Raw genomic sequence first — 72,089 nt, forward strand, 5'->3', positions numbered from 1 at the left:
GTCGATTTCTTTGATGTTAGTGTCATACAAGTACCTAAACTCACCACACCACCTCACCTCACCACTATACATTTATATATCACGAACTTGGGAAAAAGTAACAATAATTACGGTTCCTTGCTTCGTGATACTGATTATTCCAAATTCAATTCAATTAAAATTCCCAAGTAAAATTCATGGATTATTGTCAAATTGTGTCAATTAACTATTATCTATCCCATATAAAATACAAATAAACCAAGATAAATAAAACGAATCGAATTAAAACCAAAATTACGCTGGTAGTACTTATGCTAATTTATCTTAAAATTGGTCATTTATGTGAACTTCAAACTCGTGTCATATAAATTCTAGTGAACGAAACATATACCGAATTTAGATCATGAGAAACTTAAATAAATGTATTATTTGTTTCATAACTTACATTTCAATTATCATAAATAATTATTTAAAAACCAAGCATCAAAATATTATCCATAATATCCTTGATTCGGTAGTATCACGAAACAGGGGACACCCGAAAAATAATATGTACGCTATTTCGTGAGTCAATTAATCGCAATTTTAAAGGAATTCTACGTTTTCATATAACTTTTTTCTATGCCAAATCAATTGTCAAGGAACACATGAAACCACTATTACATGTTTTATGCAAATGGACGTTTCTTCGCCTTTTTATAAGCTTAAGAAGTTGGAGCGCTAACCTTACGGTGAGAGCAACATTTTCACGCCGCACGGCTGTTTTTGGCTCTCTGAGAGTTTGAAGCTTCGTATTGCTCTCATTTTTGGCGCCATAATGTTGGTACTTGGTTTTTTAGATAGCTTAAATAATAGAGTTTTTGTAGTAATAAAGAATTTTTATAAAGAATATTCCATTTGCTTATTATTTGAGCTAGAAAAAAAACTTACGAACTTACGTACTATCACGAACTAGTAGCCGTTTACCTGACAGTTGGATTGGTTTTCTATCAATATTTTCCTGGTACTTATTCTAGTATCCCTTGAAAAAATACACAAAATTATTTTGTAGAAAGGGTAAATTACCTATTAAAATCTTTTGCTTTACCACTAAACTTTGACGTCAAAGAACTTATGTAAACCAAAAATTAATAATCTACAAACTTATGAGTAAGCCAAGTGCCTACCCTATAATAATACTATTTCTATAATAATAATACCTTACTTTGTTCATGCTAATAATCATGAGCTTATTCGAAGCTTTTCAAGAAGTACCTAGGTACGATTTGCAAGTAGGTACTAATTTAATTAGTCTAAACAAATAAAGAAAATTTTGATTTTGATTTTATAGAATACTTCTATAAAGAAAAGTTGCTTGTTGATCAATTACTTATTTATTCAGGATACTAATTTATACATTTCCAACATTATAACACCTTAAAGTTACTACTTCTTGCTTTCAATGCTCCAACTGAACTGCCTGTCCGGCGGCATGCCCGCGATAAGGCAACTTCCCCTTCCATTCGTCAAAGTCAACCGGCTCGAAACGACTTATCGACAGCATGCCCCGGAAGTAGTCAAAATCAATACTTAAATAACAATTTATTTCTAAATTACTAAACTGTATACAATAAAAATTCTAAAATAATTACATTAAATAATAAACATGAAATATGTAATTGAATATAATACAGAATAAATTCTGAAATCATTCTAATATCTGCAACAATGTCCAGGAAGTAATCAAGTAAAGTATTGAATTTTAATAATGGGTTTTTAAATTCTACCAAAATTATTACAATAACTATCTATAAGCAACTAATAATCGTATAAAATACAATATTAATTCTAAAATCATTACATTCGGCCATCCGTCACCGTGATGCCTCCTGGCATTCACGTCTCATAAAGATATTAAAATCATTACATTCGGCCTGGTATTCCCGTCTTAATAAAGATATAGTCTAAAATCATTACTATTAATTTTCGAAACAATATGAATCATATTATTATTTATACAACTTGTAAATAAGTGTTATTATCATGTGCAAATTTTGTTAAGAAAATGAAGATCCTGAATTTTATTTAATTTTGTACATTAGGAAACTTAAAAACTTAACCCACGTAACTTAGGTACTATGCACACACTGTTGGTACAGGCACAGCAGTCTTTACACAATAACTTTCCTAGATAATACCTATTACTTATAATATTAACTTTAATTGCCCACAGAGAGCATAATAATATGCCTACCTAAAGAGCATTCATTATTTATTTATCACTTTACTACATCAGAATTATGTTTGCGCACACTGTTGGGTACAGCAGTCTATACACAATAACTTTCCTTAGATAGTACCTATTACTTATAATATTAACTTTAATTGCCCACAGAGAGCATAATAATATGCCTACCTAAAGAGCATACTGTTCATTATTTATTTATCACTTTACTACATCAGAATTATGTTTTTCTAAGGCCTCAACATGAATCTAAGCTTGTATGGATCATAATGGTTTGTTTTTTTGCAAAACTTAGAACACCGGTAGCTATCCTATGTATCGTATTTCCTAAAATTTCTGTCAATTTATAGGGACCAACAAACTTTGACAGAATCTTTGCACTTTTTGTTTTCAGTTCTATAGCGAACGGCCTTCACAAAAACATTTTAGAAAATGCATCTACGACAGTAACGATGTGTGTGTTACCTAAAATATTATTCGGTTGTGTTCCCGTCTTTCGTCCTCACAGAGGAATCCAAATAATCCATTCAAGTGCGAAACTGTACTTCAACATTATTTTTTTTTGTTTTGGAAACCAATACTGTTGTATTCTTACGAGTGTTTGAATATCCGTAATGCTCGATTTCATCACGATTAGCACACAAATGTCTCATCTAGCATTACGTGGGATCACTAAAAATAATTTCTTATTAACTTTAACGTGGTTCGGTTATGGCATTGGAGACATAAATAACAACGACTTCTATGCCGTTGTGGATTAAAAAGACTTAACATCCGGTACTCGGCCTCCGGTTAATCTAAATATATATAACTCAAAGGTGATTGATTGACTGACTGACTGACTGACTGACTGACTGACTGACAGTGATCTATAAACGCACAGTCAAAACCACTCAACGGATCGGGCTGAAATTTGACATGCAGGCAGGTAGATGTTATGACGTAGGCATCCGCTAAGAAAGGATTTTACGAAACCACCTCCTAGGGGTAAAACAGAATCCGCGCGTACAAAGTCGCGGGGGGGCGTTAGTTACATTATATTCCTCCATCACTATTATATCACTTGTTTTGCGAACCTTAAATAAATAAATAAATATCAATGATATCGCAACTGCCTAAGGTGGGAATTAAGCCCACGAAAATATTTTGATCGAGAGGAGACTAAGAAATTTGTAACTATCCTCGGTAAAACCAGAATTAGTTCAAATTCAAATTCAAATTCAAATAATTTATTTGTGAAACACAGGTAAGGAGTATGATGTACAAACAAAAGATGTGTTCAAGCCGTGATCAGCCTTGTCGGCATACAAATGTTAAAGCGTGATTATAAATAAAGAAGAGTAATAATGAGCAAATTAAATGTCAAATCATAAATGTCAGTTAAATTAATTGTAAGATTAAAATAAATAAATGCAGGGCAGTTAATCGGATATTAGTCAATATTAGATTAAATCAAGGTTGTCAAGGAGGAAATTGTAGAAAAACTATTTAAATTGTAGGAACTCATGCACTGAGTAAAAACTGTTACTTGTATCTGTGATTTCTATTATATCAGTAACAAAAAGTGCCAAAAAGTGTTCGTGGTTCTCAAAAGTATTCTGATTAGGACCTTAATAGAATGTTAGTGTAGAACTATCATTCAAAACCGTGAGAAATGACAGTTCCGAGAAGTTCCGACCATTTGTCAGTGGTCTACATACCTATACATCATTGATCACTAACATTACAACAACGTCAATCTTATCAACATTCATGTTTATATTAGCTCTTTTTAGAGGTAAGAATGATAACTGACCAAATCTCTTACAAATGGAGTATTATCAAAATGCTTCGCCAAACTAAGTACCTACCAACATCAGCATCGGTTTTGCGTAAAAGAGTGCTCTCATTACAACAATTATTAAGTACGCGTTTATGGATTTTCCATTTACCAAAACAGTCGTTCTATTTGAAGTTGAATTCAGGGATTACATTGTCAAAACTGTTATTAAAAGAATAACTACGTAACTACTAAACGTATAAAATTTCAAAATACTTCAATAAAGAGTATTTCCGAACCTAAGCTGCTAACCTGCTTGCTTCTTCAATAGAGCTCGAAGATGAGCCCCTTGCATTCTTTTCTTGGAACTTCGCCCCATAGAAGACGGACGTGGTGACGCTTCCTTACTTGGATGACGAAGATAACTTCATACGCTTATCTCGCTTATTTCGTCGTCGGCTGACGGGCGTCCCCGGTGGTGTACCGGATTCATCTTCAGACGTCATTGTTCTCAACTGTGAAATAAAGTCCTCGACGGAATAAACTGTGTATGACAAGTATCAACTCAACATTTTATGGGAATAAGAATAAAAGAATAAGAAATTTATTTATAATATTCATTGCATGTCAAATTGTGAAATTGTCAATACAGATTATTAATTATAGTCAATTGGGAGCTATGTTCAATGTTAATTTCATATTTAAAGATAAGATACTTTATTGCCTCGTTTTTACATGCTTTACAAACATAGAAATATAAACAAAAAAAATTACATTAAAAAACATAAGAGGCAAAAGGTTGAGGCTCAGCATATGCGAGGTCAAGCATACCCTACCCAAATTCGAATTCAAATAATCTTTATTGCTCCAATGTTGGGGATATAAAAGTTCTTACATAAGACATAGACCCAAAACATGGACCCTGCTAGGGTATTGCAACATGAGATCAAATCTAATAAGTATTATAATTTAATATACCCCACATTAAAGCAAGTTTAATTTATCTCCTATCCAAAATTAAATATTAAAATCTATTAATCGACAATTATTGTATGCTTTTTGAGCAAAGCATGGTAATTTCACTGTTATATGTAACCATTTTACTTAATTATGCTTCACAAATAAAGATTTTAAGTTTGTATTTTTGTTTTATTTCAATGCAACTTTCATACACAACCCTGTGACGACTGGTTGGCTCGCTTGACATACCCGCAAAATCCTACCGGAAGTCAGCAAGTACAACCAGTGCGTCTCCTAAAGGGGCATACATAGCCCAACGCTAGGTGGCTCGCTTGACATGCCAGCAAGCACACCTAGTGCGTTTACTAAACGGACATGCATAGCCCTTCAACGCCAGGTGGCTCGCTTGACATGCCAGCAAGCACACCTTGTGAGTCTTCTAAACGGACATACTTAGCCCTTCAACGCCAGGTGGCTCGCTTGAAATGCCAGCAAGCACACCTAGCGAGTCTACCAAACGGACATATATAGCCCTTCACCGCCAGGTGGCTCGCTTGACATGCCAGTAAGCACACCTTGCGAGTCTTCTAATCGGACATACTTAGCCCTTCAACGCCAGGTGGCTCGCTGGAAATGCCAGCAAGCACACCTAGTGAGTCTACCAAACGGACATACACAGCCCTTCACCGCCAGGTGGCTCGCTTGACATACCAGCAAGCACACCTTGCGAGTCTTCTAATCGGACATACTTAGCCCTTCAACGCCAGGTGGCTCGCTTGAAATGCCAGCAAGCACACCTAGTGAGTCTACCAAACGGACATACATAGCACTTCACCGCCAGGTGGCTCGCTTGACATGCCAGCAAGCACACCTTGCGAGTCTTCTAATCGGACATACTTAGCCCATCGGCACACCTGGCCGCTAACTTAAAAATTATGGACACACCTGGCCCATCGGCACACCTGGCCGCTAAAGTTAAAATCAAGGACACACCTGGCCCATCGGCACACCTGGCCGTTAATATAAAATCAAGGACACACCTGGCCCTTCGGCACACCTGGCCGCTAACTTAAAAATCAAGGACACACCTGGCCCTTCGGCACACCTGGCCGCTAAATTAAAAATCAGACACACCTGGCCACGCCTGGCCGCTACTAGTTGTGGAACATACATAGCTCCAATGAATCCTACATAGCATTTATGAGTTTTACAAATGAAGTGTCTTTTCACCATACCTCGAGTACTCATTGCAAAAATAGCGTCTAACAAAACTACACAAGTCTGTCGTCTGCATACTACAATAATTATGAACCTTATTTATCACTAGCACAAGCAGTCGTCGGTTCGTAAAATCAAAGTTATCTTTATTCGTGTAGACTAATTAAATTAGTTACTTAAAAATCGTCAAAATGTTCTTAAGGAGCCTAGTGCTTCGAGACAAACATTTAGTAAAAGAAGCGTATCAAGAATCGCTTCATAAACTGTCAAGGAGTAACCTTGACCAAATGAATCATTCAAGTTTTTTTTTTTTTTTGCTAGTATAACTTTGTTCTTATGTACAGTTTAAATGTACTTTAATGATAGATCTTATCAATTCTACAACAATATAAAAAGTGGCATCTAGCTTTATACCAGAAACGTGTCTAGCTTTGTACGAGTAATTGTAGGCGCATCTAACCGTACGAGTACTTTGTAGTCGCATCTTGATAAACTGAAGGAGCAACTAGCCAATTAACAATCCATATTTCAGTAGCTTTTGCCCGCGGCTCCACCCGCGTGAAATTTAGTTTGTCACAGATCCGTCATAAATCATAGTCTACATGTTATTCTGGGTTATAAAGATTAATACTGGAAAGTTTCATCAAAATCCGTTCAGTTGTTTTTGCGTGAAAAAGTAACAAACATCCATCCAGACATCCAAACTTTCCCATTATAATATTAGTAGGATTAAGTTAAATATTGCATAAATACTAAATTTATGAAGATTTAGAGTACCTTAATTGGGGGACTTCTAATATTATGCGAACTACTAATCTAATATTATTCTAACTATAACTTAGTCTTTGAATTATCTTCATCAGGACATAGCACACTTAACTAGTCCTTAAGGTTAATAAATGCCGATACACTTAATCGGTCTGTATAGCCATCGAACTAATATATTTAAGTCTTGAAATTATCTTCGTCAGGACATAGCACACTTAACTAGTTCTTAACGAAAATAGACTACACACTAAATCGGTCAAAAGTAAAATAAAATTTTATTTTATTAAGTTAGTATCATCAGAGGATAGCCCCGTCATATACGAACATAATAATTTGAATACTAATGTGTTCCGTATTATGTCCGTTCCGCCAGAGAATAGCCCCGACCATATACGAGACGCAATACAGCACACAAGATTCGAACATGCACTTCAGTAGTTTTTAAAATATAGGTACACGCTTCATTATGTTAATATCGTCAAAGGGTAGACCCAATCATATACAAACATAATAATTTAAATACAAATGTGCTCCGTATTATGTCCGTTCCGCCGGAGAATAGCCCCGACCATATACGAGACGCAATACAGCACACAAGATTCGAGCGTAGTACATATTATACAAATACAAAATTAAATATTTTATTAAGAAACATGTTGCATTGTCATTACAAATTATGTACTTTAGTCGGTATTTTCAAACGGAAAAATTATCTACTTAAGTCAAATGAACGCGTCCTTTTATGTTAGTATTAACCGAGGGTAGACCCGATCAAATACGAACAAAATAATTAATTTGAATGCACGTGTGATCTGTATTATGACTGTTCCGCCGGGGAGTAGCCCCGACCATATACGGAACACAATACTACACAAATGAGTTCAAAAATACGCTTCAGACTTAGCTAGTAAAATCTATTATGATAATAATCTTTTGTACAGATGCAATTATTGTTTTTAATAAATATATGTATTTAAAAAAATGTTCTCAATAATTTAACATACCTTTGTCTGTGGGCTGAAGATGTGGATCAATCCCACTTCTGATATTTATAAAGAAAAGTTGCTTGTTGATCAATTACTTATTTATTCAGGATACTAATTTATACATTTCCAACATTATAACACCTTAAAGTTACTACTTCTTGCTTTCAATGCTCCAACTGAACTGCCTGTCCGGCGGCATGCCCGCGATAAGGCAACTTCCCCTTCCATTCGTCAAAGTCAACCGGCTCGAAACGACTTATCGACAGCATGCCCCGGAAGTAGTCAAAATCAATACTTAAATAACAATTTATTTCTAAATTACTAAACTGTATACAATAAAAATTCTAAAATAATTACATTAAATAATAAACATGAAATATGTAATTGAATATAATACAGAATAAATTCTGAAATCATTCTAATATCTGCAACAATGTCCAGGAAGTAATCAAGTAAAGTATTGAATTTTAATAATGGGTTTTTAAATTCTACCAAAATTATTACAATAACTATCTATAAGCAACTAATAATCGTATAAAATACAATATTAATTCTAAAATCATTACACTTCTAAACTAGGGTCTAGTCAACAATAAATTACGAAGCTTTATTTAAAAACTAGCGGCCGCCCGCGACTTCGTACGCGTGGATCTCGTTTTACCCCCCCTTCATCTATCTTACGCAGTTCAGATTTTTTCATACAAATGTTTTTTCCCGCTAACTCCCGTTCCCGTGGGAATTTTGCAATATCCTCTTGTAACTAAGCTTTAAATTTACTAAGGTACCTGCATGCCTTTCAAGCGTCTATCTTACGCGGTTTAGATTTTTTCATACAAATGTTTTGTCCCGCTAACTCCCGTTCCCGTGGGAATTTTGCAATATCCTGTTGTTACTAAGCTTTAACTTTACTAAGGTACCTGCATGCCAAATTTCAAGAGTCTATCTTACGCGGTTTAGATTTTTTCATACAAATGTTTTTTCCCGCTAACTCTCGTTCCCGTGGGATTTTTGCAATATCCTGTTGTAACTAAGCTTTAAGTTTACTAAGATACCTGCATGCCAAATTTCAGGAGTCTATCTTACGCGGTTTAGATTTTATCATACAAATGTTTTTTCCCGCTAACTCCCGTTCCCGTGGGAATTTTGCAATATCCTGTTGTAACTAAGCTTTAAGTTTACTAAGGTACCTGCATGCCAAATTTCAAGCGTCTAACTTAAGCGGTTTAGATTTTTCATACAAATGTTTTTTCCCGCTAACTCCCGTTCCCGTGAGAATTTTGCAATATCCTGTTGCAGCTAAGCTTTAAGTTTACTAAGGTACCTGCATGCCAAATTTCAAGCGTCTAACTTAAGCGGTTTAGATTTTTAATACAAAAGGACTTTCCCGCTAATTCCCGTTCCCGTGGGAATTCCTAAGTATCCTATAACCTGCCCAGGAGTATGAAGAATAATTGTACCAAGTTTTGTTAAAATCCGTCGAGTAGTTTTTGTTTCTATAAGGAAAATACAGACAGACAGACAGACAGACAGACAGACAGACAGACAGACAAAAATTTTACTGATTGCATTTTTGGCATCAGTATCGATCACTAATCACCCCCTGATAGTTATTTTGAAAATATATTTCATGTACAGAATTGACCTCTCTACAGATTTATTATAAGTATAGATTACAATATCTATAAAAATTACACTTCAGGACTGAAGAGATTATACTACCTAGGTACACTACACCATTATTTATTTGAATATGTAAATGTCACCTTTACCCGTCTTGAATAAATAACCTCTCCACTCCCACGCAAAACATAATGCAGTCGCATATCGAAATAAACATTGTGTTAACATGTCACAAGATCCTACCTTCCATCTTATTGTTGAATGACGCGACATTTCAGGAGAACGGTCACGCTCCAGACAACCTTGCTTTGTACTTACCTGTGAGGTAGAAAGGTAAGTTATTTACGTCCCATCAGCTATGTGAAGTGGCGTGACAAAACATAGCGATAGATCTACAAAAAATAATAGTATTCACTGACCGTGCCAAAGAATTTAAAACAACTTATCCGCGAACCAACGAGGGTAACTAAAACAACTTCATCCTGTATTGACTTAGTATTCACAAATTACACTAGCCTAGTAAAAAAATCTTACGTTGAGGACTATAGCCTATCTGACCACAAAGCTGTTCATATTAAACTAAATTCTGATTGGCATTACGAAAACAACAATACCTACTATTTACAAACAAAAAAGAATATTTACAAAAAACAACATAAATATGTTTAAAGATTCGCTAAAAGAGCAGAATTGGAATAATATCATAGATCAAAATAAAAGTGTAGACTATAACTATAATTCATTCATAACAGTAATAAAGAATAATCTAAATAAACATATTCCGATGAATAATATAAAAATTAAGAATACTACAAAAAAAACATGGTTAACAACAGGAATAAAAAAATCATGCATTCATAAAAGAGCGTTAGGTAAACTTGCAAAGGAAACAAATAGTGAAATCATTAAACATTATTACAAATCATATACGAAAACATTAAAACGTTGTGTCAAAACTTCAAAGAAGTTAATGTATATTAAACAAATGAAAAACTCCGATAACAAAATAAAAACTATGTGGAATATAATAAATAGCAAAACGGGAAAAAATAAACAGAAAAAATTTAAAAACATGCAACTAGTAATCAATAATAAAATCATAGACTGTCCAAAAGAGATAACAGAAACCTTCAACAACTACTTTGTTACTGTCGGCCAAAACAATAACAAAAATATCAATATAGGATAACCTGTAATTGACCCCCCAGTAAATTCACTATACCTAAACCCCGTTACAAACGAAGAAATAATGAAAATTATAAATAATTTAAAAACCAAACATAGCTATGGTGTAGATGGTATTCCACCAAAACTACTAAAGCATTGTGCAGAAGAACTATCTCAACCTCTCACCTCTATAATTAATCAGAGTTTCCGCGATGGTGAATTTCCAAACCTACTAAAGATGTCGCTAGTTAAACCAGTTCATAAAAAAGGCGATAAGAGCAATCCCAAACATTATAGACCAATAGCAATCTTACCATCATTTTCTAAAGTAATAATTGAAAAAGCCATGTGCAATAGGTTATACACGTTTTTAGAAAAATTTAATATCTTAGATGATTGTCAGAATGGGTTCCGGAAATCTAGGTCAACCACCTTGGCAGTGTATAAATACATCCAAGCCGCTCTTCAACACATAAATGATAAAAAATATGCCTTAAGCATATTAATAGATATGACAAAGGCATATGATAAAGTGTCACATAGCATCCTTTTGTCCAAATTATATGGCTCAGGTATACGAGGTACTGCATACAACTGGTTCAAATCATACCTAACAAACAGAAAACAAATAGTCCAAATAGAATACCACAACACTTCAACGAACAAAATAGAAATAATCACATCAGAAGAAAGAGACATGACCTGTTCCATCCCCCAGGGAAGTGTACTAGGTTGTGTACTCTTTTTAATTTATATTAACGATCTTCCGAAAATCTTAAATAGAGAAATATCATTTTCCATACTTTTTGCAGACGACGTGTCTATTTTAATCAAGTGCGAAAAAAACTCAAATCCTAACACCCTTATCAATTATACATTATCAAATATTACACATTGGCCTAAACTACACAACCTAGAAATAAATCTTAATAAAACAAAAATAATGCAATTCCGACCATATACAATAGCTCCCCTAAACATAAATATAATACTGGACAAAACACAATTAGAAACAGTAGATACTTTTAAATTGCTAGGACTACACATAGATACAAACATCAATTGGAAAACACATATCGATCAAATAAAAACTAAATTATCAAAGTTCACATACGCCCTTTTCGAAATCAAACACAGCACCAACACAGAAACAGCATTAACGACATACTACGCGTACGCATATTCCTGGCTGAAATATGGCATAATGCTATGGGGCAACAGCGTAAATGCCAATGACTTGTTTCTACTACAGAAAAAATGTGTAAGAATTATAGCCCAAATAGATAATACACAAAGCTGTAAACCATATTTCAAAAAATACAAATTAATGACTCTAACATCAATATACATACACGATTTATGTTCATTTGTTTATAAAAACATAAATTCATTCCAAAAAATGCAAGACACCCATAACGTAAACACTCGTCATAAAGAAAAACTATGCCTACCATACTCGAGAATTAAAATGCTGAATAGCAGCCCATACTATATGGCCATCAAGCTATACAATAAATTACCACTGGAAATAAAAAACGAACAAAAGTACACAATTTTTAACAACAAGCTAAAACAATTCTTAATAAATAACTGCTACTACAAACTAGACGAATATTTAAATAACAAACCCTATAAAACAACATATAAATAATACAACAAATTAACTTTTTATACTTTTTAATTTTTTATTAAAATACCTCATTATGGCGCTCTGAGTCTTTAGCAAATATATTATATACAGGGTGTTAGGTAAATGGGTATATGAGCCGACACTAGCCCATGTTAACATGGGCATATAAATGGTATGGTGAAGTCAGAAATTTGATATCATCATTTTAATTTTTTTAATTTTCATACAAAATAAAATTTATGAAATACGATTTGTATGAAAAATAAAATAATTAAAATGAAGATATCAATTTTCTGACTTCACCATACCATTTATATGAACATGTTAACATGGGCTAGTGTCGGCTCATATACCCATTTACCTAACACCCTGTATAACATAATATATTATATTCAATAGAATATTTGATTTAATATTAATGTAACACTCATACTTACTTACTTATTTATAAAAATAAATAATGTAGCCCTCCCATCAAACCTTTGCAATGCCTTAACTAGGTAACTAAGTAATAAGCACTCATGTATTAATGATAAGACCTTTAATGTACACTTAGTAGGCAAATAAACAATTTGAATTTGAATTTGAATTTGATGATTTAAGCACGCTTTTCATATTTTACATGCATTATTTTCAAATTACGTAGAGGTTTAACTTTTTTGGGTCGAGTAGCGAGTAGTTTAGAAATAAGTTAAGTACCTACCTATCTACAAATATAAAACTTAACTAGGTGAACAAGTATCTAGGTAACTTTATTTAATTTTATAAGAAGTTGAACAGTCATTAATTTTCCTAGAAGAAATCTTTCAATTTCTTTCATCTCAGAAACAGTGTTTCTAATTCACTATTAAAGCTTCCGTCCACCTTGTAACGAGTATAGCTTCGTTAGTAGAAGTTTTATTTTTAAAAGGGTAGTTCTGGCACTTTCAATAAATGTTGAAAGAATATTAAGTAGGTTTTTTTGTAATACTTAATTACAAGCCGAGTCCACGTATTTTACCGAAATCCGAATACCGTGAACAAACTTAACTATTTATTACCAAGACTATTTTCGGGCTCTGTTCACAACTTACTTGCACACGGGCTAAGTTCACGAACTATAATTATCAACAACAGTTCACTCCTCAATAATTACAGGTTATTCAACGAAATTCCATGGAAAATTAGACCTTATTCAGTAGAAATAAGGGATGGGAAACACATTAAGCCTAAAATTACTGGTGATCGTCCCAAGGGAAAGACCGAAAACCATTTAGTCGCATGAAAGATGTATGTGTAAATTTCTGTATGATTGTCAGTTTCGTGCAGTGATTTGGGAACCCCCAGTGAATTATGGATGGCACTCGTGTCAGTCAGACTGGGTAATTAATAGCAGATAATTACTGGAATTGTTGTTGTCCAACTGTAATTTTTGATTACTAACGAACTTCACTGTTTATTATAATTTTTCCTAGAAATCTTCTCCCCAAATTTTAAAGGTCGGAGTTAAGCACTAGGCAGAATATCTAATTGATCATGAATAATTAAGTACCGCACTGACATCATTAAGTAGTTTTCATTATTAAAAATTAAGGCAGCTCTTAGATTAACACGTTGTAAATAATATTGTTGGTTGTCCTAATAAATAAATAAATTGATAAAACGTTGTTAGTAGCTTTACTAAGTATCTACTTAATATCTGTAGTACCTATCTAAGTAATGTTGTTTACAGTCGCTACTTAAAATAATAGACCGAATATTTTTGTCAACATCATTATTTATTACCACTGAGTTGTTGATATTAGACTTGTACTAATAAACTTACGTTTCAAAAATACGTTCTGGCTATAAGTTTAAGTTCTTGTTTCCAATTGGTTCTTGTCGTCAACCAATTAAGTAGGTACTAATCCCATGAACTTACTTGTAGTGGTCCTTCGTCAGATTGCAGCTACCTATCACATATTCATAGGTACAGAATAGACCAGCTATTATGTGCAATTATGAGTCCCCCAGACACGTGCCCCAATAGGTACGGAAACTATTTTCGCCCGCGAAGTTAGTGCAAGATTAGTGCAAGTTGTAGTTACTGTAACACGCCAGGACACAAAGGAGCGCTGCGGTCGCGCCTACGACTCAACAATTTGCGGTCGCTGAGTTATGTCTCAGCTTCGTGACTCAAGTGAGATCAAACTTACATGCCGTGGCATGAGGGAAGATATTGATGAGTGTAGCTATTAGGACGGATAGAAACTTTGCTTTGTATCATTTGTGTTGCCATCTATAATAAACTTTAGAGATATGTAATATACCTAATATTTGTACAGAATATAGACTAGCTATTTATAAAGCTCGTTTTAGATACAACTTATTGAAGGAGGAGAAATAGATATACCTAGGAAGTTTGTGAAGAATGTGAGGATTCATGAATTTATCAATACCAAGTGAAAAAAAAGAGTTTCACAAATCCAATGTTACATTAATTTTTCATAATTTCAGTGTAGACCAGTCTTTCCCAAAGTGGGCGATAACGCCCCCTTGTGGGCGAAGAGACCCAGAAAAAAAATCGGGACGTTGTGTAGAGGCTTGGGAGGCGTCATTTACTAGGAGGACTCTTAAGCCCGTTTTCACCATCAATCACTAATTTTTAGGTGACCCCTATGAAACAAAATTCCTGTTATGTTTTACCATAGGGGGTAATACATAAAAGGAATTATGTTTCCATAGGGGTAACTTAAAAATTAGGGATTAATGGTGAAAACAGCCATTAGACACCGACTGAGCACTCGACACTCGACTACAAATGGGGGCGCTAAAAAGAATTTATTCTCAAAGTGGGCAGTAGACAAAATAAGTTTGGGAACCGCTGGTGTAGACTATTGCTCGTTCACCTTAACTAAATTTTTAAGTTACCCTGTTCATTTTGGTTTAAGTTTAGTTGAGCAAGGGTGTCACAGCAGCAATTTGTGGGGTCGCTAAGTTAAGTGCTCACGTCATGTTTAGTAACAGGACCACAGAGACAGCAGTTTAGTTGTTCTGAGGGACTGAAAAGGCAATAAAATTGTGTTTTTGCATCAAGCTACTGATGCAGGATTAGGAGTTCAATTGGCAAGGTATAATATTGTCTGGTTGTCGGTCAGTTTCGGTTGTCGAACATGATTTTTTCACATGAATAAATCGACGAAATCGGAACATAAACATTTCAAAAATAATGCGTAATAAAGTAAACAAACTTTAAACCCCTTGACACTTGAAGCTCTTTGCGCTGTGAACTGAAAACAACCATTGATAAAAAGATCCCAACGTAAAAACGTGCCACGTTTAAAAAGAAAAACAAACAAATGAAAGAAGTCCTAAGTTTTATAAATAGGTCGCTGTATAAACATTGACAAAGCGCTCCCCCTTAGGGTAGGGCCTCGACAGACAGAAAGCGTGCTGGACGTAAATTCTACGGTGTTTCCTTCCAGTTTTTCTTTCGGGTGAGTGATGTCTTTAAAAATATTATTGACAGTCCCACTTATTGGTCACGTAGCAAGAGTTAAGGTTAAAGCGATCAACACAAGCCAAGATTTGTCTATTCACTCGCTGACTTCTTAAGTTGACTGACAAGTCTTTTCTTTCTTGCTTGTATGCATTTAGTAAGAGCGAGGTAGCTAGCGTACTAGATATTTGATTGAACTTGAGTTTGTTATGTGTTGTGTGTATTTAAATATTACCATCAATGTAAGCGTTCGCCTCAACATTCGTTGGGCTACATAGACCTTTGGCATTAAAAACTTAGAAATAGGATTGATTGTGAATGTTCCATAGTGATTTCCTGGTAGAATACAGAAAAACCTACAGGATAAAGGAATGGGAATGAAAAAACCAAGTATTATTTAAATTATGTTTATTTATCCATACGTGGACAAGAATTCTCACACTTCAGCAATGTTTTTACATGCAAAACTATAAATACATTGTCAAAGTAGATTTAAAATATCATATAGAAAAATTAATATAAGAGAACCCTAAAAGGACAATACGTAATTAATTCTAAATCTTACAGTAATTGATTACATTAATCTAAATCGATACAATCTGCTAACGGGTATGTACTATGTTAGTTATGGTGCATTTTCTAGAGTCCGAATATTTTATTGGTGCAAAAGCAGTCTATAGTACTTCTGACACAATGCATTGTTAATGTATGTTAAGTACTATCTCATACGATTCACTGAGAAATCGTAGCAATTACATTTCAGAGATACGGTCGTTAAGAATATTCTCAATAGTAGCCTCAAAACGTATACTTCATAAATGGAGCGTTGTAAGAGTGCATACGAACAATGATTTGAACCTTCTACTGAGAATTCACCTGAATGCATGAATAATTAAGACTTAGACATAATCAATTACATTACGTTCAATATCTACTTACGATCTACAGAAGAGAACTTACAGCGTTCCCCGATTACTAATAATGTCGATAAAATCGTACGCATCGTCAGGCAGGTCTAGCTAGACGACACCACACCATCAATTTGGCCTTTGTCAACTATTTAACGATAAAATCTCACAAATTGAAATCAATATGGCAGTCAAACATTAAAACAAATACATAACTCACATTCGATCGACCAGTCTTATCCATTATTAAATAAAAGTTCCATTCAAATAATATTGTAACAAAATAATAAAAAAAAACACGTCATAACCTTTTTGATACTGATTATAATTTAATTAAATAAAACTTTTCAAAAATGAATACTAAGTAAATGCGTATTACATATTTCCGATAGAGAATCGTGATCGTGTTAAAGCCTATAAAAATCTTATTATTATTTACCCTATGCTCCGATTACACGCATTTTATACGCGCTGTATAAAAAGAGTGATATATTCAATGCAGGGCGATCACCGATACGAATTGTCAAGAAATCTTAATTTAATTTTCAACTTAGCACCAATAATGTGAAAATATAAATGGCAATTCAGTCCAAAATGTTAGGTAACTTATTTTAACGCTTTATAGATAATAGCAGGTCGGCATTGTGAAGCTGCATGATTCTATCACAGGTATAGTTTGTTGTTCGACATTTTCTCAAGATGTTGTTACAAATGACAATATTATAATAGCAGAGTTCACATTCCAAAATGTCTCCACGTTGAACTAAGGCGAGCTTAGCTTAACGTGGAGACTGACAATAATTTCAACAACTCTGCTTTTCTGTTGGTTGGTATACAAATTGAGATTGTGTTCATCTATTTCTTGAAGTTGGGAATTACGAACAACTAAGAGGTTAGAAATAAACTTACAAATAAAGTAACTAATCAAAACGTAGTCTAAAAGGCCGTAGCCTAAAAATTTATATTGTAACAACATCAAGTGTGTTTGAGGCCGTTTTCTACCGAAGCATATCATACGGAGCGGAGACCAGAACTACTGGATTCACTACGAGACCTTTGGGGTAAATAAAATCAACTAGGGTTTATCCGCTACGCAAAAATCTGATTTAAAGTGAGCGTCATACGGTAAAAAATGCGTTCACCTTCGGTGGATGTGACGGTTGTAGGAACAAGAACTTCCAATCTTGAAGGAGTCATTTTTACTAGATATTATGAATGTAATATTTAATCCTTATCGCGTCAAGAATGGAAGTCCAAAATGGAACCTGGTTCATTCAAGTTTGGGCGAATCATAGCGACACGGGCGAGGCTAGGGCAATAGTATTGTAGTAAAACAAGACATCAAGCCACAATGAGATCGACAGATTTTATTTCCAATTTATTTTTATTAAATTTTGCCTAAAAAATTGCTACTAGCTCCTCCCAGTGTCGCTTTTCACAAAGTCTTCTAAGTATTATACTACTAGACAAGCTCCGTCTGCTCGTTTGCCTCCTATCACATAAAAAAAAAAAAAAAAAAAGCTGTTCGGAACAGAAATTGTGACTTAGGTTGTGATTTCAATTAGTCCATAGCGAGTGAAAACCACAGCAGATACCACGAGGTTAGCAGTTTTTAGTAGACAAACTAACACTCATTACACTTTTTTATATTTAGTAGCTTTGACATAAATTCATTAATCTTTGTTCAACTGTAGCCGTTCTTAGGGCGGTGCGGAAGTTCCGCACGGGCCCTCCACATCGCTTTTAAATCACTCTTGTCAACTCACAAAAAGTATTTCATTCACAATTTCCTATTCCAAATAGCTCTAGTAGTATACCCATTAGAAGTCAATCACCCAACCTCAAACACAACAATTTCGGCGCGCACGCTCACAGGTCGGTATCGTACCAGGCCGCCACGTTGTTGTTGTCGTGCGGAGGCTCCGGGAAGGCGAGCTCCGCGGAGGCTCCGCCCGCGTCCGCCTCGCCGATGTCCATTTCCATGCCGAACCCGCTGCCGATTTCCAGGCCCTGCATCGAGTCTATCGGTATTTGATCGTAGCCTGTAACATGGGAATAAGTTGAGAGCGATTAGAGATAAGAGCTGAAAATATATTTCTAGCATTAGGATTCCTATTCGCATAAATTGAAATTACAAATGAAGTTGGGGGGGTCCCGCTTCTAGAGTGGAGACTAAAAGACCTGATGATTTATAAGAATTTGTATGCAATCACATTTGTGTGATTTTAGTATGCGAATTAGGATCCTCAAACTGTTTTTCAAAAGATAAAGGTTAATTTGCAAATACAATGAGTTTTTAGAAGAGTTTCAAATTAGCTGTAAAATAGAAGTAGATTTATCTTGCCTTGTCAATAAAATAAACTTAATAGAGAAGTAAATCATGTTGTTTCAAACAATAGCTACTTCAAGTTTCAGAGGCTGCAAAAAATACGTCTCAAATTGAATTTTAAACAGCGAGGCAAAAAAGACCACCGTTGTAAAAAAATAACAATAATTTGCCTTGCAAACATATTTATTTATTCGTGATCTTCGTTTTGAAATTCTGAATCTTTGATAAGTTACGTAGTTGATTTATATGCATTTGGCACAGACCCACAGCAAGACTTCAAAGCAGCTGCTGCTATTTCAGATAGCCATAACAGCGTCGATATAAAAGCGTTATTTGAAATAATTATTTTAGGAATTGCGAAGCTTTTTTCATCATCAAATTATGATTATTAAATGAAGTTACTGCGGGGATTTTCTTCCTAGTAAAGGCTTGCATGCTATAACCAAACAGTTATTCGTATAAACGTGACACCATGAATATACAATACACAAATTATGTGACAAAATAAAAGTATTAAAACACAAAACACTCAATAAATAATATTCCCATCACCTGCGTTTAGTGATAAATAGGTCCCGGATTAAGCTGCGTGTAAAGAAGAGAGAACAATATATTTATACAGATAAATCCAACACATATTATTATAAGATAGGAGTAGGAACATAGTGCTCTCTAACAAACATGTGATTTATATTTTACTGTAGTATGCTTTGGATTACGAACTAAGTACTTGGGTAATACAAAACATTTGTCAGTTTATCAAGATGTTACAAAACCAAGTTATCAACATGTGCAAATAATAATTAACTTGAAAAAATCAGATCACCAATAATCCGATAATGCACCAAGATTAAGGTGATAATAAAGTATATTTTGATATGTAATACTTATTACTAATAACGTATGATGCAGGTATTGTTATTTGGAATAGTAAGAGATAATAATATAACGCCAATATACTTGTCATGGTTTGTAATATCTTTATAGGAATAAAATCTAAACAATTCTACATTGTGGCACTGTGTTTACTTGCAAAATAATTATTCGTTGTTCAATTGGTATCTTTTTTAGATACTGACATACAACTTATTTAGGATCGTTTCACGTAGTTAGTAAAATATTATGTTCTGCTAAAGTGATTCTCTTCTCTAGTCATATTTCTCTTTACCGGGACAAAAATCTTCTAGACTTTTCCTACTTTTTGCAAGTAAGCCCAGTACCTTGTTAGTAAATCAACCACCCCAATTCGGTGTTGCCAGCTTACCTTGTTGATGAAACGAAGGGCGCGTGCCGTACAGACCCTCGTAACCTTGCTCGGGCCCGAGCATGTCCTAGGAATGGGGAGTTGGATCAAAATCAAATAAAAACAGGACATATTCGTTGGAGATAAGGTGTAAAATCAAAGGATGTTGATTGACTCTTTTTAACACGAAAACATCGATACAAACAGCAGCTGTGCCAACTAACACCCAATTTTATAATAATTTTATTAAAACAAATAATTTTAACTTCAATGATTGGGCGTTAGTATCATAGTGCAACACATTGATCACATTGAAGCAAATCAACACAACATAAGGTATATTATGATCACAAAGCTACATAGCGTGCCGGATCTTTACTTGTCTCTTTCAAAAGTTGCATACGACGTAACAATGTGATTATTACCTTAACTAACATTTACCTTATCAGCAAAATACTTTAATAGTAATTACGAAATTGCACTGCTTATTCTTAAAGCACACTATTGACCAACTTTACTGCGTAAATTAACTTTGTTTTTTTTTTTTTAATAATGGCTGCTCTAGCTAACATTAAACACCTCTGTATATCTACAACATGTATAAGCTTCACACACAATGTTGCATTTTAAAATGACGACTGGTAGCTTATTGGCAATCATACAAATCTCACTCACTCTTGATAATCTCTTGCACACTCATCTCTTGGAGAAAAATATACAATTAATATGTGAATGTAGTAAATTATGAATGTGTGATACTGAACTGAATAAATATTTTTGTTTTGTATCTTTCTAAATAGTTTACCATGGACTAAAAAGACATGTTAGAACATTCTTAGACCTGTATTTACAAAAAGACATTCGTTAAAATTTTCAGTTACATTTCAATAACTAGCTAGACGTCTGTCACAAGAAATAATAGTTAATCAGCAACATGAAGACTAAGGCTGAGTTGCACCACCTAACTTTGACCGTAACTATGACGATAACCGGTGTATTTTGTATGGAGTTTGACAGATTTTTGACGTTTGTCAAAGTTAACCCACCCTAAGTATCTTTTCAACCCTGGTTTATCCAAGTGCGAGTAATTATAAAAAGAACAGAAGAACCGATTTTGTTCACCCAATGTTATGTGTTCTATGTATTTTAATTGTGAAAAAGTTTGTGAGTGAGTTGCGCATGATTACACCTCCCTGACCAGTCATCACTTTAAACTGCCTGTATTTAATATTTCAGTTTACCTGTAAGTCGGGCTGCATGGCCAGATCGTTGGGCCACATCTGAGGGTCCTCGCGGAACAGAGAGTTGGTGAGTTCCATCGACAGTCTCTTCTTGTAGTCGTGAGGCTTGTCCTCTGACAGGCGGAATAGGACCGCTGCGGCGTAGGTCGCGACACCTGGCAGATATTGTGTTGAAGTTTTAGCCAAAACAATATTTGTGAATAATTGTAGACAAATAAAGTGATAAATTAAAGTCTTTATCGATTAAGATGTCCTCAAAGACTAATACATAAAGACATACCGCGATCCACTAAATACGGAAATAGGTGTCTTTGCATGGGGATCCGTATTTATAACGAAATCCCTAAAGAAATAAAAGATCTTAATATAAATATGTTTAAAAAAATAGACTACACAGGTGGCTTATAAACCATAGTTTTTATGAAATAAAGGATTTCTTGACATTCAAATATGTATAAATGTAATTTTTGACATAGCTGACATAATTAATTTATTGGACATTTTATTATTGTGACTGTACTGTACTGTTGAAAATTGATATAATTATAATGACATTGTTTCTTTTATATGTATTAATATTCAAACTTGCATGCTTCATGATGTAGCAAAACATGTGGACTTATTTTATAGCTGTAACAACTGTATACCATGTTTTATGCAAATAAACAATTATTCTATTCTATTCTATTCTATCAAGGAAATAAATGTGGATTTATTAACACCAAAAAATTACATGTACGGAGAGTTGTCATAGACAAAATAAAAAGTAAAAATACGGTCAAGCGTGAGCCGCATGTAAAAGGCGCTAAATTTAAAAAAGGTTTAACATAAAGAGATTACTTTGGCTTGATTAGAGAAGGATTTGCCTTCTAACAAATAAGAAAGATTCAAGAGATGTATTGACAAGTTTCACAAAACTAAATTCAGGCTTTTGTAAATCAGATCATAATTGAATCAGCGCTAGACATTTGAATCATCACGTTGTTTGTGAAACATAAAAATGTATAAGTATGCAAAGTTGTTATTTGGTTTACTAATGTCTGGTTTCTGTATGGTATTACGTAGAAAATGGGTACACTAAGGCCCAGAACAGACGGTGAAACGCAACTGCAACGAAACTGCAACTTTGTGATGATTCTGATGAATGAAACTGAAACTGAAAGTTTCAAACTGGTCGCGTCATGTGTGGTCTCTCAACGGACGCTATGGCAGAAACTTAGATGCAACTCAAAAGTAACGAGCAGTTGCAGTTTCGTTGCAGTTGCGTTTCACCGTCTGTTCTGGGCCTTATTCTAAAATTTTAAGTTCAGAAACCGGACATATCTCGATGGTATCTTTGAATGAAAATTCTCAAATAATTAATAAAGAAATGTAGTCTGAAATAAATAATGTTCGTTTACCTTCGTTACGCGAATGCAGCAACTCTGTCAGCGGAGCGGTAGCGCCCTCTGCTTCTATCATTTCAGCGCCTTCCTTGTCCACGGCCAGCTCGCAAAGAACTCCGGCTGCCACGCGCTATAAACAGGAAAAAACAATCAATAAAATAGTAAGAAAAATATAACTATCTCGCTGGCCCATTAAAATCAAATCTATAGGTATACACAGGATGTCTGTACACTCACTGCTGAACAAAGGGCCATTACAAAAAGTACTTTATAAATTGCAATAGAATAGGTGTCAGGTGAAATAAACAATGAACATCATGGTCAATGGTCATGGACCCTAGAATTTCCGCTCTAAATACGATAGAAAGGAGGACAGCACATTAAAACACTATCATTTTGTGTTGTTGTAGTATTTTCAATTTTACAAGAAAATAATCCTCTGTGCTATCGCTGTGCAAATGTGTTCGATGTTACGTGTATAACCATACCCAGGAAAGTGCGCATTATATTAGTGTTTTGTAACGAAAATTTGAATGCTTTTAAATTTGTTTTAAACAAAATTAGTAAACTGCTGGAAAAGGCCTTCCACACAACGAACTGTCCTGCGTATCTAGGTGCTTCCCGCGTCCTTCACTAAATCGTCACCAAGCAAGTGGGAGGCCTGACGAACTCTCCCCAGATCGCAAAAATCGTCGGTCTAAAAGTTGGAGCTCAGCCTAAACTATGTCTCCAAAATTCATGACTTGCCACGAAACAATTAATATATTTTTGTCTTTACCTGTATATTCTCAATCTCATTGAACAGCAGTTGCACGAATATCGGTATGACATTCTGTTGGCGTATGAGCTGCTTGTTGACGCTGTCTCGAGCGAGGATGTGCAGCGCACCCACGGCTCCCTCCACTATCTCCTCCATGCGTACGCCGTCTGCGTACGCGCCGCCTGGGCCGCCGCCGCCGGATACCGATGAGCGTTGCTAGAAGGAGAAAGTTATAGGTTTGATAAAGTGGCATGATTACAGAATTTTATCATTTTAAAATTAATATCGTATTTGATTCACTTGTCCTCAAAATAATAAAATTGGTAGGTATCTGATAATAACTAATCGTAGAAGTTTAGTTGTTTTGTAAGTTAGACCCACCTATAAAACTCGGATAACACTTGAGCGGCGCGGCACAACATACTTCAATGCAATTTGTATGGTGTTTCGCATTAGGGTTGCACTGCAGCGGGCACCATTGCATAGTGACGCGCAGCTCAGCGCAAAGCTCTTAAAATATTTACGATGAATTTTAATTCCATCAATTACCCGCTGAGTGGCGTTGAAGGCGCACATCAGCAGCTAGGCGGAACACAGCACTAGGTTGCGGACCAGTCCTACGATTGCCTTCACCAGCGGCCAGCGGGAAAGTGGCGATTTATAGGCGCGTATTCTTCATTATTAGCTAGGTGTACGCTTGCTAGCAGCTTACACACAACACTATGAAACACGGTCGATCGTTGGCGCTTCTTTTTTTAAATTTTGTATTTTAGTTCCATCAGTTACCCGCTGCGTGTCGTTGAAGGCGCGCATCAGCAGCCGCACGGGCGGAGCAGAGCGCCAGGTTACGGACCAGTCCTACGATTGCCTTCACCAGTGGCCAGCGGGAAAGTGGCGATTCATTATTAGCTAGGCGTACGCTTGCTTGCAGCTTACACACAAACATATGAAACACTGTCGATCGTTGGCTCTTCTTTTTTTAAACTTTGTATTTTAGTTCCATCAGTTACCCGCTGCGTGTCGTTGAAGGCGCGCATCAGCAGCCGCACGAGGTGGTGCACGGCGCCAGGTTACGGACCAGTCCTACGATTGCCTTCATCAGTGGCCAGCGGGAAAGTGGCGATTCTTTTTTAGCAAGGTGTACGCTTGATTGCAGCTTACACACAAAACTATGAAACACGGTCGATCGTTGGCGCTTCTTTTTTTTAATTTTGTATTTTAGTTCCATCAATTACCCGCTGCGTGTCGTTGAAGGCGCGCATCAGCAGCCGCACGAGGTGGTGCACGGCGCCGTGCTCGCGGAGCGGCGCGTAGTTGGCGGAGCAGAGCGCCAGGTTGCGGACCAGGCCCACCACTGCCTTGACCAGCGGCCAGCGGGACGGCGGCTGCAGGAGCTTCACTATCACCTGCGGGGAATAATAATGTTAGAAGTCTGTCTGCATGTTACATCTAGTGAATCATCATTTCAGCCACAAGACGACCACTGCTGAAGATAGGCCTCCTCCCAATAATTTCCATATTGACAGGTTGGTAGCGTAGCGCAGCCTGCATCTAGCGCCTTCCTGCTACCTTTATGAGGTCGTCGGTACACCTATTTAGTCAGGCTTTATTAGAATGTGAATTTCCTTAAACGTGCGTCACTTTAACTTTATTATTTTACACCAGGGTTGAAGGATGCAATTTTGTGACTTGGTCACAAACATTTATGCTTTTAGGAAAAGTTAAGTGTTTTGATCTGGGTATGAACGTGATTGTCTTGGATACGGGACTATTCCCACCTCTCGTTCCCACCACTGCAACTCCTGTGTAGCCAGGATCTACAGCTTGAAGATCCTGGCTACACAGGACCAATGAAGGTCAAGTTTGTCCCGGGGGAAAAGTTAAACTGTCCTTGGACCCGCAACGAAATTAATCAGATGAACATATTGATTGACTTGGATGTCGAATCTTTTTTCTAGTGTCTTTTATCACGTGGGATAACAACCGAGGATCAAGCTAGTGTCAGACTTGTGTCGAACCAAAATTCAACAAAAGTTCACTAACAAAAGACACTAAATTATACAACTTACCGGCAATCCATAGTGCGCTCTCACAGCGTTCTGAGCCATCTCACTTTCCATGTGTCTCGAAGTGAGATGACGTAACGCGCACACAGCCGGCTCGGTGATCTCCTCGCGGTCTCCTGCCGAGACTACGGTGCGGACCAAAGCGTCCACGCCGCCGGCTTATAGCAGACATAGCAAATTATCAACTTACCGGCAATCCATAGTGCGCTCTCACAGCGTTCTGAGCCATCTCACTTTCCATGTGTCTCGAAGTGAGATGACGTAACGCACACACGGCGGGCTCGGTGATCTCCTCGCGGTCTCCTGCCGAGACCACGGTGCGGACCAGAGCGTCCATGCCGCCGACTTATAGCAGACAGCAAAGTATACAACTTACCGGCAATCCATAGTGCGCTCTCACAGCGTTCTGAGCCATCTCACTTTCCATGTGTCTCGAAGTAAGATGACGTAACGCGCACACAGCCGGCTCGGTGATCTCCTCGCGGTCTCCTGCCGAGACCACGGTGCGGACCAAAGCGTCCACGCCGCCGACTTATAGCAGACATAGCAAAGTATACAACTTACCGGCAATCCATAGTGCGCTCTCACAGCGTTCTGAGCCATCTCACTTTCCATGTGTCTCGAAGTGAGATGACGTAACGCACACACAGCCGGCTCGGTGATCTCCTCACGGTCTCCTGCCGAAACTACAGTCCGAACCAGAGCGTCCACGCCGCCGACTTATAGCAGACATAGCAAATTATCAACTTACCGGCAATCCATAGTGCGCTCTCACAGCGTTCTGAGCCATCTCACTTTCCATGTGTCTCGAAGTAAGATGACGTAACGCGCACACAGCCGGCTCGGTGATCTCCTCGCGGTCTCCTGCCGAGACCACGGTGCGGACCAAAGCGTCCACGCCGCCGACTTATAGCAGACATAGCAAAGTATACAACTTACCGGCAATCCATAGTGCGCTCTCACAGCGTTCTGAGCCATCTCACTTTCCATGTGTCTCGAAGTGAGATGACGTAACGCACACACAGCCGGCTCGGTGATCTCCTCACGGTCTCCTGCCGAAACTACAGTCCGAACCAGAGCGTCCACGCCGCCGACTTATAGCAGACATAGCAAATTATCAACTTACCGGCAATCCATAGTGCGCTCTCACAGCGTTCTGAGCCATCTCACTTTCCATGTGTCTCGAAGTAAGATGACGTAACGCGCACACAGCCGGCTCGGTGATCTCCTCGCGGTCTCCTGCCGAGACCACGGTGCGGACCAAAGCGTCCACGCCGCCGGCTTGGCAGACTGTCACCTGGAAAATTGATGAGGAGTTAAAGTTAGATGGGAGATGTGTTTTATAGGAGTGGAAGTTAATGGCTTTGTAAGATAAGGTGTTTCTTGTGTGAGCTGTAATATTCATATTAGAGTTCCATGATGACATGATGGATAAAACCATCTTTCATTGTTTAGTCATGCAGTATACAGGGTGTTAGGTAAATAGGTATATGAGCCGACACTAGCCCATGTTAACATGGTCATATAAATGGTATGGTGAAGTTAGAAATTTGATATCATTTTAATTTTTTTAATTTTCATACAAAATAAATTTAATAACATCCGATTTGTATGAAAATTTAAATAATTAAAATGAAGATACCTATCAATTTTCTGACTTCATCATACCATTTATATGACCATGTTAACATGGGCTAGTGTCGGTTCATATACCCATTTACCTAACATCCTCTATTTACTAGGGGCCGCCCGCGAATTTGCCCACGTAAACCCCGTTTTATACCTCTTAGGGTTTGAATTTTGCAAAATCCCGTCTTAGTAAAATTCTCTCTTCTTCTGAGATTAGCTATGGTTTTTCTATCCTAAACAGATGTTTGTAATTTTTTTTTCGCAACTTATGTACAGACGATGCTGACTCATTGATCTAAAAGCCCCGGTATCTTAATTATGCACTTCTATTATGCGCACTGCTGAACATAGGCCTTTTCCAATTATTTCTATAAAATTACCGGTTGGTGACCGAATAAGCAGCCTGCATCCAGCGCTTTCCTATTTACCTTTATGAGGAAGTCTGTACAGAAACCGAAATATTGTTACCTTATTGCGCTGGTTGTTGCAAGTCAAGTTGGACAGGATACCGGCAGCGCAAGTGACGATGTTCACGTCGGTAGACGCCAGGACTTGCACCAGGCTCTGCAGCAGGCCCTCCAAGCCTTCCACCTGCAACGGGTCAATCACATCGTGATAACATTTTTTTATCGAGGGGCAAAGTTCAATGTCTTTTTAGAAGTATAATATTAAGGTCTCTAGAGTAACTCATACTGAAAATTAATCTGATTGCATGATCAATAGATCAGAAAGGATAATGAACAGGTAGGGTAGGGTATATTTAGTCATAATTATGTTGGTACTATAAACCATACACAGTTCAGTGTATGGTTGACTTTGTGGGTCCTATCAAAACAAATAAGATGGTTGGTTTGGCGATGAAATAACTTTTTATAAAAATTCTAAACTGGTAAATACATAATATTCCAAAAATATTTCTAAGTCAAAGTCAAAATTTCTTTATTTGTTTAGACTAATAAATAGTTCTTACAAATCGTCATTTTGCTCTTAAGGAGCCTCTACATGTCTCATAATCTTTTTACCCTACCAGCGCTTCGAGATCAACATTTGGCAAGTGCTGAGAAGAAGCGCCGCAACAAACTCAGTCACCACTGTCTGCCGGTTAATATAAATAAATAGAAATAGCAGTAGTAGGTACATTCGATTCAGGAGCAGTTCACTGAATTTACCATGCATTCTTGTATAGTGTATCTTATAAGAATGGGTATACAAAATTGCGTGGTATATTAAACAAGGTAGTGACGTGCTAATATCTAGACTTACAGATTACACACTCAAATACTAGTAGAAATGACTCGCATACATAAGTTGGAATAACTTGGATTGACCAGTCCCCGAAAGCAGCGCCTGTTCACAGACATGACGAGTGAACCAGCCATCGCTTCACTCGACCATATTAGAGGGAATGTAACGACCCGCCTCACTACGCCACCACCCCAGAGACATTTTAGTGAGAATGACAATACCAAGTTATCTCTTAGAGAAAAAAAAAACTAATAATAAAGCTAAGTAACAGTCCAGATTGAGAAGCATGACACTAAAAGTTAAGGTCCCGTAATTAACATTTTTGTATATTCCTCTAAGGTGCCATTACTGCCCTCTTCCATGAACCCACACTGTACATCTTTACCTTAGTAGCAGCATCGGAAAGGTTCCTCAGAGTCCACAGGCAGTTCTGCACGAGGCGTCCGCTAGGGTTGCCGAGGTGCATCGCGAGGGCCTGCATGCCGCCCGCTTCTACGATCGCCGGTTTGTTGCTGGAGCATACTGAGAGGACCTGTGAAGACAACAAATTGTTAAAACGGTGCTGTTTGGAAAACAGTTACTTGTGAGCTGTGAGTGAATCAATAAGGGCTGCTAATGTAATAGATTTGTAATTCATTTGATAATGAAGAAATGAATAGAATATTACTCTAATGACACTAATACTGATGGATGGATGTTTGTTGCTTTTTTAAGCAAAAACTACAGGACTTATTTGGGGAGATGAAATTTGACATGAAATTATCACATGGCTAGAATTATTCGATTCTAACTTCGGCCTAATTACTACTTTCCCCATTGTAAATAAAAAAAATCCACGCGATTCTGGCTTCAGGCTACTACTGGATTTTTATACATTATAAAAATATACAAGGCTGTGTTTCTAACATCTTTTTATACATAAGTAGTCTATGAATAATAATAGGCACAGAAAATCTTACCTTCAACACCCGAGAGGTGGTCCACAGCAACTTCTCATAGTCATAAGAGCGCATGATGCGCACGAGTTCAATAGGCCCTTGCGACGCCAGGATAATCAGCTTCGACTCCTGGTTTCCATAGGCCAGGATCTGGAGGCAGTCAGTCACGATAGCCAGGAACTTGACATTGTTCCTTTGGAGCAGAGCTACCATCTTCTGCAGACCTCCAGCTAAACGCACGGCCATCTTAGATCCATCTTGATGAAGAAGGAGGTTGTGGAGAGTCGTTATAGCGTAGAAGAGAACTGACTCCACCGGCGAGCTGAGCAGCTTGACCAAAGCTGGGATTCCCCCGCTCTTGAATATAGCCAACAACCCCTGGCGATGGTGCGACAAGTTGTGCAGGGTTCCCACTGCACCCTTGGTGGTCTCAAGGTCATTGCTGTATGAGATAGCTCGGACCAAGGCGGCGACCATTTCTGGCGAGTTCATGATGGCGTGGCGAGAGGCTTCCTTCTTGGACAGCTGGTGGACCATCATCGCGGCTTGGGAGACGACTACTTGGTCTTCATCGTTCAGGAGCTTGATCAACTCTGGTATAGCCCTGTAAGGTAACACAAAACATTTTATTAGCCTACATAAGTAGTTCATTTGCAGTTGTCAACAATAAATATCCTCACAGAAATCCACTATGGTAAATATTTATTAGCATTGGACATCCATCCACAAGGTGAACCAACAAACTCATAAAGGTAGCAAGAAGGCACTGGATGAAATCTGATACCAACCAGGCAATATGGAAATCATTGACCTATGTTCAGCAGTGGACGTCCTGTGGCTGAAATGATGATGATGAAATAATAATCACCTGGTGGCCAAATCAGCATCATCCTGGTAGTTGATCAGATTGACCACAGCATGCTTCAGCATCTGCGAAGGCTCGGACAGCCGCTGGACAGCAGTTGGCTGCGCTGGGTCCAGCTGGGTGGAGGGAATCTCAATTCCTTCCTCCAGGGTCTCAGGGAACATAGCAGCTCGGACACGTTGTGAACGCGTCTGCGATAACTGCTGGTTCATATCTAGAAACACATACAAAGTTATGCAACATTCATTGATACAGAAAATTAGATGAAATAATATATTTGCTCAGAAACATGGGTCTAATAAAAATCTCAGAATGTAACAAATACCTTCAACTTGCTCCTGAGTAAAACCCTGGGCAAACCCTTGGTCCAAGTCAAACATGAGTTGATCTCCCTCCATCTCATCATCTTCCTTGCCAGTGAGAGATGGCACCTGGAACAAGACACAATAAGAAGTAAGCCTGAATAATTTTTAACACTAAAAATAAACAAAAAGAAAACTATGAAGAATTTACTAAATAATAATTACGATTACATTGCACATTCTTATTTTCTTTTTATGCTAAGAAATTGTTTAATTAATCATGGCAAAATAGTCTCTGAAAGGTACAATTACCTAAACTGATAGGACAAACTTATACCTGAGTGGCTGCTCCGGAGTTGATACCAGAATCCACCAGGTAGGAATTCTGCTGCCACATGAGTGTTTGCTGCTCCTTGCTCGGAGCCATTGGCACATCGGAGCCACCATAGTTGCTGTGTGACACTGGAAACAAAATGTAACACTTATATTGTTACATTCACTCATTTAAGGTGACAAATAAAAGAATAGCACTATAAATAATCTTGTGACCTTACAAAAATACAAGTAACTTCGGTGTAAATTACAGAACAAACCTCAACTGTTGATTTTCAAGCATTGATTGACTTGATTGATTAATTGTCTAATGAATTGATTCTCAAAAGTTTGACATGTTCAACATTATTCCGTTGGAAGAAAATTGATAAATGAACAAACCTAAGATGTAATTTTGAAACATAATGTTAAAATTATAATGCACCCATAATTATGTGGTTGAGGTAAATAGAACTTCATAATTTATTCTGTTCTGATGAAACAAAACAGTAAATATTATTAGCAATTTTTATAGCTATTAATAAAAGTTCCAACATTCTTATTATATTACAACAGTATTCTATTTATTTCCTAATCTTCAACTCTAATGATTTTTTTAATTAATCACATTTATTTCAATTAAATAGTTTTGTAACATGTAGCTGTACAGTTGTTTATAATTAGTATAGTTAAAGAAGACAAACAAAGAAGCTATTTTGGAACCAATTAAAATTCTTTGAACAAACATAATTACAAAATACTATCTTTCTTTGTAGTGTCAAGAATGGTCTTTGATGTCAAATTATGATGTCTACATCAAACATCTGAAGCACCTTGTTAGAAGAAACATGAATGATATCTATTGAACATAATTTAATGCTGACATTCCCTCATAGTTCAAAGAACACAACTTATAGCACAACAGAAGTGTATAAACTAACTGTAGATTAGGAGAGCTCAGGTAGAAAATGCTATCTGCATGAGTCACAAACTTACTGCAGGCTATCAAATCACAAAACTAGTTTATACCCAAAATATAGAACTTAACATCTATCCACCGTAAAAAAATTACTATCATTAGCTCATAAAGGGATAGGACTACTCACTCGTGCGGCTTTGCGACGATGGTATTTGGTAGCTCATGGTTCAGCGGATGCAATAATGCACCCTGAGTCTGGAAACAAAAAAATATTTATTGTAAATGCAGATCTTGCTACTGTTATCAGCGAGTCTTTCAAATTTCTTAAACACAGTACATGACTGAAGAGCTTTCTGCAATCGATGGGTCAAATATTGAACGAAATAAAACAAACAAAATGTATCCCGTGAACTAAATACCACACCCCGAGTACATTGCTTTGATGTTTTATGATCCAAATAGGAATAAAGACAATATGTTATTATGAAAATTGAATGAGTAGAACACTGACCTTTATTATTATGACCACTAATCACAGAAAATAATCTTTTTATGATAAATTTTCGAAAAAATACGCACAACACGACCAGACAGCGTCACAAAAAACTGACATTCAATAAACATGGCGTCGGCCGACAACTTCGTAGTGTTTCGCTTACAATCGGGTAGTGTCGTTACTTATATAGCCAACTCCTTCACACTCGAAGTCTAAAGCTAGTTTTATCTCACTTACTCGTCAAAGGAAAGTAGTACCAACATAACAAAAAAATATTTTTGACGTTCCGTTTCACTGCTTAGTTTTCAATTTCGAATATAATTAAAAACATGTATAACAAGAGACTTTTGCCTTCGCAGAAATGTTTTTTATTTTTATAACTTAATTTTTAGCGCGAGTTTTTTATTTTATTATTTTTATTTTAAACAACAAAACAAATTATTAAAAATTCACCTACATAAAATAACGAAGAGATTAAAAAGACATCAAATGAGACAACTAATGACAACAACCAACAACGTGGTAGAGTTTTAAAAAGCAGGTGGTACCTACCTAAATGGTGGTAAAACATAATTTTAATAAATTGGAAGGAAGAACCGCATCAAAACTTGCTGATTTAATAATTTTTAAGTTGCGACAATTTTACAATGGCTTCCAGTGTTTACACTATCCCCAATTTCAGCCGATTCAGCGTATTCACATACAGTCGGTTCAATTTATCTGAAAGTGAATCGGATATTTGCGTATTCATCAAAGAATACAAAGATCGCATAAAAAGACAGCTGCTCCGAGAAGAAGAGAATGACAAAACTCCGTTTATATCGTTTGCCGAGAAGAAACCTAGTTCAGCCAACGTAGCATGGCTAAATGAAAACTACAAGAGATTCTTTCAATACACGCCGAACGAATCGGTCCTCAAACTGCATTTTCTCTCCGATCTAGGTTTTATTAATTGCATGGTGTATTCTCCAGATGGAAATTTTGTTATTGTTGGACATTCAAGTGGTTTGATTCAGGTAAGTAGGTACCCAATTTTGGCTTTTTGGCGCCTACTACAAGAGTGGAAGCAACTTTAGCATTTTTGCACACTATAAAAGGTCAGGCGCTTCTGCAACATTTTGATATAATAATATGTAATAGTACGGCCTTAAACGTAAGTAGGTACTTAGTAGGCCATGGTTTCAACATGGACCATTCTGAAATTGTCGCGGAATTTACAAAACGCATAAATTTGCATTACGATGAAGGGAAACACCATACAATTTGGTATCCCATGTTCTATCAAGGGACAATCGACGAAAGGAATAAATACGCTTGGGTGAAAGAAAACCACAATAGATTTCTGAAAGGTACACCAAACGATATCGTCTATAACAGATGGTATTACGCTGAAACGGGTTATATCACAGCTCTTGAGTATTCTCCAAATGGATCTCAGATTATCGTTGGTCATTCATCAGGATTGATTCAGGTACAGCGCGGACCTTTGTCATGATTTAATAAATTTCAGACAGGGCGTTACAAGGGTGAATCTGATCTAGGCACTTTCAGAGAATTAGTGACGCAGCACAATTTTCGGCGATGGCTATCTGCTTAGATTTAAGAGCTAGTAAAATCTTCGCGTAATTGCTTTTGGAGGCGATTAAAAATGCCTCGAGGGTTTTTAAAAAGTACGCAAGCGTGTTTAATTATTTTTTATTGCTTTTGGCCGCAGCTTTGTCTAAACTAATATAACATTTATGAGGAGATAGAACAATACCCACGTTATAAAGTATTGTTTTAATTTATGTAGTAAGTTTAAAATGTTACAACGCATAGCTACCCTGTTTAGGGGTTGATAAGGAAGATTACGGGACCCACTACACTGGGACTGCTCACGTTAGGAAAACCAGTTCTCCTGATTTCAGGACAGTTACCATGCATGAATTTTTAGGTATGATCCTACTAAACCTGCTGTTTGAGATGTCACAAGCTAGCTTCTATTTACTTGTGCATTAATGCTTCAACCACACCAACGCGTGCAGATCGCCATCGCCGGCGCGATCATACTTTAGGCCAATGACAGGTCGTGTGACCCATGACAGTCCGCGATCTGCGTTACGCGTTGGTGTGGTTGAAGATTTAGTAGGTAGGTATAGGTAGAGCTTACCCACTATACTTAGTACTACACTATAAATGGTAACTCTTTATAGATGCGTCATGGACAGACTGGTGTGGTGCTGTACACCCTCCGCAACATCCAGTTTCCACCGAAGCCGATTTACTCTATCTGCTTCAGCCGCTTGGACGATAAAGTTTGCTACGCGTCCTGCATGGACGGCACCGTTTACCGCATTGAAATTCCGAATGTGAGTTCTTGTTTTACTGATACATAAATAGTAGCAGTTTACCTGGAATTAGTCGTCCTAAAATAGTACAGTTTAATTCACGATGTGAAATATTACATACGGTTTATAATTTTGTTTCATGTGTTCTCGTAGAATAACTTTTAGTTCATCGTGGTAGCTTACTTTTTTTTTAATAGGTATGTATTGAGTGATTCACTGTCTAAACACGAAATAACATGAGCAAAACCAACCAGAGGCTGAAACGTACAAGCACTGTGAGCGAAGGGGGATATATGTACTTAGAGTTTGCACATAACGTAAATAGGCGTCTGCTTATTTACTTAGGTACCTAATTAGGCATTGGCCTGCTTATTTACTTAGTTAGTAATGTTTTTGTAAGCAGATGAACTTCTCAACTGAAGAAGTCCCAAAATACTGTATCCGAACTGACCCAGGCTTGGAATCCTTGAACATGCAGTTTTACGGGGCTCCCGGAATGTCAACTCATGCGCAACCCTTTATTTCCCGTGAGTTTCTACCCAACATAATCTCTTCATTAACATCGTCATCAGTTTTTCGCACTTGGGAATATTGATTATTTTAAGAACTAATAATTTTCTAAGCGGTGAATTTAAACTGCTCTGACTATGACCTAAGGTAGCACTGCTTTTGTCCTGTATTTTCAGAGAGATCACCTGCATTGTCGATGGGCGTAACAGCTGACGAGTCCAAGATGGTCGTTGGTTATGGTGACACTTCTATCAAAATATACGACATGGAGACACAGGAGGTAAACAATAAATACATACTTAGATGCACTATAGATAAGCTTATGGATTTAGCTAAGTAGATGAAAAAGTAGTATAACGTTTCATTCAGCTGGAAAAATGTTAATATAAAATGTACTAAGATAGCGAATGTGCCTAATTTATTATCCACGTGTACAGTAATTTATGTATCATGTATACCTCTATTACATACCGTATTAGACCGCCGAAGTGATTTAAAAATTTTCTCAGCGTGTTTAGAAAATTTATGCTCATTGGATACTTTATTACATTTCACACGCTTATTTACGTAGGTGCTAAAGCAAAATGGAAACATACACGTGTTTTATTGGTATTAGCTGTTTAGAATAAATAGACAGACTGAGAATATACGAGTAACTACGTAAATTATTTGCAATGCAATATAAATATGTAGTGAGAAGGGATTGCAGATTGAAGATTGGTGGTCTGAAGTGCATTAAGTATTTTGTACTTACTTAAACTCTTCACTTATATGAAATCTCAATCGACTCATACTGTATCAGGTGGGATTTGAACCAGAACCTACCATTGTTGGCTTTCACCAATAAGCTATAGAGAGATCTAAATCCTGAGACAGCAGACTAATACCCGTTTTCACCATCAATCCCTAATTTTTGAGTGATCCCTTTAGTAACTTTTGTTTTCAAAGGGTTCACTTAAAAATTAGGGATTGATGGTGAAAACGGGCATACCTACCTACCTTATTCAAATGAAAATATCCCTATTTCATAGCTTTTACCTCTGCAACAAATAGATAAGTGTCATACGGAATGTATTACCTACTACCACAGAATAAGTATTAAGTAAGTACGATTACGTTAGTTTCTGTGTAGGTACTGTAACTTAGTTACAAAGGCTATACAATTGTAACATTGCAAGTGTGTGCGGAAAATGTTACCAATAAAACGTTACAGCCTAATCTCGGTTTATTGCTGTAATAAATTCAAACATGGCTTTTATGAGATCCTCCAAAGTCCTTGATCCTCAAAAGTGAGCCTCTTTCCCCACAATATCGCCTCTGTACAGACAAAGAGGAAAAATCATATCGCGTTACAAACATAAATACAAAGTACCACGAGTATTCAATTATTTGTGGATGAAAAAGTAAAGCCTACGAGAAACGAGAAGTACCATATACTAAAGAAATTACTGACTTCATTAGTTTCTGTTCATACCTTTTTTTTCAGAACTTTTTGTGTAGAGCTTTTTAGTACATACCTACTTATTTACTTTGTGCCGGAGTGACTTAGATACCTAGGTATTTTATGAATTCAGTAGGTAAATAATTAGGAATTGATTAAGCAATGAACGTCCAATGATCGATATTATGAATGAATGAGCACGATATTAATGATTATACCACCTACGTCAAATGTTTAGGTCCCCATAATTTTTGTGTTTGAATCCTCAAGCATAAGCTAATCCAATAAATATTATTAGTTATTTTTATGACCCAGTACAAGTGCTAGTATATTTTCTAAAATAACGATCGGCCATAACCTTTGTTTAACAGGCCGAAGCAACATTCAAAGTGCACAAGCTGCGACTGCAGTTTATTCCGAAGAAGCTGCAGCGTATGCACTTTGGGCAGGTTTGCGCAATGCGGTGTCATGATCAGAAGCCGTATATGTTCGCCACGGGAGCTTGGGACAAGACTTTGAGGATAAGTATTTTTGGTCATCATCATCTTATCACCACCTTGTAGGTGGATATCCCACGCTGCGTTTCCCGGTACGCAGCCTCCATTCCAGAACCTTGCTGCCCCATCGGCCGTCAGTTCTGCGTACTATGTGCCCTGCCCATTGCCACTTCAGCTTGCTGATCCGTCGGGCTATGTCAGCGACTTTAGTTCGTTTACGACGACGACATCATAAAGGTAGCAGGGAAGCGCTGGACGCAGGCTGCTACCAATCGATCAACATGGAAAGCATTGGGGGAGGCCTATGTTCAGCAGTGGACGTTCTATGGCTGTAATGATGATGATGATGTTGATCTTATTACCATGGTAAACCATTAGAATGTTGGCATTTCTTTCGATGGAGCAGATTTCTTGTGAGGTAGAGATTGCATATCATCAGTTGACTCACAAACAAACCCAATAACCCCAAGGCTTTTGACAAAAACTTTGTTTATTTTGTTCAAAGTGCAATAGTTAGCCTTATTATTTCTATTAAGTTTTCATGGATAAGTATAGATACGTTGCTGTAAAAGGAAATAAAACGTCACGCTAAAATCTAGCATTTACAATGCTGGTACTTAGTTACTCGCTTGATAGCGGGTTTGTTTCCCAAGTGGATCATAGAAATAGGGAAAAATCGAGTTTGTAATGGTTCATAGCTCGAAAAGTATTCTGAAATAAATTGACTGGTCGGTATTATAAGTAGTGATTACAAATGAATATCATAAACGCTAATGAAGTATAATGATGGCATGTCGATAGCACGAGTAACGATGGTGTTTTTGTCCTTGATTTCTTCAAGGCAACTGAGTAAATCGTTATTGATACTCTTATTTATAAATAGCTATCAAGGTTGTAGTAAATCGATCCAAATTTACTACTGACCTTGATTGTTGGGGTGGGTGATGAGTAAGCTATACAAAAAGGCTTTTTTGTTTACATCAGGTATAATACATGACGTGAAAACAAATTACGTTTTGTAGGAAAATAATTTCCGTGCTTAGTACCTATAGTGATTGGTCTGTTCAACTTGGAGGTACAGGGTACAATTCTCAGAAGGAACAAACATCTGAATCTGAATCTGAAGAAGAAGAAGGAGAAAGGCATAATTTTGTTAAAAATACGTATCAAAAAACATTTAAAAAAACATTTATTTAGGTAGAAGAACAGGACACGACTACTCCCACTATCTAGTATACCTAATTTTAAATGTTTTTTTTACAGTCTTAAAACTCTAACAAACAAATAATTAAACCGCACCGAGTCAGTAAACTTGACACTCGCGAACAAACTTGCATAAAACATGGCGGACGACGACCGCGGACAGACTCAAAGCTCTGGCGAGATTAAAATATTTCGCTTAGCGGTTAGCTGCTCAAATTATTTATTAAGCGCTCCTTTGCGCAGCTTAAGGCGTATCATAATGTATGATTGCGATCTACGAGCGTATTCGCTGCGAGGCGAGCAGCGAGCACTTATGCTCGTAACAAATTTGCATCATTTTCACTCTCGCAATTTTTCGCCGATTGCATCAGACCGCTTCAGAATCTGTGAAACAAATAAGTTGATCGAGTCCAAATCAAATACCACATTAAAAATATGACCAACTATCATTAAACACAGTTAAGCACATTTATTTTATAGTTATCACAGTGATTTATGGTACCACAATGACTTGCTTCATAAGCATGAATCAATAAATGAAGATTGTTCACTGCGAATAGTGCACACTGTGAATGAGCCCTTAGCATCGCTGCAAAAAATAATATCGTACACAGAACATGGATACTGGATGTTGTATTGCATTCCATCATGGCTAGCTGTGATGAATTTCATTTTTCACAAGCATTTTCTCGTTGTTAGTAATTTGCTAACTGTGAATAGTTCAGTTAGTTAATTGAAAGGGGGGAAAATGTTGTCTCTCCTTTTTATCGGATAGGTGCGTACTTTTAAACAAAACCATTACTTACCTACTATAAGTAATCCCTATAAAACAACAGCTTTAGTTCAAGACTTAAAATTTGGTATTGAATGATATGCAGTGCATAAGCATTACGCTTTTTAAAATCATCAATATATTATTACTTTTGTTTTCTCACCACCAAAGGGTCATAGACTTGAACCTTGTGACCGGACCATTAAATTGATGGCTCTGGCTTTAAAGATGCTGGTATTAAATTAAACAACTTAGACACTTTCTCAAACGACTTCCATGAAATTGCTCCGAATTACTTTTAGATTGCGTAACCATTTCGTGCTGTAACAAAAGTGTTTCAAAAAGTATTTAAAAACCAAGATAGACAAACTCGAGTTTAACAAACTCGAGTTTAGTATTCTATGAATATAGTGCCTTTACTTGTATCTATGAAGCTACCACTATATTAAATCGAAATCGTTAGAAACAAAGAATGACTGTAGGCACAACATTTTGTGATGACCTTTCAATACAGTCAGCGTCAAGTTGTTCGTGACACCCAAAGTAGCCAAAAGTTCGTAACACGTCTGTGTTACAATTTTATTGGAATAAGGTTGTATTGACAACTTTTTGGCCACTTTACGTGTCACGAACTATTTGACGCTGACTTTCGTGCCATGATAAACATAGTAATTAAAATGTTGACCATTGCATTTTCTTTACAGATTTGGGACGTGAGATGCAAAGTCGGCTGCGTGATGACGTTTGAAGGCGTCGACATTTGCAGCGACAGTATTGATCTTAACGTAAGTTATGTTTTTATTTTAATAAGCATTTACTAGCAGCAGAGCTCCCCAATGGGGAGCTCCTTAAAGGGAGCTTATGGGGACTCCCCATAAGCTCCCCTTAAGGAGACCAAGTTACGAGACCAAGACAGGAGACCGCGACCGTATAGGTACTTAGGGCTGTCTCCTGTATCTGTCTCTTTAAAAAGTAATAAATAAAACTATAAATTGAAACTCTTAAGTCTCATATTAATAAGTCCTGAAATCACATCCTGCAAACAGACGACTAACGTCCGTCTGAAAAGTTTTATTTGAAAGAGAAAAAGAGTATACCTAAGGACAAGAAACATTATAGTCCTAATAAACTGTCCCTGACTAATGTATCCTATCTCCAAGTGTTAGGGATATTCTTAAATAGCATTTATTAGGCTATTCAGACGGCCTCACGTGTCGAGCAGGTGATAAAACCAGGCTAAACCGATGGCCCTCATTTGTTTCCAGTATCCCCATAACTATAGTACAAGCGACAGCATATCAGAGTATACGATTTTGTCGCAAAATAATACTTATTGCAACTACTTAAGGTGTCACGGTGCTTAGCTGGATGTGTTCTAGACTGTACGACCACAGTGTCAAATACATACAGTGGTTTAATGGCTTTTATTTTCGTGACATTATACGAGAGTATAAGTAGTTTTAGAAATCTATTAGGGTTTATTTGTCACATAAAATACGACTTCATAATCGCTTACTGGATGATAGATCTCATCATGATGTTTAACTCTAAATCAAAACTATTATGATTGCCATTAATATCGTTTTATCGAGGTGTTTCATCAATTTTAGATAATAAGCCATCATGGAGCGCGTCCTAGGCCGGCTGATCACCACTCTCTGTCAGGTGCAGCAGGCCACGGCCTGTTTTTATTTCAAAGAAGCTCTTCTTCTTCGTCACAAAAATTCGAGGCAAGATATTTCGGTATAAACCTTTATTTTGATGCTCAATAACAAACTGCATACAATAAACAGATATTTGTAGAGTCACACATCTGATGTATTCAAACTGTGGCATGAAGGAGGATACGCCCGTCGAACCGTAAGATGTTTTCGGAGGGAAACCCGTGATAAATTGAGGCGGGAATAAAAACACACTTCGGGAAATGGGAGAAAGCATTAAGTGTCTCGTTGTATCACTTTGGATGTGTTATTTTTTGAATGTGGGTTAAAAGTGTTTACATTATGTTATTGTCTATATTAGAGATGTTAATTACTTTGGTAATAATATAGAGCTGAGACTTTCCAAGCAAATACCTAATTTAACAATAATTAATATTTTAAAGTTGTAGAGTTTGTTTGCGCTAATATCAGGAACTACTGGTCCGATTTAAAAAAAAATGTTTTGAATAGCTCATTTATCGAGGAAGGCTTTAAGAGTTTAGGCTATATATCATCACCCTGCAGAAAATTAAATATTATTCAAACGATTTTCACGCGTACGAAGTCGCGGGCACAGCTAGTTTTGTTACATGAGAGGATGACCGCAACAGAGCACGGTTGATGCATCTCTTTCCCAGCTTTGCGTCCTGGAAAATGCAGTTCACGTCGTAAAGTTTCAGGTTGAAGAATTGCAGACTTGATACTCAGTGTTGCAGTAAAGTTTAAGAAGAACTTGACAGTTACGGTTCTGGAAGTACCTAATAATTATGATTAAGCTAATTAGGAACGATAAAATTAACAAGATATTTTGTATTTCACGTTACCAGAAGCTGCATTGAAAAAGAAAGTTCCTCTAACTGCACTCTAAAAAACATTTTTTTACTAAAAATATTTTTATACGACCTTTTCCATTTACATATTTTATGTGACGTAATAATTACGACAAATATTGCTATAAATTTTGGGAATAGGAATTCTAAATACAATTTTAGACAGTTCCCAACGCACCTAGTTTTTCATTCTATCTGCAACACTTACACGTAGCTAAATATAAGGTGCTTTTTAATTAAAAACTCTACCTTTGTCGTCGAACTTAGTGTTTCAGCAGTTTAGTCGCAGCTCGTCGCTCGTTATGAACTCTGATACGCCATAGTTCACCTCGCCTTTGAAGTATTTTTCTAGATAATAATATTTTTAGTTCGTAAACCGTTTAGAGCTGAACGTATGAGCACAAAGAGTTATAAATATAGGGTAGTTTGCAGCTAAAAGTTTTGCTACTAATAAAAGTGCATAGGTAGTTGTTGGTGCTTAGTTATTTGAAGAGAAGCAATGTGAGCTTTTAATCAATATGCTTTACTTGGTTAGTGTTTCGATGTCGTGAGGTTTGCGTGTTAGCTATTGTTCATCCTATGATGTAGTGAAATTACCTATTAAGATGGGAAATTCATTCGGACCTTTTATACTGAACTTATTTAAGCTACTGATTTAAACTTTTTTATTTTCTTGAATTCATGCTACGTAATGCATCTAATTTGGCAGAATGTTATGGGAACTGTGAGTTTAGGGCGTGTAGGCGTATTTTGGAATATTTATTTATCATTCCAGTAGCGAATACGAATGTTTAAGAGTTCTATAAGAGAGAGAATATGAGAGATACCTAGTATGTAAGAGCTATCTAGGTTTAATTTAGTTAGTAGTAAAATGATATCCTGTTCATTTACTCGTCAAGAAAAGAGAAAAAGGTTACCTAGAGACGGATACATGGCCGAATTGTTTTAGGCACGTGCGTGCTCTGAGTATTAATTACAGGATTACCAATATCTTTCTCTTAAATTAGGGTCTTATCGCCTGTTCTCATCCATCACCCTATTTTTGTCCAAATAACGGTGGTCATTCTTTAAAAATAGTACGAAAATAACTATACCAATATACTAACAAAACCGAGTATTTTATGATTATCTGGATGTACCTAATAAGTATTTTCCATTGATTTATAGAGTGATCCATCGCTTTGACGCCAACAGGTCAATGGCCATATCTCTGTAGTCATCATAATAATTATAATAATTTCAGCCATAGAACGTCAGTTGGTGAATATTGGCCTCCCTCAATTATTTCTATAATGAGTTCAAAAGTTGCACAGCGTGCTTTAGATAGGGCTATGTTCGACGTTTCTTTACGAGATCGAAAATGAAATGACGAGATCCATAAACGAACTAGTCACTGACATAGCCCGACGGATTAGCAAGCTGAAGTGGCAATGGGTAGGGCATATAGTACGCAGAATCTCATGAAGTTTAATATTGTTGCTAGAGAGAACAATGCATCGCCGGCAGCTGGCTGCCCACAGAAGCACTAGGAGTGTGGGATTTGACAGCTAGGAAGAGGCTGAACATCATCAGGGTACAAAATAGACGTCCTGACGTGGATGGAGAGTATATCTATGCTTGTCGATATTGGAGATCCAACCAGGTATTTTAAGTTTTTATTCTTGGGAGTAGACCTCTTATTACTGTTACTAACTGTTGTCCGGAAAGGAACCTTTAAGCTCGATTCACACATATCAGTGAACCCACAGTTCCGTCACAGTGTCCGCTCAGTTCAGTATCAGTGCTACAGTGTTGCTTCAGTGAAATATATTGAATATTTTAAAATGTCAGAGAGCTGTTTCAATATTCTTGTTCAGAAAATATGAAGTAAGTTATTTTATTTTGATGCCGCGTCGGCGTCCGTGATCCGACAAAAAATATCGTCGTCACCGAATACGTCCGTGATTGCCGGTGTCGGCACTGACATGAGAGCACTGTGTCGTCACTGACACTGACAAGTGGGGATATGCGTTTATAGAAACTGTATGAAAGAATATTTCGCACTGTGCCGGTACTGAACCTGAACTGTGACTTCACTGATATGTGTGAATCGGCCTTAATGATTTCTTATTTGTAGTTAGCCGGTGTAGTGATAAGTACCTCTATACTGATGCAGTGTTTGACTGATATTTTTGTATCCTTATTTATTTATTCTTAACGAATGACCATCAACAGGATCAGCAGCTTATTATGTAAGCATTTATTCGAGGCAAACAATAAATTCATCGATTTAATATTACTAAACTTTGGCAATACTAGGAATAGATATCATCAAAAGTTCTTACACATACGATAAATTAACAATCCATTACGACCACATCATTACAAAGATATAATAGATCAAAGTCTATTTTCCTGATAATCTTCCTAAGCTACCCAAAATAGCCGTATTTCTGTGAAAAGTAATCAATTTCACACGAGAATAATTGCTTTTATTCGCTGACGTCATATCGCGAGCCGAGATGAGGGCTGTCACGAGCACGACTTCCGAGGTATTCCCTTTAATCCCTCGGGAACAAAGTGCTAATATTGAAGAAGTTTTCGGGATAGATGCGGTCAGGATATCTCCAAGTTTGAATGTCTTCATTTACGTTAGATTGATGCTGTACAGATGGGGACGATGGTTGATGGAATGACGAACTTTTGTAGTGATGTTAAGATTCATTTTAATTTTCTTTATTCCTTTTTTCGCTATGTCAAAATATTTCGTATAAATGGCCTTGTGGTTCGCGAGCCGGTAATAATACTTAATCTTAAATCGACACAATATTAAATAACGCAAAATACCTAAGTAAAGAAAATGTATAGTAATGCAACCTACTTAAAGCCTTTGTTGGCAGTGAAATACACCTGCCTTTTTCAGCATATAAAAGTCAGTCACCCAAGAGTCTGATAACAAAAATAGATAGAGCTTAATCGATAACATATTTGGTTTCGAGTTTCAAATGAAAACATACCTGTAACATCACTATCTCTGAGCAGTGATTACGGCTGGATTATTTTCGTTAAATTGCCGAAATACCTCTAAAGTGACGCAAAACAAATGATCTAGTATAATAACAGTATAAAAATTTGAGGATTTGTTTCCAGAATGTTTCCATAAATCGATGGATTACAAGAGTAAAGCGATTTCCAATTTGATATTATAATACGACGATAAATCTTTATCAACTTCAATAATCGAATACGATTTGTTTTTATTTGTTTTGGAGAAGTAATTTACAGAAATAACTTTGATCAGAAAGTGCCTAACTTCGTAATGCCCGATAGGCATCTCTTAATCGAAAGTAAAAGTAATAAATGATACTTCAACGATTATTTTTATATCAGTCAAAAACTTCAGCTCCCCAAATAAAACTTTAATGGCTTTAGTTAAAGTTGTTTTCTCTTACAGTTTAATCGTAAAGGCAAGTATGCCGTCATCGGTGGAAGTGGAACCAATTGTGTTGAAGTTATCAACCTTCACAACAGGTAATATAATCACTTTTAGGAATGGTATTTACCTACTCTTATTTTATAGACTTCAGTAGCAGAATTGAAGGCTAATGCTAAGTTGCACCACCCAACTTTGACAGTAACTATAACGATAAGGGTGTATTTTGTATGGAGTTTGACAGATTTTTGACGTTTGTCAAAGTTAAAGTAAAATGGTGCAACCTAGCCTTAATGTGGTGAAAAATGTGTGTCCAAGATCTTTTAAGAGGCATCTTTTTCTTGGCAGTAGATCCTGATTATCTTGCAACAATGCTTATGAATAGCTTGCTTGACAAAGACATTATTACAATAGAAATTAAATTATTTCCCAAACACTCAGGTACATCACTTGTTCCTACCCCGCTCCCGGCACAGTTCTCGCCATAACAAGCCACGAAGAGCGCATCGCGTTCGGCGGAACCGCTCCCGTTTTCAACATCGTCTCCTTCCACGATCCTAAGCACGAGAAGTACGAGTCCCCCGAAGACGCAGAATATGACATCACTAAGTCGGTGACTTTGTTCCGTGACGATTCTGACAGTATATGCTCGAGGTCAGAAGTGGATGGAACCAAGTCGGTGATTGCCGCCGCGTCGAACGCCGCGTCCATGACGGCGCCTTCGATGATCAGCCGTGTGTCTGTTGGTGCTGCTGCTAGCCAGAAATTGGCTTGATAATACTAATTGGTATTCTGTACGTATTCAAAGATAACGTCAATTTTGTAACAAGGTACAAGGAAGGCATCTCGGTTAACGAAACGCTCTTGTTTGTAGCTTCGTCTTTTTCCAAAACACTATGCACGTAAGGTACGATACGATATTACTAAGTCGGTGACGTTTTTCCGTGATGATTCGGACAGTATATGCTCAAGGGCAGAGGTGGATGGAACCAAGTCGGTGACGGTGCAGCTGCTAGCCAGAAATTAGCTTGATAGTATTATTTTAGATGTAATTTTGTTATTTATTTTTCTTAGCGGATTGTAGTGTTTTTGAATATAAAATATTGGTACCGATACGGCCTTTTTGTGTACCTACGGCCATTTAAACTTGTACGCGTTCAAATATAACAGCGGTATTGTGAGCGTACCTATAGTAACAAACATCATAATTTTTACTTTCTCAGAAGTCAGTTCTTGTTATTACAGTCTTTTGAGATTGAAAAACTTGTTCACAAAGTTTCAGGCTTTTTGTAGACTCTTTTAAGTCTACAATTTGGTCAGAAACTTGAAGAGATTTGGTTAAGGCATTTTTATCTGCCTGCGTAGTCATTCTAAGCACACACGAAAATCTTCAAACTGTTGACTGAAATAAGTAAACGAATAATTAGAATCTTTGCCATTGATTAAACAAGATTGATGAAACAGCGCAGTGAATGAACAAACGTATCGCTGAATTTCAATACTCCAAGGACAAATTACAGCTAACACTCCACAACCATCGATCCGAAAGCTTTTACCGAGGCGAAATTGACACACAAATAATGATAACATTTCAAGTTACACTGTCACGCAAACAGCCCATTGGCTTCAAAGTAATCCGTTTCAATTTCGTTGAAGAGAATCGTCATTTCAGAGCGCGACCAACAACTCGGCAAAGCATTTTTGCCCCCATTATAATTCTCAAAGCTTGTTTTAACCAAATTGGACCGCCGCAATAACAATAAAGACCGCTGGAAAATGTGTTGGAACTCAACATTGAAGCTTCGCAAAGGCAAAAACAATTGCACAAGGTCTCAGAAAAAAGTTTGTGCTACATTGAAAAATTAGAGTGGGCATTGCGAATTCAGTCGAGGCTACAATGGCGAACAAGTTGCAATAGAATTTAAATAAAGAAAGCGTTCTAACAGTGTGAACGGTGCGCACGGCGTTGGTGAACTTTCAACTTTTAGCTTGTGTTGAAGGTAGGCCCCCTGGTTCCCCTCCTCCGGTGTGGGAGGCGGCTTTCCGTACTTGGAGCGAATATTTACAGCACAACCTAAATATAGCGTGGCTCTGCTCAGCTGGTACTGCCGGGGGATGGTGGGAGGGTAAACATTCCCCCTTCGCCCGGCGCGGTGAGCCACTCGGCCGCTGGCAGCCGCCGCGAGCGGACGTGCCTCGATGGCGGCCGTGACCGTATCAAGGGGGTAGCCGAGCTATAAAGTAGTTTTCAAGGTTACGCCATTAATTTCGACATGCCGACGCTCTATAAATGGTCGGCCGATATAAACAGACGCCTAACTTAGCGTAATCGTTATTATGCCCACTTTGAATGTAAAAATGTAGCAATGAGATTACTTTACATGGTTATTACACATTATCTATAAAATAGGCAGTAACATACACTGATATGAACTATGAATGGATATAGGGCATACCCTATATATAAATAGGGATACCAATAGCTGTTCGGACTCTATTAATTTTTATGTATCGGGCTCTTAGGCTGTTCTTCATTGCTACAAGGCTACAACGCGTTCTCTTGGAAAAACATGATAGTCCGACGATACGAAAATGATATACCAAAAAGGTTGAACATTAAATCATTTTCATACATGTTTAACTCACAACATTAAATACAAACACGCTATTCTGTTTGTTTATCCAATTCGAACGTTATATAAATACGTCACGAAGCGAAAAGTTGAGCTCGCGCTAACTCGGCACCAAATAAACAATTATAAAACTTTTAGCCTGTTTTAATGTAATCTCTGCTTTAATGTAATCATAAACAAATGACAAAACCAGATAAAATGGGATAGCGTCTAACAAAACATCTGACCTGGACGAAGGTTAATAATTTCGTTTTCATCCGCGCATTTATTTTTAATTTGCAGAAGCCCATAAAATTGTTTTTGTAAATGGCGGCTCTGTTTTGTTACGGACGTTGTAATGTACAGTCTACGATATTTCATTTGTGTGGTTTTTTGTATTCGCCGGTTTTGGAACAAAGCCATTTTTTATCTCGCGCTCGGTACAATTTTAAATGCCAAAAGTTGATTCCGAAATTGGTTCGGCTGTCTCAGATTTTAGCGGCGGTCATGGTTTGTTATACTGTTGGAACTACTCCAGTTCTAACACATAATTTTCTTTTTGAGGTTACGTAGTTCAACTTTAATAAGACATGGAATGAAAGCAATGTTTGTAGGTTTTTATAAGTCGGATAGCTGTGAGTGATGTGACACACAAATAACGTGACATACACATTTCTTAAAAATGTGTGTAAGTCACCCTCACTAAAATGATTTATTTAATGACCAAGATCGTTTCCAAACTGACACAAAACCACTATAACCGCAGTTTAATGATGTCATGCAACCTATTACCTCTTGCATGTGCCTCGTTATCATAAGCTTTCCTTCCTGAACTCCTTCTATAGTACACGGCATGTTTTACAACCGAGGAAATAATTAATAATTCCCAAAGGCTACAAAATTTTAATGACATTAAACCTACAGTGAATGGTTTATTACGTAACAATTCTGTGTTTAGGGTGCTTCATTGTCGTCATAACAAAAAAGGTTCATTTTACTTGTGTAATAATATTACTTCAGGTTATTTTGATAGAGTATTATTGTAGAGATGCAAATATAAAATATCACGTGATGAACCATTTTTACCTTACACTTATAAAGGTAGCAGGGAAGTGCTGGATGCAGCCCGTTGCCAATCGATCAACATGGAAAGCATTGGGGGAGGCCTATGTTCAGCAGTGGACGTCCTGTGGCTGAAATTATGATGATGATGCGATGACACTTGAAACACTCATAATGTGGTACATTTTGTCATTCGATTTTATCATTTGAGCTCATGGCGCTTCCAACTGTTCTGAAATAACTGAGACTCAAAGGAAAACTGATAAGTTATAAAAATCCCGATAAAAGGCTCTAGTAGCAGTAGTCCGGTTGTTAGATCGATAGACCAAACTAGTGCAACTTTTCAGTAGCACTTGTTCGGATGAAATCGTACCTAGATATTTGTATAATGTTTTTAAGTTAGTATCAGGTATGATAGTATAATATTCAGATACGTCACTTATGTTCCAAAAATATCACGTGACGAATAAACGATCCCCTCTCTAGCGTAACCGCGGACTCACTGAAAACTTACATTAACTCACCCCGGTTATTAAATGAAATTATTTACGTTTCTGCCTCTTGAGTTATAATGTTTACGCAGATATTTGTTTCTGGGCTGGCTTTACATAGATAGGTAAATGGTTACGTAATAATATTTTAGACGTTTGTTATTCTTAGCGGTTTGCCAAGTTAATATTTATGTTGTTAGTTTACTCTATTCTCTTGCAAAGTAAACTGGAACAGCTACTAGGATTTCAAAATAAACATGACATACTTAGCTCATAAGATTCATTGATAGATGGTTCCTTTTGGTAAAATTCTCTCAATAGCTAGTAACTTTTCTTTAAAACATAAAGCAGATTAACTGTCAACAAAACAAATATCTACCAGATCAAGTAGTCACCATCAAGACCATTAGCGATAAAAAACAAAATTAAAACAAATGACAGATTAATTTTCAAATTACAAAACCCGTAGACAGATGAGAATCATTACAATACTACGACGCTACGGATCTCCATCACAGGTGCGTCAAACGCGTGCTCGTAGCTTCGTAGCTCCGTAGCCCGTAGCACGTAGCGGGTGGGGCTGCATCGATCGCGCGCCCTTGACCTGACCGCACTCCCGGATGCTCGCTCGCCTAGTGCTCCATTGCCGCTCAGCCTAGCTTTTATTAGCACGCCTTTGTTCGCATTCTAGGTCTAGACTTGTTGGACGATTTGATTGTTTAGCTGAAGGAGGAAATGGAATAAAAGCCTATTTTTGTTTAAATACAATTCTAGATGAAGCTATTTCTTACATTATTGTAATGTTTATTGTAACAAACCTAGGTCAAACGTTAAACTTAACGTTATTTTTAGGACAAAATTTAACTATTGCGACACCTGTATAACCTTTTAATAATAAGAGGTACTTGACTTTATAAATAAAAGGTGAGTTATCTCACCCAATAAAACATTTGTGACATTTATTTATATTGAAACGTTACGATTGTGAACCGTGAAGGACGAACTCTGCAAAAAGTGTCCCTAATGAAAGCGTTCCGAATAAATGAAAGGAACGTAAATGTCATTTTCTACGCGACGACACTCTGCGTAAAACGGAGCGAGTAGGCTTTTTGTGCAAGGACGCTCAAAATAGACCCTCCATAAATATATCTGTATTGAGTAATACTCGGAGTTCGGATTGATTCAGTTTTCTTATTTTAATCCAATCTAATCTCCAAGTTGGATAAAAAAGTCCTTAGATATAAAAATAGACTTACATTATTTGAGTTATTCAATTTTAATGTTCATTTCATTTAGGTTAGGTCTGCAAATACTACAAAAAGTTGCTTTTACAGATCATGGTTAAAAGTAGATACTATTATAGAGGCTTTTCATCAGTTGTATTTCAATATTTAAGTCAATAAAAGGACATTTACATTCAATAATCAAGCCTTCAACTTTGAACTTTCAATTCAAGCAATCCCCTGTTTAAATCTAGATTGACATGGGTTTGAGCTTCAGTTCGTAAGTTCCCTTATTATAACATCAATCGTTTCAATAAAAACATGTTTCTGGGCTTGTCCCATATTATAACTAAGTCCTTTTTCAGAAATAATTAACTTCCACAATGAGTGCCCCTTGGGAAAAATATCTCTAACATTTCTTACCTTCCTGGAAAGGACGCTCCCTGATGAATAATTTATTTCCCGAAAATAAATTTCCGAAATGTGGATTTGTAAGGACGCTCCATTGAAGATAATTGTAATGTAATATTTTTTGACAAAAGGTGTTGTGGTTCTCCCTTCTTGAAAGTCAATATCTTGTACCTATTGGGTACAAAAGACGGCGGTATTAACGAGAGAACGCTTATTCAAGACGATCACTAGCCATCAAGTAATTAACTAATTGTAAACAAGTAATACAAATGATTTTATTGAAATTTCGACTTCAGAACGTCTTACCACTATCGAAAAGGGAAAACAATAGGTGGGTTACAAAAGCTGTCTGACTAATTCAGGTACCTAGGCACTTACAGTTACAGACAAGGAGATTAATAACAAGGCTAATAACAATAAAATGTTCTTTTTACTTCAGCTTCTTTTGCAAAAAGGTTTCGTTTTAAAAACAAGTTTATAACTATGCCGTTACCACATGCCAACCTAAAGCTAAACGCTGTTATGCAAATACATGCAATCTGCAGGCAGGACGGCTCACGGCATCACAATGTATGCTAATGTCCAGATAGACTCATGATACATGACTGTGGTCTAATTCAAAATCTGGATTGACCTTTCAAATTAATCTTTTCAGCTCAACTTGACCTTTGGGCGCAGCAGGTTGAGGTAACCTTTAGCTGTTAAGCTCAGATGCGTAGTTTGGTTGTGAAAGCTTTAGTTTGTTTAGCCATTTTTATTTACGAATAGTATGTACCTACTGCGTTTTTGCCAGCCGCTTTGGCAGTAATCTATTAAGTTAATGTCTGCTTCGATTGCGTTGATTTCAATTTGTTATCTAGTGACTAAAGATTTTCTCTCTCTTTGATAAATCTCCTTGATTTCTTGATATTGTATTTTTCTTCTAACTAATATAACCGAGAGAAAATAACGGTGATTTAGATGACGAAATCATGCGATACCTCCTACCTTTTCCACTTATTTTTGCTGTAAAAGGAAACTACTATCTTAAGACTAAATAACTGATGGTTTTTAGAGCTATTTTACCCTTTTGTGTTCCTCTTTAGATGCCGTAAACGCAACATTATTTGCCAATTTTCCCGCTCATTTACACCGTTCCCTAGAAACGTTGCCGAGGATAAGTCAATCAGTCTAAAGATGAAGACAAACAGCTATTTTCGCGAACCTTCTTTGCAAAGAACTTGTGAGTTTGGGGGTGCAATTCTGAAAATTATCGAAATGAAAAGTTACACAACTTATAGGTATTATGGCACAGATTAAGTGAAAGGTTAAGTCTTATTGTTGTATCGTTTGTGTTGTAACAAATGAGGCTACTATTAATAACGGGCCTAATCAGCCGCCATTGGGTCCTCCTAACATTGATCAGAAACGACAGCTTAACGTGCCCTATTTGGAAAAAATTGACAAAATGATTTTACGCGATTTGTGTAACTGGGAATGGGAACCTCAGATTGTAGTTTATTCCACTGAACCGCAGGGGCATTAATTAAGTTTAAAAGGTACAGCAATATAAAATAATGAGTATAAAACATTCTTCTTTTAAAATATAATGTAAGTAAAGCTAAAGCAAGCACGATTCTCTAGAAATATTAGCTGAACTAAAATTACATAGCGGTGAGCGCACCGAGTTTGCTGTTTAAAACTATATCCATTATTTTATAGACCGCACGGGTTTCATTAATACAACAAACTTTCCCAAATATAACTGTGTTATTAAATGAATTTGCGTAACGAAAATAGCGAACATTTTGATGATTTGTTGCGGTTGTATTTTAGAATACATTTATAAATCATACCGTATTTTAAGTGTTTTTCCTTAAATTGTTTGCTCGGGTGTTTCACTTTTATTTACAGGCAGAAAACAGCAATTTGGGAAAAATGTGTTAACAGAGTAAATAAGGTTGAGTTTCTTAAGTTTATTTCATAATCTGTAAAAATAAAAATTACATTAAATTGGTATTTGCGTCTCATACAGGCAACAAATTTTCGCGTGCGATATTATTCGAACGATTCGTAATCGCTACACGTTAATCTATGCAGAAGCCATACTCGTGAGGTTTTTTCCACTCTCGGTCCTGATTAACAGAGTCCCTACAGGCGTGTTGGTTTAGGACTGATTAACAAACGAAATCTCACACGGTTGGAGTAATCGAATTCGGTGGTACCTTCCGCGAACGGGTTTTTGGGGAGCAGGTGATTTTTGAACTTTGGGAAATTAGGTAATTACTTTAGACACGATGAATGCCCTTTAACATGTAGTTGTATAGTCGAAATAAATTAGGAAAGCTATTCAGTTTCACTTAGCAATTAATTTAAATATATGTACAGAATGGATACATAGTCCAGTCAATGAATGCTTTAACGACGGTGTAGAGAGAAATCCCTGGAACACAATTTCTGACCTCGGGACTTTATTTAGACTAGTTAGGAGGTGAACATAGTAAAAGTCCCCGCCCTTAGCCCTTAAGCCGGCGGGGAGAGGGGGGTTTTAAGGTACCACTTTTTGGTTTTTCGCTTAATCCTCGGAAACTATGCGTCCTAGTGACATGGCTACTATGAACCAAAAATAGCTTATTCAATTTGCTACAAGTGAGACAGTCAAGTTTTTCTATATCTTGTATAGTTTTCGCGGCATCTGCTCTAGAAAGTCGGTAATATTGGAAATTTTATTGTTGTCTTACATGTTCCCATCAGGAGAAAATCTACTAAATCAACATTAAGCAAATATTATAGACATGCGGGAGCATGTTAAGCCTAGTTCCAGGGAGGGGACTGCATCGTGCGTATATTAAGACGAACTGATTGGAGCCACTTTTGACTCCTCATCACTCAAAAAGCACTGTGCATTAACACTTCAAATTAGGCTCATGTGTTGAGACTTGCAAGATAAACATCAGCTTCAAATTTCATAAATATACCTCAAACGGTTATTTAGGTATTGACGTTCAAAAATCGACATTTAGGACACTAAAATCTATCTATCACCTGTGAAATGTTAAAATTTACTGGTTTTTTATTTGTTCCTTTGTATTTACACAACTACCTATCTGGATGCCAAATTTGAACCTTCAAGGTCATCTGGAAGTGGTTAGAATTTGGTCTTATAGGTCAGCCATGTAGATTTTTAGACGTTAATACCTAAAGAACCGTTTGAGGTATATTTATGAAATTTGAAGCTGATGTTTATCTTGCAAGTCTCAATACATGAGCCAAATTTGAAGTGTTAATGCACAGTACTTTTAGAGTGATGAGGAGTCAAAAGTGGCTCCAATTGGTTCGTCTAAATATACGCACGGTGCAGTCCCCTCCCTGGAACTAGGCTTAACATGCTCCCGCATGTCTAGAATATTAGCTCAATGTTGATTTAGTCGATTTTCTCCTGATGGAAACATGTAAGACAAAAATCAAATTTCCAATATTACAGACCTTCTAGAGCAGATGCCGCGAAAACTACACAAGATATAGAAAAACTTGACTATCTCACCTGTAGCAAATTAAATAAGCTTTTTTTGGTTCATAGTAGTCATGTCACTAGGACGCATAGTTTCCGAGGATTAAGCGAAAAACCGAAAAGTGGCATCTTTAAACCCCCCTCTCCCCGTCGGCTAAAGGGCTAAGGGCGGGGACTTTTGCTAGGTTCACCTCCTAACTAGTCTAAATAAAGTCCCGAAGTCAAAAATTGTGTTCCAAGGATTTCCATCTATAATGCTTTATTGACTGGACTAACAGTAACACCTAAGATACGGAGATTAGTTTGATTTTCCGTCTAGTGTAGTTAGTGTTAAATAGTTCCTGACACCCAAAGTGGCCAAAAAGAACATCACAACCTTAGGGGCCGTCCATATATTACGTCATTCTAAATTAGGGGGGGGGGGGTTGGTCTGCGGATGACGGTAAATGATAGATAGGGGGGGGGGGGGGGTGTTTCGGAATTGACGTCATTCTTATTTATTTATTTATAGTTTATTGTTCACGTACAAAAAGATTAAGAAATTTCTTCCAGCACACCTAGTAAGTGAGACTGCAAATGTGAGAGGCGGCTAAGGCGCGTACAATACTAAAATAACTCATAATAAACATACATAATGCAACATAGATGTACACAAATACAGTAATAACTACAGATAAAATACTCTAACAATAATCTATATCTATACTTATAATATAATAAATCTGTAGAGAGGTCAATTCTGTACATGAAATATATTTTCAAAATAACTATCAGGGGGTGACTAGTGATCGATAATGATGCCAAAAATGCAATCAGTAAAATTTTTGTCTGTCTGTCTGTCTGTCTGTCTGTCTGTCTGTATGTTCCTTATAGAAACAAAAACTACTCGACGGATTTTAACGAAATTTGGTACAATTATTCTTCGTACTCCTGGGCAGGATACTTAGGAATTCACACGGGAACGGGAATTAGCGGGAAAAATAAAATACTAAACCACTTAAGTTTGACGCTTGAAATTTGGCATGCAGGTATCTTAGTAAACTTAAAGCTTAGTTAACAACAGGATATTGCAAAATTCCCACGGGAACGCGAATTAGCGGGAAAAATCATTTGTATGAAAAAATCTAAACTGCTTAAGTTAGAGGCTTAAAATTTGGCATGCAGGTATCTTAGTAAACTTAAAGCTTAGTTACAACAGGATATTTCAAAATTCCCACGGGAACGGGAGTTAGCGGGAAAAAAACATTCGTATGCAAAAATCTAAACCGCTGAAGTTAGACGCTTGAAATTTGGCATGCAGGTATCTTAGTAAACTTAAAACTTAGTTACAATAGGATATTGCAAAATTCCCACGGAAACGGGAGTTAGCGGGAAAAAACATTTGTATGAAAAAATCTAAACCGCGTGATAGATGAAAGGGGATGAAACTGGATCCACGCGTACGAAGTTGCGGGCGGCCGCTAGTATTACATATAATACTAGCTGCCGGCCCCGGCTTCGCCCGTGGTACTTACATGTATTATACATATAAACCTTCCTTAAGAATCACTCTATCTATTAAAAAAATAAAATAAAAGGTGATTCTATAACCAAGTGTTTTAATTTTGTCAAACTGGTAATGACGTCAATTTTGGCAGAAGGGGGGGGGGGGGGGTCATTAAAAAATGACGATAGGATGATTGTAGGGGGGGGGGTCTAAAATCTGAAAAAATCGATGACGTAATTTATGGACGGCCCCTTATTCCAATTGTAACAAAGATGTGTTGCGAGCTTTTTGGCTACTTTGGGTGTCACAAACTATTTGTAAGTAAATTAGTGACTTGCCTAAGAACTAATTGGTGAAAAAAACATAGTTAAAAAACATTCTTCGAACAGTGCAGTGTTGTTTACCAAAATAAACTATAAACAAGCTTATTTCAAACATAAAATGACTAACTATTTTGTGTGAAGGTGTAATTATAAAACTTGTAAAAAGCACTACCCGAACCCAGTAAACAATCAACTGCTACAATACATCGCATACGGTGCTTATTTACATCAGTCTTCATCAAGACGGATTGGCGCGTTGGAAACTTAAGCAGACTGGCCGAGTTGAACAAATCGGAGAGCACCAAGTTCCGATCCCACTGACATCAATAAAATTTGTTTTTCCTTTTTACTTTTTGTTTGTTTTATTTTTATTATTTTTTATTTTTGTTTTTTTTTGTTTGCTTTATTTTCTCATTTATTGAAAAATGGAGAATATAACAATTCGCAACAAAATGCCCAGATCGAGATCGGACTTCGATTTATCTCGAGTAACACAGGATCTTTTAAACTCGACGATTATGGACACGACAATGTTAAGCATACAGAACGAATCTCAACTTATTGACACTTCAAACACTTCAAACAGTGACGAATACATGAAAGAAATAGCTACATTGAGGTACACATTGGAGAGAGCGCATGATGAAATTGATAACCTAAACTTAGAAAATAGCGAATTAAAAAAGACTATTACAAAACAGGAACAACAAATAATATTACTCAAAACTATCAGCAGCGACTTTAAACGTAAAAATTTGACAATGACTCCAGTACGACATAAAATTATGCATATAAATAAAAACATATCAAGGACATCACCTATACATATGGACAAGTCTGTTATATATAATAGTACATCGACAAATATACCCGTTAGCCATAACATATCATCGCATACAGCTGAGAACTCCCACTTATCTTCCAATGATAAGAATAACTCATCGTTTAGAAACGCTAACAGTAATGCGGATGAAGACATTATTGCAAAATCTCAGATCTTCATTCTCGGCGACGAGCAAATCAAGGGCCTTTCAAGAAAACTTCATAGCAGTCGCAATCATGTAGTAAACGATCCTTACACAATCACTACCATGATGAAGACAGGAGCAACGTCGACCCAGGTTCTGAATTCATGTGACAGCATTCAAGAAACTCTTAGAAAAGACGATGTTGTGATCTTAGCAATAGGTTCAAACGATAAAAATCCCTACATCCTTCTCTCGGAATTAGGGGCAGCGTTGTATAAACTAAGAAACTTTAATGTGTTTATAGTAAATGTATTAAATAGTACACATCTTAACATAGGCTTATTGAACTATAATATTAAATTATTAGTAAGGAATTATGAAAAATGTAAATTTATAGATACTAAAAATAATAAGATGTATTTACAGGAATTATGCTTCAAATTAAATATTGAAATAGACTATTTACATTATAAACATGAGTATCTCGCACCGCAGAAAGTAAAAAATCGACTATACCAAAATAACATTACACACACAAAATTAAATATTCCTAATGATATGACTATGAGAGATAATATTAATAAGACACAAACATTGATAACAAATTATTTTCCTAAAATAGTGAAAAAGAATAACCAAAATAATGACATTGAGTTTTTTCGTTCCGGTGACAAAACTAACACTATTTCACCAAAATATAGCCAGCATCCTTAGCAAACAAGACCTATTTATGGTAACATTGGATGAACTAAACAATGAACTGAATGGTGTTGATTTTATTTGCCTTTCAGAGACATTTATCAAAAAAGGCTCTGAGAAAAATCTCAACATTAGTAACTTTAAAATGGTCGCTTCTTTTTGCAGAGGGGAACGACGTGGTGGCACTTGTATTTTAGTAAAAAATAATTTAGAGTACAAGACCTTAGACATAACTCAGGCATTACCATACACATTTGAATGTTGTGCAGTAGAGATTATACAATATAATCTTATAATTGTCTGCATATACAGAACTCCAAATTCTAAATTAGATATCTTTTTCCAACAGCTTCAGGCTCTTCTTAGCATGTTATCAAAAAAACGCAATAAGAAAATAATACTTTGCGGAGATTGGAATGTAGATATGTTGCAAAATAATAAACACAGCAAAGATTTAAAAAGTCTGTTGAGTAATTATAATATAAATAATCATATTAATTCTCCTACCCGTAAAAACGCTTGCTTAGACCTGATCACAAGTAATTTAAATGTTAACGTGACCTCAAAAATACATTGTTTATGTTTGTCGGATCATGAAACGGGGCAAAGTATAACCTTTGAACTTGACACAGACCCTAAATATAAAAAAAAGATAAAGTTTTGGTTTGAATATAGGCGTGATATGTGCAAGGAGAACGTAAAAAAATTTATCGACTGTATATCTGCACTATCATTTATGGAAGTTATTCAGGAAAGTGATATTAACAAAGCATTTAAGTACTTCCATGATATCATCATCCTATTTTTTAATCTATGCTTTCCAATCATAAAAGTAAAGGTAAAAAATAAACCTTTGAAAAATAATTGGCTTACTAAAGGTTTGAAGCGTTGCTGTATTCATAAAAGACAGCTATACCTCAAATATCGATTATCCAAAGGAAATAAAAATATAACAAAAAAAAGATACTTAAACTACACTAGAATACTAAAAAAATGTATACATCAAGCACAAAAAAATACAAATACACATTATATTGCTAATTCAAAAAACGTTTGCAAAACATCATGGGATGTCCTAAAAAAATACACACAAAATACAGACTTTAGAAAAGACATTCAAAATATAAAACTTGACAATAATAAATTAATTGACAATCCTAAAGATATATGTGACGAATTTAATAAATATTATATAGAATTGACGAAAAATAATAAAAATGACAGGGAAACGCAACTCAAACAAGCATTAAACAATATACCATTTCACCCTAATACCATATTTTTAACTCCTGTTAATGAAAATGATATATTTAAGATAATAAAAGGTCTAAGAAACACTAATTCTGCAGGTTACGACAACATCAACACAGAAATCATAAAAAAATGTGCTGAATTTGTATCGATCCCCTTAGCCTATTTAGTAAATCTTTCTCTCGAACAGGGTCGGTTTCCGGTAGAACTAAAACGATCCATTGTGAAACCCCTTTACAAGAATGGTGCTGATGATGAGCTAGGTAATTACCGACCCATTACCTTGATACCTATATTGTCTAAAATATTTGAAAAGGTTATGCATAATAAGATAACAACATTCATTTCATCTGAAAAGCTATTAAAGGATGAACAGTTTGGGTTCCGTAAGAATAGCTCAACGACGCTTGCTTGTTTTCATTTGATAAGGGAAGTAACACAAAATCTAAATGACGCAATGCACACATTAGCCATATTTTTAGACATGAGCAAAGCTTTTGATTTTGTCTCTCATAAGCTGCTACTTAACAAACTGGATAGATATGGTATAAGGGGAAACGCTCTATCCTGGATAGAAAGCTATCTAACGGACCGTCAACAGTGCGTAGAAATCACAAGAATATCTGAGAATGTTAAGAAAACATACTCATCTTCATACTGCTATAATAGATGCGGTGTTCCCCAGGGTAGCGTATTAGGACCGTTGTTATTTCTTTTGTACATTAATGACTTGCCAAATGTCACTAACCAACGATGTTTACTTTTTGCCGACGATACCACTCTTACCGTTAAATGTAAAAATAAAGAAGAGTTAGATCGTATTGCAAGTACTGAATTATGTAAAATAATAAAATGGCTTGAATGTAATAATTTGAATCTTAATGTTAATAAAACCAAATATATTAAATTTGAAGCAAAATTCAACAATGACATAAAACTACTTGACATATATTGTGACAATCGTAAAATAGAACATATAAATTCGACAAAGTTTTTAGGATTAAAAATAGATCAATTTTGTAATTGGAAAGACCATATTGACTATATAGTTAGCAAAATTGACAGATTTGTTTACGCCCTCCGCAGAGTTAGACAAGTAGCATCTAAAGATGCAGCAGTCATGGCTTATCATGGATATGTGGGATCTGTGCTACGATATGGTCTCATATTATGGGGAAACTCTGTGGATATGCCAAGAGCTTTTAAAGTGCAAAAGAAATGTATTCGATCAATCTGTGGGGTACATTATTTGGATAGTTGTAAACCTCTATTCAAGGCTCTAAACATTTTGCCACTTCCCTGCCTATATATATTGGAAATTTCGATTTTTGTTAAAAGATACATTCATCTCTTCGATAAAAACAAAGACTTTGATAGGTACAGAGGCAGGAAAACTGAAAATTTGAGAATTCCTCCACAAAGATTGACCCTCTACTCAAGGAATGTGTATTGTATGGCAATAAAAATATTTAATAAATTACCCGAAGATATTAAAACATTGACATTTACTAAATTTAGAAATAATTTATTAGAATTCTTAAAACAAAAGATGTATTACACAGTCAATGAATTCCTGACAGAAAAATCTTTTTGACATTTTGTACTTGACATCTAAAAATTTCTTAAAATATGACATTGTGTATCATTGACATTGTATGAATCTAATGTAATAATATGTTTGTGCTATTTCAATAATTCATAATCATTTTCTGACATTTGCATGACATTCAATTAATAATGATACTACTTTTTAATATTAAAAACATAACCGTATTTTTTGTAATATTTGCACATCGTATGTACGATAGAATATGTTGGAAACTTCTCTTTTTAAAACCATTTGTAACCGTATTCTGGCAAATAAATGATTTATTATTATTATTATTTATTATTTGACGTTGAATGTATCTACTAGCAAGTCTCACGGAGAATGTGTAGAACCTTTCCCCTACCTACTCATAGGCTTAAGTCAATTTCATCTTATATTTCACTATTACAAGTCTTACAAGTATAGTAGAGCTTTCTCTAAGCGATTTAGACTAATTTATATCTCCGCGTCATGCCAGCTGCAGACATCGCTACCAAACCACAAGGTTTTTGGCTAGGTACCCCTTACGGAAATTACCTTTGTTCCCGCCTAGGGCTGCCGTGACCAAGCTGTTAATGTATTTTAAATGAACTAATCAATTATGTATGTACGAGACAGCGTTCCGTGTGAAAATGAAAGGGAAAAGCCAGTGAAACTTTTATGACGCCATGAAATCGTTATGCTTGAGTGCGGTCTGCGAAAACAGTCGGGTACACATTAAATGCGAGGTCAGTATAATATTATTATTAGTTTGTCAATACAAACTCGATGTTGATTTAATAGAGTCTGGCATGATTGTTTTGCAGTGGGTAATAGAGTTATCGAATTCTAAGTGAATTAAAACTAATTTAAACAACATTGAATTATTCAACGTACGAGTTGACTTTGCAAAGACCTCCTCACGCCTAGCAAATTAAGCAATTAATGCCAGAATGTCAAACAAAAGTTTCTGAATGTTATTTTGGAAATATTCATGAAAATTTTATGATTCGAACCGATATTTCACGAATTTGAATCGAATGCCGCGTGTAATTGCTTGGATGTAATTTTTATTGTAAAGTAATAATGTCGCAGCCCTATCAATGACTTCAAGAAAGGCTTTAGATAATTCTACAGGTGCCAGCTGTCAGCTGAACGTTCCACTCAGAACTTTGACGGTTATCTCTTTGTCTTAAGGAGGAACAATTTGTTCTGGGAATTGCCTTTCGCCTTGTATAGACAAGCCCTTTCCAGGTAGTGTGGAACCTTTTTGCCAATTTACAAATAACAAGTTCGCGAAACTATCACGTAAACCTACGTAAATCCTTTTGTATTCGGATCAGAGACGGGAATCTGAAGGCCGTATCTGTTTCGGTTTCTGCGCGCGTAAATTCAGGAGTATTTTTGGCAGCTTTGTATGCCTACGTTTGAAGTTAAACTGGCTAAATTAAGAAATTGTATGTTAGTAAAATTGATAACGATACACGAACGGTTATTAGTGTTATGCAATACAACTGGATTCATCCTGGGAATCAAGCTCACGACCTCCAGATCGAGAGAGTACAGACTAACTAACCCTATAAATTATGCAAACCAAACCATAGTGATTGCATGATGGTCTATGTTAAGATTTAAGTAATCTTATAAGTACATAGGTATGTTACATTAAGATTTTATTGATGCTCGATGATCATGTCAATCAATTTTACTATTCAATAACTGAATAAGTACATAAAAGACATGTAAGACAAGACTCCAGTAATAAAATGATCTTGCTTTACTACTTACACAGATAGTAACTTTTGGCCTAGAACAACAGGTCAACAATAAAACATGTAAAGAGTACAATTCATTTATTTTCAACGGTTCCGTACGTTTAGGCTTTTAGAAAACAACGTTTTAGTTTTCATTTCCATTAAAACACTTAGGCTCAATACTCAATACTCAATACGAGTTGCACCATCTTACTTTCGTCGTCGTCGTTTCAGCCGAAAGACGTCCACTGCTGGACAAAGGCCTCCCCCAAGGATTTCCACAAAGACCGGTCCTGCGCCGCTTGCATCCAGGTACTTCCCGCGACCTTCACCAGATCGTCGGTCCACCTAGTGGGAGGCCTGCCCACGCTACGTCTTCCAGCTCGTGGTTGCCACTCAAGAACTTTCCTGCCCCAGCGGCCATCAGCTCTTCGAGCTATGTGCCCCGCCCACGGACAGGACAGTTCTACGGACAATTATACACGAGTGTACGTACACCTGTCACAAATCTAGCCGAAGACCCAAGAGCTAGACTGACCCGACACTACACCGAAGATATCCCGGACGTCAGCCTGTACGAGATTAGAATGGCTCTCAAACAGCTGAAAAACAACAAGGCACCGGGTGATGATGGAATCACGGCTGAGCTTCTGAAAGCAGGCGGAACGCCGGTACTAAAGGCTCTTCAGAGGCTGTTCGATTCCGTCATACATGAGGGAAAAACGCCTACGGCATGGCACAGAAGTGTGGTGATACTTTTTTTCAAAAAAGGCGACAAAACCTTGTTGAAAAATTATAGACCCATCTCACTTCTTAGCCATGTCTACAAGCTGTTTTCGAGAGTCATCACGAATCGTCTCGCACGCAGGCTCGATGACTTCCAGCCTCCCGAACAAGCCGGTTTCCGAAAAGGCTTTAGTACCATAGACCACATACATACGCTACGGCAGATTATACAGAAGACCGAGGAGTATAATCAGCCACTTTGTCTGGCGTTTGTGGACTATGAAAAAGCCTTCGACTCGATCGAGACCTGGGCAGTGCTACAGTCTCTCCAACGGTGCCAAATTGACTATAGATACATCGAAGCGCTGAAGGGCTTGTACGAAAACGCCACAATGTCGGTCCGCCTCCAGGATCAGAACTCGAAACCTATCCAGTTACAGCGAGGGGTGAGACAGGGAGATGTCATATCTCCGAAACTGTTCACCACCGCCCTGGAAGATGTTTTCAAGCTTCTGGACTGGAGCGGATTCGGCATAAATATCAACGGCGAGTATATCACCCACTTTCGTTTCGCGGACGATATTGTAGTCATGGCTGAGACCGTGGAGGACCTAAACACAATGCTCGATGGCCTCAGTAGAGCCTCTCAACAAGTGGGTCTTAAAATGAACATGGACAAGACAAAAATTATGTCAAATGCCCGTGTTGTACCCACTCCTCTGAAGGTTGGAGACACTACACTCGAAGTTGTTGACAATTATGTATACCTGGGACAAACAGTCCAGTTAGGTAGGTCCAACTTCGAGAAAGAGGTTAATCGTCGAATCCAACTCGGCTGGGCAGCGTTCGGGAAGCTTCGCGAAATTCTCACGTCCGAAATACCGCAGTGTCTCAAGTCAAAAGTATTTGACCAGTGTGTGTTGCCAGTGATGGTGTATGGCTCTGAGACGTGGTCGCTTACTATGGGCCTCATAAGAAGGCTCAAGGTCACCCAAAGAGCGATGGAGCGTGCTATGCTCGGAGTTTCCCTGCGTGATCGAATCAGAAATGAGGAGATCCGTAGGAGAACCAGAGTGACTGACATAGCCCGCAGAATCGCTAAAATCAAGTGGCAGTGGGCGGGGCACATCTTACTTTAACTTTAACAAACTTCAAAAATCTGTCAAACTCCATACAAAATACAAAATAATAAATTCCATACAAAATACACCGGTTAACGTCAAAGTTAGATGGTGCAACTCAGAATTAATCAAATAGTTGTGTTTATTCGCATGTGATGTTAGGTCACGTTCTCAAGGGTCCGTCAGTTTATAATGTAACGCGTGAGATTATGATTATAAGGTGGTGCCACTCAGCCTAGTTTTAAGGCTGAGTGGCACCACTTTATTTTAACCGTAACAATAACAATAACCGGTGCTTTTTGTATGGAGTTTAACAGATTTTGAACGTTTGTCAAAGTTAAAGTAAGAGCTCAGCCTAAGGTTAGTTAGAATAGATTTGTAATCGAACTACGTCTGATTAGACGACGCCGTCGAAAACATAAGGTACATTTTGGTAAATAATTGCGAATCCCATCTTTCATCTTTGGGCTGATTTATATTTATATTCTCAATTCAATTTAGTGTAAAGATATATCATGAACCTTCAGTACGGTATCCTAAATAGTACAGACATGTTGATAAATGTACTACGTATTGCTTTTAGGCCCCTCCCAGGAGTTTTGGGCTGGGGCCAACTATCTCCATTCTCCGGAGCAGGTCAGCCGTATAATGTAGTGTTGTTTGATTCTACTCAATATAATAAGGAGATGGGGAAAGAGAAATTGCACTGAAATAAATGTTCTGTGGGTCACGTGGCTCTCAGTGTAGCTTATTTAAATATTAAACGCCAGCTGCGATTGGCTTGGGACTCAGGCCAGGCAACTGTTTCGGAAACAATATTGTGTTCCACGTACACGTGTATTAGGTACCTACTAGGTATACAAACGAAAAAAGGACAGATACACATTTCAACCCCCGTTTTCTCGTGGTCATACTAGTTTGTATACCAGTACCACGAGGAGACGGGGATTTCAACTTCTATTTTTCATGAGAGAAATAAACCTTAACTCAAATAATCAAATAAAAATACCTGATTAGAAGTTCCTACATAGGAAACTAAGAGCTATTTTTACCCTGTAAAAAGTAGGTGAATATGTAAATTGTTATAGTCCACAATTACAAAAAAGGCTATAATATTCACGTAATAACAGTAGGTAATGACTACGTATTATAATTCTTTCAGCATGTTTTAACAAATTACACAACACGCTGAAATTTCGCTTTGGAAGCGCAAACTTGCGATCACACGACATGTTTGGAGGTCCTTGTGGATTTTTGCGAGTATACCGGCTGCGGAATTATAATTATGCGCAGCCTTTTATGCCAACGTTTTGTACAGAAATGTCTAAGGGCGGTTACAAGTTTACGTTTTTCTACTCGTTTTGTCATAACGCTGCATTTCGCGCTTCGATAGGCCATGCTGTGCGCGTGCTCTCTCGTATCATGGCACGTTCGATGCCAGCGTTTTGTACAGGGCCGTTACAAGTTGACGTTTTTCTGCTCATTTTGGCGTACGCGTGTACTCGTACATTGTATTTCGCGCTTCAGTAGGCCAAGTACGCGTGCTTTCTCACCCCGGCGCTTTTACTATAGTCAGTATTTTAATATAAAAATGTTCTTGCGACTCTCACGTAGGTAATGTAAGAGTATCTATGTTCGTAAGGAGTCCACGAGTCTGAAAGAAATAATGCGCGTTTAAAAACCGCTCATCTAAAACCAGCCTTAAAGCATCATTGAGCACATATTTGCTTACATTAGCATGTGGTGCCATGTAATCTGTCCCTCTTTGTGTGAAAAGATAAACGCAAAAGATTGATGGCTTAGCAAAAGAAAATGCGTTTATTGATGATTGAATAAACACCCTTTTACTTTTATTTGAGAAGAAAAAGCTGACGTTGAAATATTTATTTAGCTTAAATAAATAAGCTTAAATAATTTAAAAAAATGTTAGTTACATTTTTATATCATCGATCGTTAACCTTAATGAAATTTATAATTTTCTAGATCTGGCATAATACATTTCCTTTCTACAGTTTAACTAGTCTTAAATAGGTCGAATAAAAATAAACTGATTTGCATCTTTAAGGTCGTCACGGTTAAACGAAACTGTTTAATAATGCTAGAAGAATTATTTTCAATTAGAGTTAGTTAAATCGAAATCCGTCGTGTCATTGGCGCAACCTTGCGATATGGATGACGTATTACCTCTAAAGTTGTTAGAGCCAAAGCACACGATACGTTGCGACGGGGCGACGACGCCGGAGCGGTGTCGCAGCGTCGCCGTCTAAAGGTGGCGGTTCGCATCGCGACAGAGACAGAAGACCGAGACGCGAGACCGAGACGGGAGACCGCGAACGTTACTTGACTTTAGACAATGTCTTATACATTGTCTAAAGTCAAGTAACGTTCGCGGTCACTAAACAAAACTACTTTTCACAAAATGTATAAGCGACAGTTCGCAAGCGAGACAGAGACAGACAGGTCTCTGCCTAGTCAAATAACGGTCGCGGTCTCCCGTCTCGGTCTCGCGTCTCGGTCTCTTGTCTCTGTCGCGATGCGAACCGCCACCTTTACATAAAATCTGTGGCGAGGCACATGAGCGGTACGGCGCGATACGGCGAAATCTTTGCGGTGCGGCGCCGCAACGCATCGTGTGCTTTGGCTCTTACCCCCCAAGTTGTTAATAAGCAATTTATGAGCACAAACACCGATAAATTACATCGTAAGTGCACGTGTTTATACGCATGTAAACGATATGAGGTGCTTAACTACGGTGGAACAGAAATAATGTTTATTCTGTGTCAAATAAATTAATCGTTTTGATAATAACTTTGTATCTAATTGTAGACAGATCACTTCGAAATTACTTCGAGTATCATCTGTAGTATGAAAGTAGAACGAGTTTATGGGTGAACTGATGGTGGTATCATTTTTCAAGCAGTTCATAGGGACTATTACCATTTATCGTTCCCATCGCTGCAACTCCTGGAAACCTAACAAGTGAAGGCCACGTTTATTCCGTGGGAAAGTTAAACTGTCATTGCACAAGGTAGATATGAAATTTCTGGTAAATTTTGCCGTAGCAGATCGCCAGTCATCTGTATGATGAGAAAGAAACCTCTTTATATGACTAGCACGTTTATATTCCTTAGGCACCCTACTTTTTCTAATCCGTATTAACTCTATGTTACAAGAGTCTCTGTAGAGGTACTTACCTTTTATGTATCATTACATCCACTTTGCTAAACAGGTTCTGTACTTTACTTTATACAAACTTTTGATTCGGACTTAAAAGGAAGATGGAGTCGTTATTTCTTCAATTCTCCCATTTGAGAAAGTTGTTCGTGCGCAATTAGATTTGCCCCAGGCCTGCCGCGGTCTCGATCGATTTGACTACAGAGACATTCAGATTGGACCGCCGCCAACTGTTATTGCACCGGGTTCCGTATAATAAGCCACATGCTGCTAGAGGCAGAGGAACCTTGAAATTATTGTTAATTGGTGCATTTGAGGCCTTAGTTAGTAGTTTTCGTTGGTCTGGTTATGTGTTCAGTTCCCATTGAGTCCACACTTACCGAGTATCTGTGGGGATTTCTGCAATAATCAATTTCAATGTGTTCTATTCGAATCTCTTCGAAGTTGTTACATTGTTCTTCAAAATCCATCCAGTTTTTTTTGCGTAAAGACGTAAAAAAAACCACAGCATTCAACTTCAAAAACGTTGGCGTTTAGTTTCAATTTGAGCTAGACTTAGACATAGATTGAAGTGAAACTAAACCACTGCAATACCTACTCTTATTTAAAATATAAAGACTATGTTATTATGTAACTACATAAACTATATTACTAACACGTGTGTACTTGATGTGACCTCACGCTCGTGCCGATTGCACAAATGTTACAGAGTACAGACCGCAACATTTAATTTGACTCGAACGCTAGTTATAGTACGAGAGCCCACGACCAAAACCATGTGTCATAGCAATACGGCAAAAACCCTATAAAATCGTTAGATTGTATGATTCTGAACCCGACTAGGTGTGTAGTAACGGTCGAAAGTGTAGCAACTGAGTGGGAGGCCATTTCTGCTGTGTCAAAAAAAAAAGACAGTCGGTATTATAGCAATACGTCTGATAGTGAAAATGTACATAGATTTTATAATTGTATTACGAAAAAGTTTGTTTTCAGACATTTTGCGCGTAGCATATAGCCTGTGCGCATTTTTGAAAATGTCAACAAATTTAGCCGACCTGTATCATAGCAATACGGATAATTATTTTTTTTTAACTTTTCGTATTGCTGCCATGATTACCAAAAACCTGTTTTCAGACACTTTAAGTGTATCAAAAAGTTGTATGATAGAGAAGGTGCTACACTTAATTTGTCTGATATAAATTTTTTGCACATGTGGACAACTTATTTTATCATGTCCAACAATTTTCAGACATATTGCTATGATACCGATCGGTAAAATTTGTTAACATTTTCAAAACGGTCTCAAAATTTAATGCGTTCACATTTCCGTCTGAAAATTGTTTTGTTCGCATCAAATAACCAAAATTTACTAATAAAAAAGATTTTCAGACGTATTGCTATGAGACATTTGTTTTGTCTCATTTTTATTTTTTTTTTAAGTGATTTTACGGGTTTGCGCTACACCACTAACGTCTGAAAATAATGTTTCCGGTATCTCAGAACTATCATTCAACTACAGTCTGCAAATCAGACATATTGCTATAATGCAGTTCGGTAAAATTCTTTGACAATTTTGAAAATTCGGTCAGATCAAACGCTACGCGGAAAATGTCTGATATTGGTATTTTCGAGTTCAGGATAATCGTATCTATCGATTTGATGCGGTTTTGGCCGTATTGCTATGAGACAAAAATTTTGGTCGTGGGCTCTCGTACTATTAGGTTTGTTGTTTGAGCCCAAATAGTAATGTGGGTAGGGGAACATGTTGTGAAATAATTAGTTATAACTACATAAGCACCCATATAATATGCAACATTTTGGTGATGAGCCAAAATGTAAAGCTTATTGCTTGCTTAGTATCTAAACGATATTTTTTCAGATAACATAACAAAGATATTAATAGGACTATGATATTAAACAAATTAATACGATTTGAACACTGGTTAAAAGAGTGAAAATTGCTTAAATTTTTAAACCATAGCTATCTTAAGGCACTGAAAAACTAATCGTAGGTAAGGAGGTACCTACTTAGCTAATGATTAAAATTTTATGAAAAGTTCTATGGCCGTCGTATTTAAAAAAAAGAAATTCAACAAAATATGTAATACTTACCAAGGTTTCTGCTAATTTCTCTCTGTAAATATTAGAGTTATATATATTATAATGATAATGTTTTCTCAGGGTACTAAGTAAATATAAAACCTCATTTTCAATTGTCTGCCGTTCTAGCGGAAATTTATTAGATATCCTGCGGCTCTTTATGCCTTTTGTTCTTCTATAATTATAGCTCTAAAAGAAAGTCATTATCCAGCTATAACTTTTAAATAGAAAATCCTTAGGCATATTGAAAAGTGCCTTAAAACGTATTCTTTTCAGTAAAATATGAGTACCACTTGCGAGCTTGAGTACGGCTAGGCTCTCGATCATTATATTAAAGAGGCTTTGTAAATCATGAATGCCACTCTAAAAGATTGCATGCGAACTTTTGTATGTCAGATGAACAATATTTTTGCAATAGCCTGTCATTACAAACAAAATATGCTTTACATCTAAAAATATTTGTTTTGCTTGAAGAGTTTAGCAAATTCTATTCGTCATCATCATCATTTCAGCCATATGGCGTTCACTGCTGAGCATAGATTTCTTTATTGACTAAACAATTTACAATTTCATTGATTTAAGTATTTTCTATAAGTATTCCAGAATCAACTTTATCCTTACAAAGAACCATAAAATGGATTTGGAGATCATTAAACGATCATTTGTTTTTTATTGTTTTTGTTTTATATGATTTTTCATTTATTACCCATTAAAAAATAAAAGCGTCTTCAGGTAAAATGTCATAACACTAAAAATGTGTATTTTAGAAAATATTGTTTTAAGATGAACATAGACAATAACGATAAGTGTTCACTTTTATGTCTTCAATTTATTCTGTTTCTTAAAGTATCAGGCACTTACGTGAATACATTAAAAAATATTTTACTGGGAATGCTTAAATTTCATTTTACGTTCATTTTATTATCTCTATGCAAGACTTATGTAGTTACTTATAGGCAATAAGTTGTATCAATCTATTTATTACATCTGAGACATTAGTCAAAAATATTATGATATTAAATTACTAAAATAGAATCTTGTCTTATTTTTTGTAATATAACAATGTCATAAGTAGGTATACCTAACAATTTAATATCATGTAGAGTGGTGCAGAGATAATAATGAATCTATTCCAGTCTTTTATACTTAATTCAGACATATCTACCCCTAAACTGGTTAAATGCCTGCAAAATCAAGTCAAAATAAAAGAGTGTCCTTGTAATGGACACAACTGGCCAAATAAGTTACCACTGCGTGAATTTTTAATGGAATTCAATGGAAATAACCCTTTGAATAACAACCTTTGGGCCTAAGTTAGTCAGTTACTAAAAGGATCGGACAGACTTCAGCAAATATTCTGAGTGACCTTATTCCCTTAATGAGGTACCCTCGTGTATAACTCTATTGAAAGTCGCAAGAGTAGGGGTGGCAAACTAAATTAAATCTAACCTAATTTTAGATAAATAGAGTTTCAAACACCACATTAAGGGAATCAATTTTATCCAATTTGGAAATGTGGACTATAATAATCTTTTGAGCTCTTTTGATAGAGAAACATTTTCTACACTACAGTAGGTATGTTAGTTCAATGTGAAGCAATTATTATGTTCCAATATAGTACTTGAATATTTGTCATTCAAAACTAGCTTGTACTTTTATTTTTACTTTTGTGAACTCTACTTTTTTTCGGCTCAGGATAGGTATCATCATCATCATCAACAGCCCTTTACAGTCCACTGCTGGACTATGAGCCTCCTCCACTATAGTGGAGGGTTTTGCCATAATCTCCACGCTAGGCAGGCGGGTTGGAGATCGCAGTTTAAAAGATTGATGTTTTTCAGAGAGCGCTGCTGCCCATTCTCTGTTTGATGTGTAGTCCCTAAGTCGCCTCTTACGACACCCGCGGGAAGAGTAGGGGTTGGTGACAAATGTATTCTACTCTGCCGTCACCACAATAGGTACACAATACAATAGGTATAGTCATTTTGTATTATGCCAACAAAGATATTGTGACATATCTGGATGTTATTGTCCTTGTAACATAATTATCTTGATTGTCCTGGTTAACTAATTTGGCTTGGCCCAATTTAGCTATATGAATTAAGAGATACGTATATTTATTATTATTATTTTAGTGGCATTTTTTTTCTGTATCCTGGAAAATGACGGCCCTAAGCATAAACTTACACTCCTTTACAATGTTTCACAGTCTGAGAGGATCTTTGGCCCCGGTCCAAATGTGTACAGACTTATTCCAACGACCTAGGTTCCGACTTAGCGGAATACGTGTGTATGCCTTCGCCCATGTCTTTATACGCAATGTTCCAGAACGTTCTTAAGCGGGCAGAAACGGGCTTATTGTGTTAATAGTGCAGTTTGGACGGAGCGTTCATTGAGACTTGAGAGCTTGAGAATAGCACACAAAAATTGCTTGGCTCTATAGTAGGTACCTATCGTTAGAGCAGCGCGTGTTAAAACGCTTCATGTTTTGGTATACGAGTATTGAGTAGGTACTCCTACCTACATCTTTGCT

General features: G+C 36.7%; 3 protein-coding genes across 4 annotated transcripts; 2 read left to right on the top strand and 1 right to left on the bottom strand.

Moving 5' to 3' along the window:
• Positions 1–16,159: 16,159 nt before the first annotated feature.
• On the bottom strand, positions 16,160–32,155 carry LOC135071727 (armadillo segment polarity protein). Its single transcript, XM_063965506.1, has 14 exons — positions 32,098–32,155; positions 31,017–31,141; positions 30,703–30,808; positions 30,381–30,591; positions 29,534–30,116; positions 28,960–29,106; positions 27,798–27,920; positions 26,827–26,997; positions 24,870–25,040; positions 23,653–23,850; positions 22,890–23,004; positions 21,490–21,644; positions 20,270–20,336; positions 16,160–18,718 (listed from the first exon to the last, which is right to left on the bottom strand). Exons 1-14 carry the CDS (start codon positions 32,132–32,134, stop codon positions 18,546–18,548), a joined length of 2,382 nt encoding a protein of 793 aa, XP_063821576.1. The 5' UTR covers positions 32,135–32,155; the 3' UTR covers positions 16,160–18,545.
• Positions 32,156–33,001: 846 nt separating this feature from the next.
• Positions 33,002–37,247, top strand: LOC135072124 (uncharacterized). Its single transcript, XM_063966077.1, has 5 exons — positions 33,002–33,422; positions 34,599–34,754; positions 35,137–35,260; positions 35,420–35,523; positions 37,056–37,247. The coding sequence occupies exons 1-5, from the start codon at positions 33,054–33,056 to the stop codon at positions 37,245–37,247; spliced, it is 945 nt and encodes a 314-aa protein (XP_063822147.1). The 5' UTR covers positions 33,002–33,053.
• Positions 37,248–39,858: 2,611 nt separating this feature from the next.
• On the top strand, positions 39,859–46,191 carry LOC135072223 (uncharacterized). 2 transcript variants are annotated; one of them, XM_063966169.1, is made up of 5 exons: positions 39,859–39,941; positions 43,170–43,328; positions 45,120–45,196; positions 45,540–45,892; positions 45,973–46,191. In XM_063966169.1, exons 1-4 carry the CDS (start codon positions 39,894–39,896, stop codon positions 45,871–45,873), a joined length of 618 nt encoding a protein of 205 aa, XP_063822239.1. In that variant the 5' UTR covers positions 39,859–39,893; the 3' UTR covers positions 45,874–45,892; positions 45,973–46,191. The 2 variants fall into 2 exon arrangements, with proteins under 2 accessions (XP_063822239.1, XP_063822238.1); XM_063966168.1 differs by lacking the exon at positions 45,973–46,191 and having other exon boundaries at positions 45,540–45,962.
• Positions 46,192–72,089: the final 25,898 nt, after the last annotated feature.

Source organism: Ostrinia nubilalis, chromosome 5 (genome assembly GCF_963855985.1).
Source record: "Ostrinia nubilalis chromosome 5, ilOstNubi1.1, whole genome shotgun sequence".
NCBI classification, from domain to species: domain Eukaryota; kingdom Metazoa; phylum Arthropoda; class Insecta; order Lepidoptera; family Crambidae; genus Ostrinia; species Ostrinia nubilalis.

Coding starts and splice junctions, on each gene's coding strand:
- LOC135071727 (XM_063965506.1), bottom strand. CDS start 32,134: ATGAGCTACCAAATACCATCGTCGCAAAGCCGCACGA. Junction 27,921..28,959: donor TTTCCGATGCTGCTACTAAG/GTAAAGATGTAC, acceptor GACCCGTTGCAG/GTGGAAGGCTTGGAGGGCCT. Junction 18,719..20,269: donor CCCTTCGTTTCATCAACAAG/GTAAGCTGGCAA, acceptor CCCATGTTACAG/GCTACGATCAAATACCGATA.
- LOC135072124 (XM_063966077.1), top strand. CDS start 33,054: ATGGCTTCCAGTGTTTACACTATCCCCAATTTCAGCCGATTCAGCGTA. Junction 35,261..35,419: donor TGCGCAACCCTTTATTTCCC/GTGAGTTTCTAC, acceptor CTGTATTTTCAG/AGAGATCACCTGCATTGTCG. Junction 35,524..37,055: donor ACGACATGGAGACACAGGAG/GTAAACAATAAA, acceptor TTTGTTTAACAG/GCCGAAGCAACATTCAAAGT.
- LOC135072223 (XM_063966169.1), top strand. CDS start 39,894: ATGACGTTTGAAGGCGTCGACATTTGCAGCGACAGTATTGATCTTAAC. Junction 43,329..45,119: donor GATATTGGAGATCCAACCAG/GTATTTTAAGTT, acceptor TTTCTCTTACAG/TTTAATCGTAAAGGCAAGTA. Junction 45,197..45,539: donor GTTATCAACCTTCACAACAG/GTAATATAATCA, acceptor CCAAACACTCAG/GTACATCACTTGTTCCTACC.